General features: G+C 54.9%; 3 protein-coding genes across 4 annotated transcripts; 1 reads left to right on the forward strand and 2 right to left on the reverse strand.

The window, feature by feature from the left end:
* Window positions 1-20,861: 20,861 nt before the first annotated feature.
* Window positions 20,862-28,068, forward strand: SLC39A13 (solute carrier family 39 member 13). Of its 2 annotated transcripts, XM_081100170.1 has the most exons (10): window positions 20,862-20,925; window positions 22,311-22,619; window positions 24,175-24,288; window positions 24,548-24,672; window positions 25,078-25,185; window positions 25,294-25,383; window positions 26,105-26,155; window positions 26,342-26,474; window positions 26,644-26,743; window positions 26,867-28,068. In XM_081100170.1, the coding sequence occupies exons 2-10, from the start codon at window positions 22,319-22,321 to the stop codon at window positions 26,940-26,942; spliced, it is 1,098 nt and encodes a 365-aa protein (XP_080956296.1). In that variant the 5' UTR covers window positions 20,862-20,925; window positions 22,311-22,318; the 3' UTR covers window positions 26,943-28,068. The 2 variants fall into 2 exon arrangements, with proteins under 2 accessions (XP_080956296.1, XP_080956297.1); XM_081100171.1 differs by lacking the exon at window positions 25,078-25,185 and having other exon boundaries at window positions 20,877-20,925.
* Window positions 28,069-29,829: 1,761 nt separating this feature from the next.
* PSMC3 (proteasome 26S subunit, ATPase 3) lies at window positions 29,830-35,556 on the reverse strand. The gene is made up of 12 exons (XM_081098851.1): window positions 35,501-35,556; window positions 35,173-35,256; window positions 34,541-34,666; window positions 33,762-33,866; window positions 33,586-33,648; window positions 33,187-33,324; window positions 32,623-32,766; window positions 32,361-32,509; window positions 31,370-31,466; window positions 31,005-31,150; window positions 30,186-30,267; window positions 29,830-30,015 (listed from the first exon to the last, which is right to left on the reverse strand). Exons 1-12 carry the CDS (start codon window positions 35,525-35,527, stop codon window positions 29,905-29,907), a joined length of 1,272 nt encoding a protein of 423 aa, XP_080954977.1. The 5' UTR covers window positions 35,528-35,556; the 3' UTR covers window positions 29,830-29,904.
* Window positions 35,557-36,823: 1,267 nt separating this feature from the next.
* On the reverse strand, window positions 36,824-48,641 carry RAPSN (receptor associated protein of the synapse; the record flags this gene model as incomplete). Its single annotated transcript, XM_081100393.1, has 8 exons — window positions 36,824-37,109; window positions 37,520-37,719; window positions 38,680-38,733; window positions 39,218-39,340; window positions 39,415-39,513; window positions 40,017-40,175; window positions 47,636-47,974; window positions 48,450-48,641. The coding sequence occupies 8 exons, from the start codon at window positions 48,639-48,641 to the stop codon at window positions 37,037-37,039; spliced, it is 1,239 nt and encodes a 412-aa protein (XP_080956519.1). The 3' UTR covers window positions 36,824-37,036.
* Between the last annotated feature and the right edge of the window lie 17,924 nt (window positions 48,642-66,565).

Raw genomic sequence — 66,565 nt, forward strand, 5'->3', positions numbered from 1 at the left:
TCTGTGCACCCTGCCAATATTAATTGAGTTCCAGGCTCTATGCTGAGTTCTGGGAAAACAGAAAAGTAATGAACAAGATCCCTGCCTTCAGAGAGCTCCTGATCTAGTCTAGAGAGCAGCGAGATGAATAAAGGCATATTTGACCCATTGATGTCCAGTGAGTCCAATTGCCTCCCATGTGTAGTCTAACCCCTTGCTTTATATCCCCTTCCCACTAAGACTAGCCTGCCTCCTTCCAGTCAGTAGAACCCCAGGCCCCCAAGTGTGTCTTCACTGGCAGCAAAGACCAGGGATCATAGGTCTAGGTTCACCATTCAATCACTTCCATCTTCACCGATTTTTTGCATCCACACTTGGGATTCTCCAGGGGTTCCAGGTCGCAAGTCCCCAAGACACCCTAGGAACCTGACCCAGGCCCCTCCCCAAGAGGAGGGGAGAGGCAGGCTGACTTGACATCCGCTCCATCCTGCTCTCAGCTTCCCTGTGGAGAAGGCAGAGCCCCAGCTAACTGGAGGTGCGTGAGGGTGGGTCTGCTCCATGAGAACCAGGTCCTGCTTGATGTCTCCATTCATTCACTCATTCATTCATTCGTTACTCTCTTGGTTTGGTTTGTTGAACGTTTATTTGTCCACTAACTCATTCATTTAATCACTAACTTCCCATGTGCTGAACACAGACATGAATGAGGCATTCCCTGGGCTTCCAGGAGCTCACAGGCTACAGATAACAGACATGCAAACACATAGTATTCTGGGGAGGTGGGGGCACAAGAGGGAGGTGCTAGGTACACTGAGGAACAATTAATTTGGCCAGGACTCAGGGAGGAAAGCGTGCAAGGGAAAGGGCATTGTCTGGCTGAGGAGCCAGCCTGAGCAAAGGCCAGGAGGTGGAGAAGAACAGGGAACAGTGAGCCGCCTTCCCTGTGGCTGGAAGCCAGACAGGACAGGGGGGCGAAGGGCCTTGAGAGCCAAGCCGAGGAGCCAGGCTGCATCCAGGGGCGACTGTGCAGCCTCTGCTGACCGTCGGCAGGGAGTGTGCGCTCTTCTCTGTGCTGCAGGCGGCACACCAGGTCGGCCATGTGTTTCTGGGGCCTCAGTCTCAGGGGACCCCAGGAGAAAGAGATTCCATTGTCCCAAGACTGGCCAAGCCCGAGAGCCCCGAGTAAGGAAGCCCCCAAAAAGGTCCAGGGCCCGAATCTCTGGAAATGGGCAGAAGGACTCACTGTCTGCACGACTCGAGCCTCCCTTTCTATTCACACACCAAGTCCTCCCCATCCTTCCTCCCATCCTCCCTCCCCCAAAGCCTACCAGAGGCCTCTTCCCAAGACCTCCCATACCCAGGGGCCTGCTGTCGTTCAAAGCCTTCAGAACAGGAGGGCCCGGATTCTGAGCAATTCCAAGCAGAGCAGGAAGGGTCAGACCATCCACAACCCCAGGGCTACCAGCTCCTTTAAAAGGAGGGAAATTCTTTTCTGAGTGCCCAGCACTGTGCTGGCTGCTTCCACCTTGTGGCCTCACATAACGCAAGGGGTCAGTGACTCGTCCAGGTCTCCCAGGTTGTGTGGAGAGCTGGGGCACGAACCCCGCCCTATGGGGACTCTAGGAAAGGCTGGGTCCTACAGGGGAGGGGAGGGGAGGGGAGGGGAGGGGAGGGGAGGAGGAAAGGCTGAGAAGGCACGCACAAAGAGGGCAGGAAGGGCAGAGAGGGGGAGAGGCAGCAAGGATCAGAAGGGAGGAAAAGAGAAACAAGCCCTAGCTGGTTTGGCTCAGTGGATAGAGCGTCGGCCTGCAGACCGAAGGGTCCCGGGCTCGATTCCAGTCAAGGGCATGTACCTCGGTTGCAGGCTCCTCCCCCCTTGGGCCCTGGTCAGGGCTTGTGCAGGAGGCAACCAATTGATGTGTTTCTCTCACATCGATATTTCTCTCTAAACAAACAAACAAACAAAAATCAATGGGAAAATATCCTCGGGTGAGGATTTTGAAAAAAAGAAAGAGAAACAAAATAGAAGCAAGTGCCCACGGAGGGAAGTGAAGCAGCAAGAGCCTGAAGCAAGGAGAGAAGAGGGTGCGGACGGCAGAAGAGGAGGACAGAGGCCTGGGGGGAGGGGAGCTGGGAAGCGGGGTGACAGGGCTCCTTCTTCTGCGTGGAGGAAATGGGGGCCGGGGGGTCCCCGACCTGCTGAAGGTCGCCAGGTGCCTCCGGCCTGGGCTGTGACTCTCATTCTTCTTGGCAAGGAATTAGTTTGAACCCAAACATCTTGGGGGTTCCAGAGAATGAGAGACAAAATTTTTTAAATTACTTTATTTTTTGAATAGATAATATATGCATACGATACAACACTCAAAATGTGCAAAAAGGGAAACCGCTGCCCAGTTCCTCTTCCACCGGCTCCCTGCAAGTTACCTGGTCCTTGCGTATTTTTCTCGAGGTAATGTAAGCATACATAAGCACACAGGCAGAGGTGTTCTCTTGCTAAATTTACCTAAAAGGTAGCATAAGAACACATTGTACTTCACTCCCCCCCCCCCAAAAAAAAAAATCCATTCCACGCCCATGCATATACGGTAGAGTTGTCTTGTTCTTTTGAATGACTGTATAGTATTCCACTGTTTGGATGGGCTGCAGCATTTTTGCATCATGAGAGACCTCATTCATATTAAAGAGTGCACAAAGCATTTACAGTTTAAAGAATGATTATAAAGCTAACACTTAGGTAACCACCACCCAGGTCAAGAAATAAAACATTTCCAGTCCTCCAGAAACATCCACAAAAGTCCCTTTCAAGACCCCTCCCTCTCTCTAGAAGCAACACCACCCTAATGTGTTCAGTAATGATTTCCTTCCTTTTCCTTACAGTTTTACCACTCATGTAAATATCCCCAACACATAGTTTCGTTTTCATCTTAACAGATTTTAATCTTTATATAAAGAGAATCATAATGTAAATAGTAGGGGAATTCTGCATCTTTTCCCACCATGTCGTTGCATGTAGCTCTCGTCCGTTTTTATGGCTGTATAGTATTCCAATTGCTAAAACTTTCCGTAACCAGTCTTTTATGGATAGACATTCAGGTCTTTTCCAGTCTTGTTATTACAAATAATACAACAATCGATAAAACTTGTTAATTTACACATATGCAAGTGTATGTCTAGGATAAATTTCCAAAAGTTGAAATGCTGGGTGGGTCAAAGGGCAAGGGGTGTGTGTGTGTGTGTCTGTGTGTGTGTTTAAGCAGGGAAGTTAGAGGGGAGTGTGCACTGGAATAGTTGTCGGGGAAGAAGACTGGAGTTAAATGCTGTTTCCTGGGTTGGATGGACCGGAGCAGCGGTCACCAACCTTTCGGACCTCACGGACCACCAGTGGTCTGCAGACCACCGGTTGGCGACCGCTGGACTGGAGCACTGGCTTCGGGTGGTGATCCTTATGCATTTACATTTGCTTGTCTATAAAAGGGCCTCCTCCGGCCTGGCCAGTGGGCTCAGTTGGTTGGGTGTCATCCCACACACCAAAAGGTTGCATGTTTGATCCCTGGAGGGGGGCGTGCAGGAGGCGGCTGACTCTCATGTCCATGTTTCTCTCTCCCTTCCTCTCTCCCTGCAAAAAAGCGCTCCTTTCAGTAGCAAAGAACAAAGCGTAGTTTTCTGTCTTCGATGACGATGCAGGAGAAGGACCTACTGCTTCTGTGGAAGTATCTGTCGGAAGGGAAGCTACAATTCTCATAAATTCTCCTTTTTCTGTATTTAATTTTCCAAGGTTAACCTTGATAGTTAAGAGATTGGCACCAAAAAGAAAATCACAACCAAATACAGGCCGAGGCAACAGCCCTGTGCACCTCTTGTAGACACTGATACCAGTATCAGAAATTACTTAAATAGAAATAGAAAGCCCTTAAGCCATAATATTGAAAATGACATGATCTTTCTTAACTCATTGGAACGGAGATCACTTATTTAGATTTTGCAAAGTAAGTGTACGGGGATTTTTTTACTCACCTCTTTTGATGTCAAAGGAGATGTATTTTTAAAATATACTTTTATTGAGTTCAGAGAGGAAGGGAGAGGAAGAGAGAGATAGAAACATCAGTGATGAGAGAGAATCATTGATTGGCTGCCTCTTGCACACCTCCCACTGGGGATCGAGCCTACAAATGTGGGAATGTGCCCTGACCAGGAACCGAACCATAACCTCCTGGTTCATAGGTCGACGCTCAACCACTGAGCCATACTGGCTGGGCTATTTGATTTGAGAGAGAGAGAGAGAGAGAGAGAGAGAGAGAGAGAGAGAAACATTGATGTTAGAGAGAAACACTGATTGGTTGCCTCCCATGTGTGCCCTGATGGGAGTCGAACCCATCACCTTCTGGTGTACGGGATGACGCTCCAACCAACTGAGCCACACCGGCCAGGGCAAGATGTATTTTTTTAATTGATATACAATTGACATGTAATATTGTATTAGTTTGAGATAGATATGGGAGAGAGAGAGAGAAAGAGAGAGGTTGTCACACTGCCCTTGGTAAAGGTTGCACCCACTTACCCTCCTACCAGCAGCACATGACTGCTTTTCCGCCTCCGCACTGGGCAAGTGGGCGGCCCCGTCAGGCTGAGCCCTGCAAAGGGCAGGGTAGCCAGGCCAGCCTGGGCGAGGGAGGGCTGGCTGGGCTGCCCTTTGCCCCCACTGGGCTGGGTGGCTGAGGGGGTAGGTGGGTGCTGTTGCAATCACAAAGTAAGCAGACAACAGGAAACTCGGGTGCTGTCCTCGAAGCTGAGTCCACAAAGGGGACACAACCCCTGAGCTTGCAGACGCCCCAGCCTCAACCCCAAAGAGCTCTAGCATGAGGGAGCGAAGCCCCCTCACCCTTTCCCAGCACTGGTCCCCACGGGGGCGGGGGTTAGTGCGGGGCCGGGAGGCGGAGAGGAGCTAGGGCATGTGAAAACTCAGGCCTCGACCGCGAGCTGGGAAAGTTGACAAACAGAGTGAGCCCATGTACAGAAATGGCCGTCTTGCAACTTCCTCTTACGGTTGAGACACTGGGAGAGGCTCCTTGAGCCCCAGCTTCGGTCGCCTGGGCCCCTCAGAGCTCTGGGGCGCTGGGCAGAGCCCCGCTGGCTCTCTAGTGCATTAGGACATCGATCAAATGTTCACTCGGGGCCCTGTGGGCCTGCCCCACGCAGGCGAAGACCCCTGCCTGGGGCTGACCTGGAGCAGGCCACAGGGATAAGCAGAGTCGCTGAGGCGTTCCCCTGCACGTTAGAAAGTGGGGGGGTTGGGGGGGTGGGGGGCATTGAAGAGGGCGGAGGGTGTGCCTCCTGAGACAGACCTGAGAGCAGCCAGGGCCCACGCCAGGCAGGGGCAGGAACCAGGCCGCGAGGGGCCGCGTGGGGTGAGGGGAGGTGAGGGGCTGCGTCTGGTGGGCCTTGGGGAGGGCTGTGTGGAGCTGGGTTTTGACTCCAGATAGAAGGGAGGCGTCAGAGCGAGGCACATTCTCTCTTCTTCAAATCTCAGGTTGGTGCCACCATCATCCCCGTGGGGCGGATGAGGACACTGAGGCTCGGAAGTGGCTGGTGACTTGCACCGTGTGGCTCAGGGGAGGGTCGGCCTGAGACCCGGCTCACACCCACAGCCGGGGCGCCGGGGCGTCAAGAGCCTGTGGCCCCGACAAAGAGCCTGTGGCCCCGACAAAGAGCCTGTGGCCCCGACAAAGGCAGGGGGCGGGGGAGCCGGCATCTGCAGAGGCCCGCTGTCCACCTGCAGCAGCTCTCCCGCCCGCACACAGCCCCGCGGGGCAGCCACGTTATCACCAGCGCCGTTCGCTCGGCGGGGACTGGGCTCAGGTCGGGGGGTGCGGACACACAGCGAGGGGCTGCAGTTCCGCGGGCCCAGGGCCGGCTGCCGCGGTCCCTCTCTCACTTCTCCCAGGGGTGTTTCCGAACCTAACCGTCTTCCTCAGCTCTCACTCGTCCACAGGCCAAGTGCAAACCCCTGAGGCCTGTGCTGGAGCCCCCAACACCCAGAGTCCGCAGGCCTGTCCACCCTCCCCCACCCCCTTTGCTCACAGGCCTCCCCCTTCCACACCGTAAGGCTCAGTCTCCCAAGGGCTCGCCTCCTCCAGGCTGCCCTCCAGACACCCTCTCCCCTGCTCGCCTCCTTCTCTCCCAGCCCCCCTGAGTCTCTCCTCCCATCTGTGCCAACTCCTGTCCTCTGTTGCCAGTCTCAGCCACAGGAGGCACAGATCTCCAGAGCAGGCCGACCGCCCTGGGCCCTGAATCACGGCCACCCCACCACACCCTGTCTCCTGCTGACCAGGCCTACAGACGGGGAGCTCACCTCCTGGCCACATCACTCAGCCTCCGGTACCTCAAACCCACCGCCACCCACAGCGACTTCCTTCTGCTCACCACGGGCAGCACCCCCACGCTGCTGGCTCGCTAGGACGGGAGCTGCTTCCCCTCAGGCCCCTTGTCTGTGGAGCCCCTCTCCCCCTCCTCTCCTCTCTGGGAACCCCTGAATCCCAGATTGGAAGTGTGGCCTCTGGGCAAGTTCCTTGCCCTCGCCAAAGCTCAGAGGATTCCTTTCTAAGAGAGTTCGACAGGCCCGCGCCCCAGCATTGCTCAAAGGGCTGAGAAAGACGGTTGCCTGAACCTGGATGCAGTGGGGGTCTGGTCAGTGCAGGTCCCCTCATCAGCCTCACAGATGTTTACTGAGCCTCTGGAGACAGACCTTGACTGGAATCCTGTCCCCTCCTCCGTGTGCTGTGTAGCTGAGGGCCAGTCACTTCTCAGGGCCTCGGCGTCCTCGTCTGTGAAATGGGGTGATACTAGGATGTTCCCACTGGCTGTGAGCATGAGATCAGACAGCACGTGTGATGTTTGTGAGTGAGGCGCATGCCCAGTGCCCCCCGGGGAGGAGGGCGGCGTTATTCTGTCTCCGAGGCTCCGGCTCTCTGCAGCCTCAGCCCCTCAGAGCTCCCACCCAGGCCTCTCCACAGTCTCCTGGGGAAAATGAGAAATGCAGGGGCCAGAGAACCCTGAGACAGCAGCCCCCCTCTCCCCCGCAAAACACACACCTCTCTCTCACCGTGTCTGAGCAACTAGATCTTGGCAGGGGCAAGCCAGGCTGAAAAAAGGCCTCGGGTCTGGAGTCGGGACCTTGTGAGGGGGTAGGAGGGGCCCTTTGGAAAGAAGGAGGAAAAGAAATCATCACTGCGCTCCCTTCATGCACCCAGGGCATTGCACCAGGCCACGGGCCAGAGATTCGCTCCATTTCACAGATGAGCAATGTGGCCCAGAGCTGAGCCTGTACTTACAGGGCTCCAGGCCACAGAGCAGAAAGGGCCGGAATCAGGATAGGCCCAGGCTTATGTCACTGCCAAACCTGTGCTCAGCTCGCTGCCCTGTGTGGGGGCATGAGCCCTTGGGGCAGGGGTCTCTGCGTGTAGGATGGGAGTGAGAGGGCCCCGAGGGGGCCAGCGACTGGGAGGCTGACTTCCACTTCCAAGCTGTGGGGCCCAAGGCCAGTTTGAGGCTGCCCAGGAGTCCCAGGCAGGGTGGGGGTAGCCCAGGGCGCGGGCGCAGAGGCGCAGGCCCGGAAGGAGTTAACTGTGAGAGGGACCTGAGTGAATCAGAGGCTCCACAGGCTGCGATGGAAATTCCCTGTGCATGGCGTGTGGTCACCCAGAAAAGGGAAACGGTGCTTTTCGGAGCAGAGGACGGCGGGGGCTGGAGCTCCGGAGCAGATGCCGGCCTGGGTGGGGCTGGCGAGGGCGCTGTGACCAAAGGGGCCTGGCCTCTGGGTCTGCTCAGACCCTGGGTGGGAAAGGGGCTGTAAGGAGCTGCCAGGCCAGGCCAGGCAGCTAGAGTGTGTCCATGGGCCCTGACGGATGAATAGGAGTTCACCAAGCTCAGAGGAAGGAAGGGCACTCGGACCGTGGGAAATGCTGAAGCCAAGACACAGGGATGTGACTCAGAATGGAGAGCCTGCTCCCACCTGCTTTTGTTGGGGAACCCTCTCCTGTCCTTTAGGGCCCATCCCAAGTGGGAACCCTCCCACCCCAAGTATTCACCACTCCTTCTTGGTGTCTCCCAGGATTTTGTAACTCACCTGCCTCCCCCACAGACCTGTGGGCAGGGCCATGTCCTAGCTTTAGAGACAGCTTGTCCTCAGCTCGGTGTTTGTGAAATAACAATTTCACAGAAAAGGATTCAGAGGCTCAGAGAGGTTAGGTGGCCATCAGCCAGCCGGCTGTGGCTGCGCGGGGCTCGGGCCAGGCCTTTTGCCTCACCTGGACTTGGCGGGAGGAAAGGGACGGGGCAGTTACAGTCTTCCCTCCAGGCCGGGCAGAGGGTCCTGAGCACGGGTGGCCTGGCCAGGGACGGCCATCTGAGAACGCTGCTGTCCAAGGCCTGCTTCCCCTCAAGCTTCAGGTCAGCCACTGCTGCCGGTCCCAGTGCTGGGCGACTCTGTCCTCCCAGTAGGGAGCCTGAGGTCCGAGCCGAAGCAAGGGGGCCATCGGCTGGAGAGAGAAGGGGCCTGGGTGTCTGGAAATCTGGAAGCTCAGTCCAGGCACTTGCCAGCTGCGTCATCTCAGGCACCCAGTTCCCTCTCTCAGCCTCAGTGTCCACTTTTTAAGGGATAGGCTTGTTCCAGGGCGAACTGGCTGGCGGTAACTGCACCCTCCGCACCACAGGGAGGGCACTGGTCTAGTATCAGCGATGTGTGTGCGGACTGTCCCCTGCTCTCTCTCCGTGGAGCAGTCCCTGCTGCGGCACCACCCTGCCTGCCATTTCCTAAGCGGGGTGTGCTGTGGTCTCGGGCCGTGTCCATCTGTCCCGCTCAGATCTGCACCGTGAGAGGGGCCTGTGACCCACACCAGCCCGAAGAGAGCAGTGGCTGGGGCCTCCTACCCAGAAACGGGCCCCCTACAGTCCCCACGTGCCTCAGGTTGAGGGCACCCCGAGAAGCCACCCTCAGGCAAGGCCGGCCGCATGGTGGCGGCCATTGGGGTTGGAGCTTTTCCAAGCACGAAGGGGAACTGAGATTGTGGGAATGAGCCTCGGGCAGGCAGGGTGGGCTGGGACCCGTGGGAAGGGGCTGCTGCTCTCAGGAGCCCCGACGACTGGGGTCCTGGGGTCGAGGGGAGAAGGGGACCTGCAGGCTGGCCGCTGTGGGGTTGAGGGTCACTGTCGGGCACCTCCAGGTCTTCCAGAGAGAGCTGGCCGGGCAGTGGGAGGTTGGGGGGCTGTGTGGGGAAGGAAAGAGGAAGCCATGGGGAGGGGGGAGGGGGCTGCTGGGGATGGAGTGGGAGTGGGGGCTGGGGCCTGGAGCCACTTTGGCCGCAGCCACTCACTCCTCCCCTTTCGGTTTGTAAATAGCTGCTGGCTCCGTGCAGGCGGGATGGCCCTGCCCCTCCTGTGGCCTGTGTCCAGGGAGGCCCAGGTCTGAGTCACTGCAGATGCACAAACCCTGGATTTGGGGACCCCAGGAGGCGTCAAGGCCTGTCCGGCCTTTGGCCCGGGTGGGCAGGTTCTGATGGGCCCAGTTCTGGGCAGCCCCGTGCTGTGGTCACTGAGGTAACGCAGCTGAGACAGAACTTGATGACTCGGCCACACGAGGCTTATTTATAACTGGGCCTCCGCGGGCAGGAGCAGCTGCTGAGCCGCCAACTCAGCACTTGGGCTGGCCCAGGGCACCAAGGAGGGACAGCATGGCGGGGCCCAGGCTGGCCTGGTGGCCCCTCAGCCTGGGCCTCGAGGTCTTAGGTCCCCACGGCCTCTCTGGCTGGGACAGGTCCTTGTGCTCTGTGATGAGCAGGCCTGGAGCTGCAGGGGGAGCTGCGTGTGGGCCGGCATCTTAGGACCTCCTGGACCAAGGGGGTGGCTGAACTCAGTCAGTGGACTGGTCAGTGCCCAGGGGGCTCAGGCCTCACCCTTCCTGCAAAAAAAACTTCCTCCAGAGGTCAGATGCTGTCAGCAAACTCAACAAGAAGCAAGTCATCTCCCCTCCCCTTCTTGCAATAGCCGCTTCAAAACAGAACACAACACGTTCGGGAAGAGGGCAGTGCCGAACCCGGAGGCCTGGCCTAAGGGTGGAACTCGAGGCCCCCGGCAGATGGGGAAAGGCTGGGTCCCTCCCAGGGCGCCCCCATCACAGCACATGGCTCTCCTCACCTCCTTGGGGCACGGACGGGGCGACTCTGTCCCCACCCCCCACACAACCGCTTGCCTTTCTTCTGAGGAAGAATTCGAGGAAGGTGTCAAACCCTTTCCTCAGGTTTGCAGGAGCACAGAGGTTCTTAAAACCTTCCTCCCACTTCTGAACCTTCTGGGTCAGCCTGGTCACCTTCCACCCTCTCTGACTGTCCCACCAACACCCTGCCTCCCGAACTTGGTCCTGGCCTCCCCACCTCCAAGCCTTGTTTCAGTCTGGCCCCGCCTGGCATGCCCTTTCCATCCCCCAGTCTACCCACGCCCCCTCTCTGTCCAGGCCTGTGCTGAGGCCCCCAGCCCCTTCCCCAAAGCTGAGGCTCTTGGGATGTAAAACTCAAGACAAGCCCTGGCCAGCGTGACTCAGTGGTTAGAGCAACAGCCCGAAAACTGAAGGATCTCGGGTTCCATTCCGGGCAAGGGCACCTACCCGAGTTGCAGGTTCCCTGCCCTGGTAGGGGCAAATACCGTAGGCAACCAACTGATGTGGCTCTCACATCGATGTTTCTCTCTCCTCTCCTCTCCTCTCCTCTCCTCTCCTCTCCTCTCCTCTCCTCTCCCTTCCCTTTTATTCTTTTTTAAATCAATGTGGGAAAAACATCCTCCTGTGAGGATTAACCAAAAATAATAATAATAATAATAATCAAGGAAAAATTGGGGCGGAAGTGGATGAAGAGTTTTAGAGCACAGGTGCCCCCATCACTGCACCAAGGAGAACGCCTCGGCCTGGGGTGGGTCAGGGTGGCCAAGCCATTCAGGGAACGAAGGAGAGCTGAGACCAGAGCCACGTGCCCTGACCCCCTGCAGCTCTCACCCCCCCAACCCCCTGCCTCTGACCCCTTGGGCCATCCGCTCGGCCTTGACCTTGAATAACAGCACTGCTGACCCCTTCCTCTTGGCGGGAGCCGTTGGGGATGGGAAAGACAGAGGCCTGGGGTCTGGGGTAACTCAGGCCATCGAGCCTGGCCTGGGGCGGGGGTGGCAGGCCCACTTGGGCGCCCCTGGGCACAGTTGGGGGCGACGCTCAGGGTACGCATCTTGGCCCTGGGCTGGAGCCGCCCAGGCTGCAGCTGCCCTGTTTCCACATCGGCGGCAGCAGCAAGTCCGGGCGCCTGAGAAAACAGGAAGCGCCCAGTCACCACAGGAAGCGTGTGTGCGCAGCCTCCCCACCCCCGGCCCATTGCAAAACGCCAACAGCCCCATTACCACAGGCACCGCACAGGCAGAAACGCTCCGGCCGACCCTCGGGCCTGCCCAGCAGCCCGACAGGCAGGCTCCAGCCCTCCCTCCCCAGCGGCGGCCGCAGGGTGGTGTCCAGCTGTGGCCTGGAGCAGCAGGTCGTTCCCAGGCTCGGGCCTCATGCCCTCCTCTGGGTTCTCAGCCCAGTCCGCAAACCGGCCTGAGCCAGGTCTGCTTTGCCCACTGTTAAATCAGAATTTGGGGTCAAGGGTCACAGAAAAGCCATTTCTCTGCCCTGGTGGTTGGCATTTGAGAACTCTGGGCCCGGCCTTCAGACCCTGACAGGACCCAATCCCCCAGCCTCACTGAGGCCGTTGGCCCAGAGCCTGCCACCCCCACGACCCCAGGGAGCCATCTGCTTTCAAGCCGACACCTGCCTGCCACACCCTCTCTGCCCAGCCCCATGCCTTCCTAGCTGAGACTGTGCCAGCCCCTGGGTCCTACCCAGGCTAGCCTTTGGGAGGCCGGGCCCCTCCTCATCCCGCCCTGGCTGCACCAACTCACCGCTTGTTTCTGACTCCTGGCTCAACCCTCGGAGGGAGACAGGAGTCCAGCGAGGCCAAGACCCAGTTCCTGGGGAGGTCTGTGCTCCTCCAGGCCCGGGGACAGCAAGGAAAAGAGAAGAGAGCAGAGCATTTCATGGCTATAATAAATCAAAGGGGGAAGTCAAGCAGGAGAAATAAGAAACTTCCCTACCCTGGGCACAGGGACCTGCCAGGCAGCAGCCCCCGGTGCCCCAAGGCCTTCCCTCCTCCCTCCTGCCTCCCCAGCCAGGGCCCAGATCTGGTGCCCTAGCCCCAGGCATAGGCACCTGGGCACCCAACAACCCTTCTTGCTGTGCATCCTGGGGCTGGGCACCTCTTGTCTCTGAGTCTCTGTTTCCTCTTCATGGGCACAGAAATCTGAGAGTCGGGTGCTGGCCGCCTCCAGAGAGAGCTGCAGATGGGTATCGGCCCTTTGGACAAGGACCCTCGGGGACGAAGGGAGGATGAGGCATCCTGAGAATTCCTAGTGGGAGAGCTGGGCTGGGCTGGACAAACGTCTATGAGAGGAGAAGCGGGCCCAAAGCAAGAGGCAGGAGCACCCTGCAGGGAGAGGCAGGGAGAGCCCTGGACTGCGAGAGAGGACAGGCAGGGCTTGACCTCAGCGCTGTCCCTGCTAAATTCCCGAAGCCGGACCACAGGGGCTGGGGGCCAGGCACCACTGTGCGGGCACTGCGGGCACCATGGCATGCCTTCCACTCAGGTAGAGACTTTTTTTTTTTTAAAGGGGAGGAAAGCTGACATATTAAAAAGAAGGATGCCCATCTGCATACATTTTCAAGATATAAAATGAGGAACTTCAGGAACATTTCGGCTACTTTCGGGGCCACTATGAGCCATGCCCTCAGATGCCCGGCAGACCCTCCTCCAGCCGCTCCTCGGCCATCGAAGCACATGGGTGGAGACTCAGGAGGCCTCGACTTGAAGCCTTCCTGAGACGGTGCGCTCACTCCCTTACTCCAGGGGCCTGTGCTCTCACTAGGAGCAGATCCCCCTGAGTGCCAGCCCTGGGGCTCCGGCGACGTCTGCTGGATGGCTGTCAGCTGGGGCAGGGACGCAGGAGAGCGTGGCACGGCCTGGGACCCTCCCAGCCTCAGCGATCACGCTGCTTCCCTCCCAACCTGTCAGGCAGAGAAGATAAGAAAGTGGCAGTGACTGTGGGAGTCCAGACTGCCGAGCCAGACAGATCCAACAGCATGCAGGGCGTGAACCTGGGCAAGTGACCTCACTTCTGGGGCCTCAGTTTCCCCATTTGGAAAATGCCTACCTTGAAAATTTGCAAAGAGACAAAGGAGGTCATGGGATGGGGTGTTCGTGTGGCCAGCGTCAGGCCAGCATCACACAACAGAGGCCTCTCCCATGAGCACTCAGAAGCCCCACTTCCTCCCTCCTCTCCCCTTCACCTGCCTGAGGGGGGTGAGAACCTCAGCTCCCAGTTCTTCTCTGCACCCCCAGGGCCCCTGGCCTCGCTCTGACCTGTCAGGTCTGGGAGCATGCTGTAGCTGCGGTTCCCAGCCCTACCCCAAGGCGCTCCCTCCCTGGGACGGGGACCTGGAGGCCCCAAACACCTGCCCTGGCAGGACTCCCCACCTCTGCTCACTCTCCTCCTACCCTCACAGATGCCCCTTTCCTCCTCAGGCAGCCACGACTGTTTCAGGCACTGGTGCCATTCATCGGGCACTTTCCATACACAACGTCTGGCGATCCTTGAAGCTGCAGGTATTCTGATGCCCATTTCACAGATGAGGACACAGAGGCTCAGAGGGGAGGAGTGACTGGTACAAGATCAGCTGTCCAGAAAGGTGCCGTTCCAAGATGAGGGCTCGGTTCTGACGGCCGACCCAGTGGAAATCCTATGCAAACCAGGATGCAAAGCAGCACCTCTTCCTTTGAGCCTGTCGGGGTGTCACTGCTGCCCAGGCCCACGGCTTATCCAGTTCCCCAGCTCTCTCCCCATCACCAGAGCTCTTGCTTCTCCTGGTCCAGGTTGCAGGATATCAGTTGGCAATTTTCCAGCCTCCGGTGCCCAAGAGAGCAGAGAGATGGTAAAACGCAGAAAGGTGAGCAGACCCCTGAATCAAGCGCTCCCCTTGGCTCCCTGGCCGGGCGTGCACACCCAGCAGTGACACGTAGCTCCCTGGTGGTTAGAACCAGGGCATTGGTGCCAGGCAGTCACAGGCTTAAATCTCAGCTCTGGACCTGAGACCCCACCCCCGGTAAGTGACTTCACCCTAAAATGAACAGGGAAGGGCTGGCTCTCCTGGCCTGCAGAGTTCACAGGAGGGAAATGCGTTTCTGAGGGCTCAGGCCTCCTACGTGCCTGGTCTCCTCGAAGCCCTCATAACAGCTCTGACAAGAAGGTACGATCACTACTCCCATTTTACAGAAGACACAGGTAAGGGAGTCTTTCCAAGGTCACACAGCCTTGCAGGGCCTTGAACCCCAGTTCCCTGTGCCTCCAAGTCAGATGCACTTACACTCCCCCGAGAGGTCCCCCTTTCTTTTCTCCTAGAAATGGTTCCCCACCGCCGCCACCCGCAGGGTCAGAGGCCCGAAGTGGCAAGTTGAACCAGAACCGGTTGGAACTGGGGGGACTTGGCCCTGCCTAGCCCTGGTGCAGCCCCCAAATGCCTGACTGCTCTTGCTCTTGGGTTGGGCTTGCTGACAGCTGCCTGGGCAGGCCAGGTGCAAGGCGTGGGGACCAGCGGCAGCAGGGCCTCCCCCAGCAGCTCCCCGCTGTGTCAGGCGGCCCTACCCTGCACCCCTGCACCCCTGCACCCCTGCACCCCTGCAACCCTGCAACCCTGCACCCCTGCAACCGTGGTGGTGTCTGCCTGCTCCCCTCAGGGCTGTGAGCCCTTCCAGGAGACCTGGGGGCTGGGGCCAGGAAAGCAAGAAGCTGAACTTGAGCGTCTCACTTGCTTGGGTCCCTGCCAAGGTCCTGGGAGAGAGGCCTCGGGAAATCTGTATTTGTGATTTTGTCACTTTTTCTTAAAGAGGCCCCCAAATTAAATTAAGTGTCCGGCTCCACAGAACCTAGCTCAGTGCGCAGACTGGGGGCAGTGGAAAGGGTCCCATCCTCCGCTCTGCTCCGCGCTGGCTCTGTGACTTCGGGGGAGACCCCCGCCTTCCCACCTGCACAAAGGGGGTGACGCCCCGGAGAGCCAGGGGGTGCAGCGGGGGCAAGGAGAGCTCAGGGTCCCCAAATCCAGAGGCCCTCACCAGCCCGGACTGTTTCATCTGCAACAGCCCTGCGGGGTAAGTGGGGGCCCCTACCCCCATTTTCCAGCTGAAATAACTACCCTGGAACTGAAGGACCAGGCGCCCGGCCCTGGGCTGGGAGGAGGGGCCCCGGGCAGGCCTGGCTCCGGAGCGGGGCAGGGGCTGCGGGGGCGGGCTCGGCGGGGGAGGGCGGAGGCAGCGTCCCGCACTGTCTCGCCGCAGAACAGACCTCGGCCCTTATCTGCTCGGGCAGCTTCCGCCGCCCCCCCCCCGGCCCCCGCCCCCGCCTCCGGGGCCGGCCCGGGGCGCCCCTCCCCCGCCGCCAGCCCCCAGGGAGCGCGCTGCCGGGCTGTGCCCTGTGCCCAGCGGGGCGGAGCGGCCCGGCCCCCAGGAGAGGGGTCGGAAGTGATAAATAACTCGGGGGAAGCGGGGCACCTCCAGGAGGCCTCCCCTGCCCCAGCTTGTCCACCCCGTCAGAGAGGGGCTCCCCCAGCCAGGCCGCTCCAGCCAGAGCGGGGAGGGGGTTCGGGTTCCCTAAAACCCGAGGGGGCAGGGGAAGCAGCGGGGTCGGTGTCCACGGGGGGGGGGGGGCACGAGACCCCCATCCCTCCTACACACACACACACACACACACACACACACACGCACACACACACTCTCACACTCACACGCACACACGCTCACACTCACACACTCTCACACTCACACGCACACACGCTCACACTCACACACTCTCACACGCACACGCACACAAACGCACAACGCGTGGGCGTCCCTGGCACAGGTGTGGGAGGGAAGGGAGAAGTGGAGACACCTTAGAGAAAGTGAAAAGCCAGCCACAAACTGGGGCAGACTCCGCCTCAGAAGATCCAAAGGATAAGCATCAAAAACACATCAAGAGCTCTTGCAAATCCACAGGAAAAGAACAAGTGATCCCACAGAAAAAGATAAAGACACCAACGGGCATTTTCGCAGGGAAGGAAACACATTTGTCCCAGCCGCCTCTGAGGGATGCGCAAGCTCATTGGCGCTGAGGGAGATGCAAATGAAGACACATGCGAGGCTATTTTCCACCATCCGAGGAGCAGAAATGACAGCCTCCAGCCCAGGTCTTGGCGGAGAGGTGGGCCCGCAGAACCTCCAGTGATTGCTCTCAGTGCAGCTGATAGCACCCTGGCCAGGGCCCCGCTCACACAATCGAGCCTTATCTTATATCGCCTTCAGGCATGAAATCAAGAGGAACTTTGGCAAGTGCTCCAAGAGGCATGGACAAGAACGTTCAAAGCTGCCCTGTTCTTAACAGCAAGAACCCTGACATAACTCGAGTGCCCACAAACCAGAGAGCGGCTCCGTTAATTACAGGGGGTCCATTCACACAGTGGCCCCTCACTCAGCAGTGCAAGCAAATAACCAGTTCCACACGGCACCATGAATGAATCTTAGCACAATGATGCTGAATCAGAACGCCAGCCCCCGAAGACAGATACTTCCTGTGAACTCTCGACAAGTATCAAAGTTGGGTCCTTCCTTCCAATACCTTTGTGTTTGGGGAGTGACACCCAAAAGACTCCACGGTAATGCTGAGAAATTATTGTAACCAGTAAGAAAATGTTGTTGGCCCCTGTGCTCTATCAACAAGTACTTCAAAATGTAACAGGAAATATCCTATTCAAAATAGCCGCAAAAATGTAAAATACCTAGAAGTGAACTTATTACGCAGAAGTAAACAGTTGTGCAGGACCTATACAAACACAATTATAAAAATCACTGAATAATATAAAAGAAAACCTTAGAACAGCTTTTTTCCCTTATTAAAGGGGAAAAAAAAGCCAAATCAATTAGAATATAGTCTAGGCCAGTGGTCGGCAAACTCATTAGTCAACAGAGCCAAATATCAACAGTACAACGATTGAAATTTCTTTTGAGAGCCAAATTTTTTAAACTTAAACTACATAGGTAGGTACATTGTTATTAACTTAATTAGGGTACTCCTAAGGCTTAGGAAGAGCCACACTCAAGGGGCCAAAGAGCCGCATGTGGCTCGCGAGCCGCAGTTTGCCAACCACAGGTCTAGGCATATATGTATGTATGCAGGTAGGTAGATAAATGAAAACTCTATTGAAACTCTATTTTGTGATCAACACAAAAATTCAGGTTCCCCCAAGGAGGAGGCAGGGAGATGGATGGGGGAGGCGTAACAAGTAAACAGATATATCAGTAAACACCAGCCAGTAAACGTGGGCCCTGCAAAGCTCAGATGCACAGGATTTCGCCCCAATTTGCCCTTCTGAGGTTGGAGGGAGGAAAAGGAAGACATTAGATTCATTTGGACAGACTTTACTCAGGGTATGAGCAAGCTTGCCTATCTTTTCAGAAGCCCGAGGGTTAGGGTCCGGGGTTCCAGAGGGGCAGGTCCCGCTTGGAGAGATGGGAGTCTGAGGCCTCTGTAGGAGCAGCGGGTCCTGGGTGAGCACCCGACTCTGCCCCTTCCCACCTGAGACCCTGGGCAAGGTGTTCACCGCCCTGAGCCTCAGATGCTTTCCACAGGAGGTCTGCCTGCCTGCAGCCCCCGGGAAAGCCCTGAGAAGCTAAAGGCCACACTCTGGAAGCAGAAGAAGTGTGCATCATCATCACCCCAGCCCGGAGCCTCGAGCCCTGCACTGCCAGTCTCACAGCCACTGCCTGGTCAGCCGGCCCGGCAGTCTTACCTCCTGGAAATAGAAAGCTGAGGCCGAGTTGCTGAGAAAGACCCCTGCAAAGGTGCCAGAGCCAGTAGCAACGTGTTAAAGTCAGACGCTGGGCAATCCAGCGAAGTTAGAGAAAGAGGCCTGCAGTCCCTCAACCCCTCCTGGCCACTCAGACCCAAGCAGTGTGCAGGCCCATCCCGCCCTGCTGAAGTCTGTCTGTCCCTGAGACCTCCAGGCCGATCAAAAACTCACCTGTGCTCACAAGGAGAGAGGTTCCCCCTTCCCCCATGTCTTTATCTGTTCTTTTCATTGCTGTAATATTTCTTTTACGCCCATGTATCTATCTACAGACATAAACAATAGCTAACCCATAAACAGAACTCCCATATGCCAGATAGAGTGCTAAGTGCTTTAGACACATTCATTTAATCCTCACAACAATCAGATATAGTAATCTATTTTACAGATGAGGAAACTAAGGCATAAGGAGTTAAGTAATTTGCCTCAGAAAACCTAGTACCAGAATCTGGTTGTCTTAACCTTAACCATCAAATTAGGAGACTATTACAGATATACTAATATATGTGCACACACACACACAATACACATATATACACATAAATATGTATGTACATGCAGTCATGTGCTGAATAACATTTCAGTCAACAAGGGTCCACAAATATGAAAGTGGTATACCACATGAGTGTATGACTATATTTTATATATCATTTTTAACATAATTGAATGTGATTGTACACATGTTTTAACACGTTTTTAAATTTTCCTTTTTTATATATTTTTAACAAATTTTAATCCTCATCCAAGGATATGTTTTTTTATTTTAGAAAGAGAGGAAGGGAGAGAGAGAGAAACATCAGTCAGTTGCCTCCTGTACATGCCCTGACCGGGGAATAAACCCGAAACCTAGGTATGTGCCCTGACCAGGAATCAAACCCACAACCCTTTGGCACAGGACAACATTCCAACTAACTGAGCCACACCGGCCAGGGCCCTTTTATATTTTTTCTTTCCCCAACCATAGAATTCATGTTATCACCCTATTGTGTGATTATATATATATTTTTTTATTTATAATTATACATAGACTTTTAAATACTGATTCCCATGATCACATGTACATATACAAGTTTAAGGTTCCTTTTACCATTATTTTAAAATAGTGGATTATGTCAAATAAATATTTATTTAATGTCTCCTTTCTCACTTGGTTATACCTGGAAGCCCCCTGGAAGATCTAACTCACTGTTTTTAACAGTCTCACATTAGTTCACCCACCATGTCATCCCACCTGGCCCTCCTGCTTCTTGTCATCTTCTAGAGTCCCATCCCCAATGCCCATTTTCTTTAATCCATTAGGAAGTCTGATGGTGGAAATTCCAGGCCAGGTGAGAGGAAAAGCCAGTGAGAAGGCAGCAAATGGCGGCTCTTGCCCATCCTCTGGCTGGTGGCCAGCGGCCCTCAGCCCCCAGAGGCAGGAATGCTGACTGCATTATTGTGAAATCATTTGTATATTGTGAAGTGCTTTGCATATGATGGAGTGATTTGCATACGGGGGGGGGGGGCATCTGAGAGATCCCAGAGCAGCATCCCTGAGTATCTTCCTCCCCCTGCAAAGAAACCAACCCAGGGTTTCCACTTCAGAACTCAGGGAGGGGCCCAAGAGGGCATCCTGCGCTACCCATGGGCCTGGTGGGGTGAGGCAGCCAGGGTCTTTCAGAGGAAAGCTGACCCTACCTGGAAGGAGCTGGGAGTCTAGACACTGGATGTGAGGTGGTACAGGGCACCAAGTGTGATACAGCCCCCAGAAGGAGAGATCGGCTCAGGACAGATGAAGGGAGCGATCACGGGATGCAGATGAGGGTCAGAGGCTTGGAGAACCCCACCCCATCACAATCTCTGCCAAGTAAGTACCCACATGCCTCCTCTTGAACAGTCTACAGTCCTGGCTGATGCCCAGAGAAGGATGCAAAGTGGAAACACAAGCCAGACCCCCACCCTCTGGAAATGAGAGGTGCGCTCATGCTCTGGGCCCAGGGACACTCAGAGGTTTGAATCCTGGCTCTGCCATCTGGTCCATTGTTTCACCCTGGGCTAATGGCACCCACCTCAATGGGGTAGAATGAAGATTCAGTGAGAATGCGAGTGAATGGCACAGGGTAGGTGCTGGGTAAACTGCACTTACAATAATAATGCTATAGTGTGCTGCCCTAGTCTAGGAAGCCAGGCCAGCTTCCTCTGGGTGCGGGAGCCCTTGCTTCCTCGGGTTTGGAGTTCAGAGCAGCAGTCAAGCCACCATGCACTGGACCCCAAAGGGTTACAAGCGCTGGAGACAAGACCTGAGGTTCCCAGTGAAAAACCAAAGCATAAAAATAATTCGATGAGTAAGAATAAAATTCCCTCTTCTGAGGTTCCCGGGGCTAGGCCCTCCCTCCCTGCGGCAGGCACTTCCCCTTTCCCGTGTTCATGGAGGAGCCAGGCCAGGCTGACTCAGAACTGGAGCGCGGCAGCCATCCTCCCACCCGGAGCCCGGCCGCCGGCCGAAGGCTGCGAGTCCGGCAGTCGAGGGCGCCCCCGTGCGGCTGCGGGGGAGACTGCAGCCCGAGAGAAGAAGCGGCGCCGGACCCGCAAGCCCAGCCGCACCGCCGCTCCCGGTCCCCGCGGAGCCAGCCCTGGCCCTGCCCAGCCTGCTGCTGAGCGCGGTACCCAAGGTTCTCCCACTTCCGCCCGGCCCTCCTCGCCGCCCCTAGTCCGGCCCGAGCGGAAGTGCGCTGGCCGTCCGGATCCCCCACGGCCGCGAAGCGGAAGCGCTCCCGGACAGCCACCCCCACTACACCGTGGCGCGCGGCGCCTCGGGTTCCGGACAGGTCCCGAGTGACGTGGCCGCGCGCTGGGGGCGGCTCCGGGCCGGGGGCCGGGCTGCGGGGCCGGGCGGGGCAGGTCCGGGGCGGGGCGCCGCGCCGCAGCTGGATGGCCGGGGCCGCCCGGAGCGCTGCTGCCGCCGCCGCTGCACGGTGAGTGACCGCCCGGCCTCAGGGCCCGCGCCTGGGCGGGATGGACCTGGCGGTCCCCCGACCCCGGCCCGGGACCTGGAGTGAAACTTCCCTGGGCTCCTCTGTCGCCCACACGTCACTCCGCATCTCTCCCCGGCTCTCCCCTGCTCGTCCATCTCACCCACGATCTCTGATCTCTCCCTCTCGGCCCTCTAGCTTGCTGCTTTCCTTCTCCTCTCAGACTGCGCACCCCCTTCCCCTTTCCCAAGCCTCACCTCTGCGTGATCCCCTCACCCCACGTGACCCGCCTCGGCCTCCAAGCCCGACCTGGCCCTGGCCGGCCTCTGGTCCCCAGTGGAGCCCCGTGGGTTTCATCAGGGTCTCCCGTTCCGGCTGGAGATCCCGAACGTGGGCATCTTTTCCGGAGCAGCTGCTTCCCCTCCCTCCCACCTCTAACAGCAGATGGGGAAACTGAGGCAGTGACTGTGCAGTCAAGGTCCCAGGCAGCACGCGGCGGGGCGGACCGCGCGCGTTTACACCGCATGCCTGAGTTTCCAGACTGAACCTCTCTTGGTTGACTCACATTCGAGTCCTGTGACCCCGGCTGGGTACATTCCTGCTGCCCAGGGCTGAGGCCTCCACAGCGTACGGAGGGCGCTGTGCTTCCGCCCTGACAGGCGCTTCACCTGCATGACCCAGCTCATCTATGTGCAGGACCATGTGAGGGAGGCAATGCTTATCTTCATCCGATAGACAAGGAGACTGAGGCTGGGAGAGGGGCTCCAGGGACTTGCCCACAAGCAGCTGTAAGCTGCCGAGCACCAAGCGAGCAGCAGTGCTCTGAGCATCTGTGAGGCAGCTGCTGACGGACGGATCCTTTCTCTTCAGCCCCACCTCCTGTCTGTCTCTGTGCCCCGGGGACACGGGGCTCATTTCCTAGGAAGAAGCTCTAATGGTCCTGTCCTAGCTCAGTGGTGTGGTTTCGCAGCCTGCACCTCCTAATGTCGCCCCATCGAGCTAGATAGTGCCAGCCTCTGTCCCTGGGGTGTCCTCGCCAGGGCACATCCTGGTGGCAAAACCTCCCCTGGCAGCCAGAGGCACCCGGCTGGGCCGGGCCTGCCCTGCCGGTGGCTGAGGGGAACCAGCCAGCGCCTCACCCTGTCATTAGGAAAAGTTTAGCCTCGGGCAGACATGCTGACACACTGCTGGAAGCCGGAAGCCGGCTCAGAAGGAAAAACTGTGATCCTTGGCGTGTGGAGGAGCAGAGCCCCTTTGCTCTGTGCACCCACCGTTTGGAGCCACGCAAGCCCTGGGCCAGACACGCAGGCGGGTTAAGACGCCATGTTCCATACGCAGGTGTTCAGCCAACGGCGGCGGCTCACGCAAGTGGCCTTTGTGTTTTCCAGCACCTGGCATGCCTGGATGCCCCTGCTCTGGCTGCGGCATGGCGGGCCAAAGGCTCCTCTTCTTCGCTGCTGTTGCCCTGCAGCTCCTGGGAGCGGCTGGGGGTTCCCAGCAGGCCCTCCGGAACCGGGGGGCTGCAGCAGCCTGTCGCCTCGATACCAAGGAAAGTGAGTCCTGGGGAGCCCTGCTGAGCGGGGAGAGGCTGGACACCTGGATCTGCTCCCTCCTGGGCTCCCTCCTGGTGGGACTCAGCGGGGTCTTCCCACTGCTGGTCATTCCCCTGGAGATGGGGGCCTCACTGCGCTCAGAAGGTGGGTGACCCTCCCCTGGCGCCCCGGGGCAGCCAGCAGCGTGGGAAACATGCTGCTCGTCCCCGGAGAGCTGGGTCTCACGTCCTGGGTTCCAGTGTGTCCGAGGTGGAGGGTGAGGACAGAACACAATCTCTCACCTTGGTCCTGTGAGACCAGGGCGCACCATGCTCATCTGTTCATTCATTTATGCGTTCTTTTATTCTGAAAGAATAACCATTAGCAAACAGTCACCAAGAAGCGATGTAGATAGTGGTGAGAAATATGGATGTCAGCCCGCCTGGTTTCCAATCTCGGCTCTGCCACTTACCAGCTGGGTACCACCGGGCAAGTCACTTCACTTCCCTCTGCCTCAGGCTCCCAGCCTTAAAAATGGGATAACCATGGTGTCTACCTCATAGGTACGATTGTGACAATTGAATGAGCTCATACCAGTAAGGCACCACCTGGTTCAGGGAGAAGGCTGCGTGTGTGCGGGCCCCGTGCTGGGTGTGCCGTGGCCAGCAAAGCACTGCCTCTCCCTGCAGTCTCTGCTCATCATGCAAAAGAGCCCTCAAACTGGAAGCCCCTGGGTCAGGCTTACCCAGGAACATGAGAGAGGTTGGTCGCAGGCCTGCCTCTGGGGAGGGGTCTGGCAGGTGGGGCACACGCACGGGGTGGAGGCTTTCCTTGGCTACCCTTTCGTATGGTGTGCATGTACTGTCTGTCCACCTGGCATGTTGTAATGAAAAGTCCACGAGATCAGGTGGGGAGGTGCCAAAAATCCGGATGCCTTGTGCCCCCACCCCAGAGTATGACACAGTAAGTCTGGACGAGGGCCCCAGGCGCTGTGCTCCCCTGTTCATTCTGTCCCTGGGCTGAAGGCTGCTGCCACGGCTGTGAGCGGAGCCCTGCTGTCACGCCTGTACCCCAGCTCAGTCCCTCATGGCATCCCTGCGACCTGCGAGGTCAGGGTCGGGAGGACTTGGATTATTCGCTCCATTTTACAAATGGGGAAGCACGGGCACAGAGAGGTCCTTTGACCCGCCTGAGGTCACACAGCCTAGAAGCAGCAGCTTCCCCTGGGATAGTTGCTACCCCACCCCCAAGGTGCCTCTGCCCTCTGGCCCCCTTCAGGCACTTCCAGCTCTGGATGCTGCAAATCGGCAAAAGTCCCCACATCTCTGTCACTTTTCTGAGAGTAACAGTGGCTGAGAAAAGAAAATTCCCGTTTAATGAGTGCTCGCTGTGTGCATTGTTACTGAATTCCCACGGGATACACTTATCCCCAGTTTGCAGAAGGGGAAACTGAGTCCCGAAGGCAGTCTGCCAAGGGCACCAGCTGGTGGGTTGGAGAGCTGAGCCCTTAACCAAGAGGCAGTGGCTCTACAGTCCATCGTCAGGTTGGGGCGTGTTCCCACCGAGCACCCAGCCCAGGAAGGGCGGTGCGCCACGCCCAGCCTTCTGGAGGCTGACATTCTGGTTGGGGCAACACAGAGAGCCTAGTCATCTGGGTGGGCAGAGGCCGGGCCAGGGCCCAGGTGGGTCAGCCCCCAGGCCCCGCATCTCTGCCTTGCAGCTGGGGCCCGGCGCCTGAAGCAGCTGCTCAGCTTTGCCCTGGGGGGCCTCTTGGGCAATGTGTTTCTCCACCTGCTGCCTGAGGCCTGGGCCTACACATGCAGCTCCAGCCTTGGTGAGTGAGGCACAGCCTGGGGGCAGGCAGGTGGGGGTGGAGGGGAGCTGGTACCCATGCCCAGAATGGCTGGCAGAGGGATTCTGGGTATCAGGCCGGGAACTTGCCCTGGCCTCTGTGGGAGTCCCTGGGGCCCCGCTACCCCACCAGCCAATCCTGGCCCCCTGCCTCTGTCCCTACCCTGGACTAGGTCCCATTCCAAATGGCCCTCCTTCTCTGGCCTTGGCTTGGCCTGGCATGTCAGTGCTGCCCCCTGCAGGTGGTGAGAGGCAGAGTCTGCAGCAGCAGCAGCAGCTGGGGCTGTGGGTCATTGCTGGCTTCCTGACCTTCCTGGCTTTGGAAAAGATGTTCCTGGACAGAAAGGAGCAGGAGGAGACCAACCAGGTGAGCCCCAAACCCCAGGACCGGGGCACCTCAGTCTGTTCTGTGGTGGTTCCAGGGCCTGGAGGCCCAGGTTCTGAGTTGAACCCTGAAAAGAAGGTCTCTTGGCCTTTTCTTGGGACCTCGGGGGGCTGGGCCGCTTGTTTGGGGATCTGGGGAATGACAGCATCAGCCCCTGCCATGGCTTGTTCTCCGACTGATAACGACGGCAGTGCAGGAGGCCGGCAGTCTATTGAGTTTGAGGGCACCTGGCGGATCAAGCAGCAGAGCAGTCTAGACAGAGAAAAGGGGTGCTCCCTGTCTCTGTTTCTCCATCTCTCGCTCCCCTTCTGTGTCCACCCTGGCCAAGGGGGGGGGGACGGGGGAGGGCATCTAATGTCACCTTCTCCCTCCTTCTCCTGGACCTAGGCCCCCCGCAAAGACCCCGCTGCTGCTGCCGCCGTGCTCAGTGGAGGCCGCGATGTGGCCCCGCCGGCTGCAGAGCCCGGGCTGAGCGCTGTGGTCCAGAGCGTCAAAGTGAGTGGCCCACGCAGGGCCCCTCCTCCTGCAGCCGCCCCACCCGAGTGGCCAGCCCAGCTCAGCCCTGCCTGCCCTGTTCAGCTGGCTTTCTCTCCCCTCGCCCAGGTCAGTGGCTATCTCAACCTGCTGGCCAACACCATTGACAACTTCACTCACGGGCTGGCTGTGGCTGCCAGCTTCCTGGTGAGCAAGAAGGTGAGTGGGGATTGGGGCAGGTGGTGCCCAGGCAATTCCAGTGGGAATGATGGTGCTTGTGGTGACCAGTTGGCTCTGCCTCTAAAATAGGTCTCCAGTCCATCACTTCTTGCTCCCTGCATCAGCAACACCCTCATCTGAGCCCCAGTCCTCCCTGTCGCTCTCCTGGACACAGCCTTCTTTGGTCCCGAGACACTGGTCTGTTCTCCTGGCTGCAGACACTCCTTTTGGGGATCCATGCCTCTGCCTGCCTGCTTCCAGATGCTCCCCCACCTTCCCCTGCCCGCAGTCTGCGACTTGTGAACACCACGCTTTCCCTTCCTTCATGGCCTCCACCTCACACTGTTCCATCTGCCTGAATGCTCTCCCCCCGCACCCTCAGTGTTGGCTCCTCAGCCGTTAGGCCTTGGCTAAATGTACTTCCTCAGACAGGCCGTTGCTGACCCCCCGTCTGATGAGGCCCCATTACTCCTGCCCCCTGGCACCCAGTCCTCCTCCCCCCAGCAGTGCCAGTGAGAGACACACGGCTCATGTGGCCTCCCTCCTCCAGACTGTGAGCTTCATGAGGGCAGCTTCCTTGTGTGTTTGATGGGCTGCTGTGTTTCTGGTCACCGAAGGGTGGCCAGCCAGAGTGCCCAGAGCAGAGTAGACACTGGTAGACTGAGTGGACAGGGGGTGCCCTGGCCCTCGGCACAGACCCCACAGACTCCCCTTCCTGCAGATCGGACTCCTGACCACCATGGCCATCCTCCTGCATGAGATCCCCCATGAGGTGAGTTCCAGAGGCGGGGTGCAGGCTGGGGGCCCAGCAAGGGGGTGCGGGCTGGGGGCCCAGCTAGGGGGTGCGGGCTGGAGCCCAGCAGCAGGGCGGGTGCAGGGGCTCATGTGCGTGTCCATCCCTGAGGTGCTCGGGGTCTGGTCCTACCGGGCCCAGAGTGATCCTCTGGACCTTCCTCAGGTGGGCGACTTTGCCATCCTGCTCCGGGCTGGCTTTGACCGATGGAGTGCAGCCAAGCTACAGCTCTCCACGGCACTGGGGGGCCTGCTGGGCGCCTGCTTCGCCATTTGTACACAGTCCCCCAAGGGAGTAGGTACGGGCGGGGCGTGTGGTGGTGGCAGGTGGCCATCAGCAGAGGGGTCCCAGCCAAGGGCACACCGGCCCCACCCCAATATTGAGCCCGGGTCCTGCCCTCGGTCCCCACTGCGGGAGGGGTGAGGGACCCGTGGGCTCCCAGCCAGTCGGGCCTTCTCCCACTGCAGAGGAGACTGTGGCCTGGATCCTGCCTTTCACCTCTGGCGGCTTTCTCTACATCGCCCTGGTGAACGTGCTGCCCGACATCTTGGAGGAAGATGACCCATGGTGAGTGACTCACTGGGACTGCACTCATGGGCCCTTACAGGCTGGCGGAGGAGGGGCTTTTCTGGCCCCTTCCCTGCCCCTCACCCCGTGCCAACCCCTGAGTCCCAGCCTCTCTCCCCACAGGCACTCCCTGCAGCAAGTGCTTCTGCTCTGCACGGGGATCGTGGTGATGGTGCTGTTCTCGCTCTTGGTGGAGTAACCATCCCTGACGCCCGCTCCCCCCACAGCAATAAGAGACTCGGATTTACTCTGTGATCGTGTGTGAAGGCAGAGAGGGCGAGTGTCTGAGAGCCAGCGAGCCTCCTACCAGACAAGAGGATGGCACGCACGTGTGTGTGTGTGTGTGTGTGTGTGCACGTGTGGACAGAGGTGTGTGAGACCGACACTGTGATCCCTCATGCCCAGGGCCCAATGCCCGCGCCTGCCCCAGCCACACTGTGGTCCTCTCTCCTTGCCACCCTGTCATCTTGCACCTCCCAGAGAGAGCAGCGAGAAAGCCAGCGTTGGTCCCAAGCAGAGGCCTCTCCCCACCACGACCCCCAGGGGAGTGAAGGGCAGCCCCAGCAGCCCATGGCTGCAAGGAACCCCAAAGCTGTCTCCCAGTAGGGCCTCATAGGTCCCTGGCTGAGGGAGTAAACCCCTCTGCTCATGCACCCAGCCCTGGGCAGCCTAGGGGCCGAGGCTGGGGTGAACTCTGCTGCATCCACGGCCGTGGCCCTTCCTTCGCCATCTCTAAAGCCAAAGAAAGGAGAGGCAGGTGCTCTCGCAGCCCCCAGCCCCACTCAGCACTGACAGTCCTACCCTCCCAGCATGAAGCCGAGAGATGCTTTCTCAGACCTGGGCCAGCTCCCGTCCCCCAGCGAATGCTCCGTGGCAGCACCAGCAGCTCTTGCCACCTCCAGCTGCCAAACAGCAGCCTGCAGGGCAGCCAGCAGCCGGGGCCAGGGAGACCTCCTGGTCCGCTCAGGGCTGCTTGTGCCAGCACAGGGGCCAGGCAGATATCCTAGAGGCAGGAAGTGAGTGGTCCGTGGTTGCCCCTCCCTGCTCGGGCCCCTTTTAGGTGGGGGTGGTGAGGGCTCCATGTGGTCAGCACTCAGGAATGTGCTCTGGGAGAATGCTGAAGCCATAATCCCCAGCTATTTCCCTTGGCTGACGCCCAGGTACTCAGCTGGCCCACTCCACAGCCAGGCCCAGCCCCGCTGCTCGACCTCGGACATTCTCAGAAGTGGCCAAAGGGTCTGAATGGTTTCACAGCCGTTTTGCTGATTCCATTTGTATCTGTAAATACCTGTTCTATATATAAGATGCAAATAAATATTATACACAAACTGGCTGCCTCTGTCCTGTGCACCAGCCACGGTCGAGCAGGGCTTTACTGGGCTGGCGCTCCAAGGCCCCGCGCCGGCTGGCGCCTGCCGGTCTCGTCCCCACCTCCCACCCTTCTCCTCTGTGCTGCTTCTGAACTGTTACCCTTGCAGTGCTTCTCAGAATGGGATTGCATTTCAGTTTCCTGGCTTGTCTTGTTAGCTTTTTGTCCCAATAAAACAAGCCTGCACTGTGTTGTAGCCCATGCACCCCCAAGGGTGGTGGCCTCATATAGACCTACGAACCGGCGGCTTTCTCCCAGCCTGCCCCAGAGTCAATTTAATCCAGGAAGGGAGCTCCATCCATAAAGGCGTCTCCAGGTTTAGCTTCAATGAAATGGTTCTTTTTCATTAAAAAGAAAAACGTCTGAATGTGCTGAGTGTAAGGACAGGACCAGGCACCGGGGGGCGCTGCTTCCCCACAGGGTTGTCTATCCAAGCCAAGCAGGACAGCCTCCACTAGCCCGTTGGCCGAGAGCAGCATGTCTGCACAGCACCGCCGAGTCTGCTCAGGGCTGTGAAGCCGGAACTGCGGTGCCCTCGGCCTGGCTCGGAGTCATTCTTTTCAGCAAAAAAGGGACCTGGAGGACATGCGCCTGATCTGTCAAGGAAGGAAGCCGGGCTCCAGCCAGCACCCCTCCCCTGGGCAGCGCTGGGGCCCCCATGTGGAGCCTCAGGTGGTGCGTGCAGGTTTACTCGGGTATCTGGCCGGGTGATGCCCCACCTGGTCAGAGAGGGAACAGGGAATGCAGGAATGGCAACAGCTGAGCCGGGCAGGGGACAGACCGTCCTTCGGAGGCCGTGCGGGGGCTCCTCAGGCAGGCGTGGGGAGTCAATGGTTAGGTGCATCTCAGGGCACTGTGGGAGGGAGGCGGGCCTGGAGGTGGTGGGTTCACAGGGGAGGGATCGGAGCTGGTTAGGAGCTTGACCTCCAGAAGGCATGTTCCTCAGGGGACGGGACCAGGGACCAGGAGGGTGTAGGGGTTTTCGTCAGAGGGCAAGTGAGAGCTGCTGAGTTCTGAAGAGCTGCTGCTTTGAAAGGCCATTCAGGGGCGCTTTCAAAGCATATGGAACCAAGATCCTGCTCAAGGTTCATTTTCAGCTGAGGAAATGGACCAAAAGACCTAATGGGGCCCGACCAGGTGTGCCTCAGTGGTCGAGTGTTGACCAATGAAGCAGATCACGGTTCGATTCCCAGTCAAAGCACCTGTCCGGGTTGTGGGTTCGATCCCCAGGGGCGGGGCGTGCAGGAGGGGCCAATCAATGATTCTCCCGAATCATTGCTGTTTCTATCTTCCCTCTCCCTTCCTCTCTGAAATCAATTAAAAATATATTCTTTTAAAAACCAGCAGCTAATGAAGACATGTGGAAAAACAAGAGGCTTGGAAGCTAGGAAACAGGTGTTTCAAGGGGAAAAGGCCCAGAGTCTGGCTCTACAAGAAAGCGAGGCCAAGGGCCAGAGCACCAAATGTGGAAAGAAGAAAAGGCTGGCTCCATGGAGGGCCTTCATCCTAGGGCTTCAGCACCACACCCTGAAAGCTCAGAGGTGGGGCAGGGAGTGGGGAGGGAGGAGTCTGGAGGGACCCATGGGAAGGCCTCTGAGGGCCTCGCCGTGACAACCGGATTGAGGCCACAGCTGTCTTGAGTTCCAGGCAGGAGTGTGGGGAAGGGGTTTCGTGCGAGCACCCCCACCCTTCCACTAAGAAGCGAGATAGGCAGGTGTCAGAGACCTGAAACCATCTTTTATTATGAATGTTAACCAGCAGGAGAGCAGGGGATGGTGTGGTGGGCGGCACCCTAGGCATAGTACTGCAAGTTGGCTTTCTTCTTGGCCTGCACCTCCAGGATGCCCTCCATGTAGTCCTCGTGGGTGAGCTCCGTGGCACCCCTGCGGAGTGCGATCATGCCCTGCACCCAGGACACACAGCTTCAGGGTGCCTCCCCGCACCCGAGGCCTGGCTCCCGGGGGCCAAAGCCTTCTCAGCCTCTTCCCCTCAGCAGTCCACAGGCCAAGTCACGCTGCCCTGTCCAGGGAGGGGGGCAGGAAGCACCCACCACCCACCTCACCCACCACTCACCGCCTCCACACACACAGCCTTGCACTGGGCCCCGTTGAAGTCATCTGTGCAGCGGGCCAGCTCCTCGTAGTTCACATCAGGACTGTGGGGGGACAGATGCCACGGGGTTCAGTCACCTCTGGGGACAGATGTGCTCCCACGCGGCCCCACCCCGTCAGCTCACACTGAGCTTCATTCTCTTCAAGGCACAAGCTGGGGGAAGCAGGCTAGACAAGGCGGTTTCTCTGCCTCGAGCTCCAGCCTTCTAGAAATCTGTACCGGAGACCCCAGGGACCTACTCAGGCTGAGGCGGGGGAGCAGGAGGGTGTGGAGATAAGGATGGCCACCTGCCCTCCCGAGTAGCACAGGCCGTGTCAGCATGCTGCTACCACTGAAAAATCTCACTTGCCGAGCACTGTGCTTGATGCTGCCACAACCCCATAAGGTTGGTGCCATTACCCCCAAGTCCCAGGTAAGAAAGCTGAGGCTTAGAGAGGTTATGTCACCCGCTGAAGGTCACAGAGATCCAAACCTAGGTCCTCCGGGCCCCTGGCTGGGTCCCCCTGGGCCGTGTTGGGCTGTGCCCATGTGCTGAGGTCAGCGAGGCCGGGAAACGGAGGCCCTCTGGCCTGCAGACCTCCTATCGTGGGGGAGGAGGAGTCTAAGGAGCAGAGCTGCACAGTTGGGAGTCCTGGCCCCTGCAAGGCTACCTCAGGCACGGGGAGAAGTGAGGTTAGAAGACGACAGAAAGGTGCTGTGCTGAACGGGCTGGGAAAGGAAGGGGCGGGCGGAGGCCCGGGAGGCCGGCACGAAGCGCCTGCTCCTGCTGTCTGTGCTCACCTGACGTTCATCTTCCGGGAGTGGATCTGCATGATTCTGGCCCGGGCCTCCTCGTTGGGCATCGGGAACTCAATCTTTCGGTCCAGGCGGCCGGAGCGGAGCAGGGCAGGGTCCAGGATGTCCACCCTGTTGGTGGCTGCAATTACCTGAACAAGGAAAGAAGCAGCAACTTGAACTGAGGAGAAAGGGGTTCAGACTGGCAGCAGTCATGGCCACAACAGGCAGAAAGACAGCCCAGGGTCCCGGTGAAAGGGCAGGGGATGTTCAAGACAGACCCCAATTCCTACTGTGGCTGCCATAGCGAGGTAACCGGGAAGGTACCCTGGCCTCTAAGCCCCATGTTTTTCACCTTCGACAATACACACCTTGACCTGGGTGTTGGGCTGAAACCCGTCCAGCTGGTTGAGAAGCTCCAGCATCGTCCTCTGCACCTCCCGGTCCCCGGCCTTCTCGCTGTCAAAGCTGAGGCCCGTAGGAGGCCCAAGACACTGGTGAGGCCACTGCTTGGGCAGAGCCCTCCCCTCCCTCCTCTCCACCCACCAGAAGCTGAACCCAACCCATCCAGGGCGGGAAATGTCTCACTCAACTTGGGGCCCCCGGCCAGGGGCTAGCACAGAAAGGTGTGTAACTGTGGACTGCAGCATTCAGAGACTGGGGAGGCTCAGGGACCAGGTGGGGAGCTGAGGGTAAAACCACCCACTGCCTGGGCCAGCGCCTGATGAACATGCCACTGCAAACTGCGCTAAGCTTAGACAGACGGGACCCAGCCCAGACTGGAGCGTAAGGGGAACCGAGGCAGGATCCCTGAGGAAGTGTCCCTCAGCTGAGACCTACAGGCTGAAAACACATCAGCTGGGCAACCAATCACTGAAGAAGAGGGACAAGGAAGAGCACGTTCCAGAGAGGAAACAGCAGATGCACAATCTCTCGCTGCAGAGCCAGAGTGGGCCTGCAAGCCCGGGGGGCTCTGGGAAGTTCAGAGGGGGAGGCAGGGGCAGAACCAGCATGAGGCCGGAGGGGAGCAGGGACAACCACTGAGGGGGCCTTGCAGGTCATGGAACGCCCAGGCACTTAGCCCAAGCAGCAATGGGGGAGGCCCAGGAAGGGTTTTAAGTAGAATCCGTGTGTGTGAGGGGCCGTGGGTGCATGATTGAAGTGACAAGGTTTTTGTAGGGAACACGCAGCCAGCTGTGAAAATGGATGGTCAGGGGAACAGGCAGGAAGCAGGGAAGCTCGTTAGAAAAGAATTTAGGAAGCAGAACACAAAAGTAAAGCTGCCATCACCCAGGGAAAGGGACATGGTGGGATAGTAGGAATTTAGAACAATCTCCTTGATGGGACCCAGCACCCCCTTACCGCTTGGTGCCGATGGCATCCAGCTCATCAATAAAGATGATGGATGGAGCTTTCTCCTTGGCAAGGGCAAAGGCATCCCGGACCAGCTTGGCACCATCCCCGATGAACATCTGCACCAGCTGAGGGCCAGCCAGCTTCAGGAAGGTGGCCTGGGTGGGGTGGGAATGGGGTTGGCGCCATCAGGCCAAAAGCACCATGACAGGTCCCCTAGGGCCCTCGTGCTCAGCCTGCCCATCTCTCTCCATCCTCCCAAAGCACTCACCTTGGTCTGTGCAGCACAGGCCCGGGCCAGCAGCGTCTTCCCCGTCCCTGGGGGCCCGTACATCAGCACCCCCTTTGGAGGTTGGATCCCCAAGTTCTCAAACTTCTCCTTGTGGTTCATTGGCAGGACAATGGCCTCCACCAGCTGCCAGGAAGAAGTCCTGGGTGAGGAGAGGGAAGCCCTGAGGGCTCCTACAGCCCAACCTTTAATGCTTTCGACCCCAATCTGTAACCCTCCTGTTCCAGTTCAGGGACACTGCCCTCCCCTTCCCCCCTATCAAGAGAGCACAGAACCTCGCTCCCATCAAGGCTGACTATGGTCTCTCCAGCAACAGCAGAACATGGAGGAAACACTGAGCCTGAGTTCCAGGCCTTAACCTCCCATGACCCTAACCAAATCATTCACTCTCTCTGGATCTCAGCCCCCCGAACGGTCACACGGCATCCTTCTTGCCTCCCTGGATGCTATGAGGATAAGAGGCACATTAGGGGAAGTGCCCTGGTCAATGAGGCAGAGACACACAAAAGGCTGGCGAGCTGCTAGTAGCTGACACTCCTCCCTCACCTCCTGAATCTGCTTGTCCAAGCCCCCGATGTCACTGTATTGTTCTGTGGGCCTCTCGTCCACCTCCATGGCCTTCACCCGTGAGTCGTACTCTGTGGGTAGAGTCTCCAGGATCAAATAGGAGTCTTTGTTCACACCCTGGAGACACAGCACAGCCTTCAGATTTGTCCCAGCTCAAGGCCTAATTAATTGGCTGGGTGACAGGTATCTGAAGAGTGAAAAGAATGACACAGAACTGGCCAACACAAGATTCGCAGAGCGGACGGACAGGGTCTGACTCTTCGGGCTGCTCTGCTGGGAGACCCCGGGCCAGCAGTGGCCTGGGCCTGGGGCAGGGCTCAGCTGCTCAGTGGGAGATTCACTAGAAAAGCTCTGCCTGGGCTCAGGGACACCACTCACCACCAGGTCTCCCGGCTTCAGTTTCTCAGCATCCACCAACCCAATCACAGGCAGGAAGTATGTCTGTGAGAAAAACCCAGAAGCGGCCTCCGTGACTGCCCTCAGGAAGGCTCCCTGGTCCTCTCCCACACCCGCCCCTCACCCTCCTCCGTTCTCTCCCGGTGAGCCAGCCTCACCTGTCGTGTGGAGGTTTTGATCACGGCACACTTGCCCTTCCTCTGGGAGTCCAGGTCAATGTTGGCACCGTCCTCCTCTTGGTCATTGGGATCAACGTCCAAAAGCTGGGAGGGGGAAGAGCTTAGATGACGAGGCCGGGCTCAGCCCACTGAACTCCCCAGAGCCGGTGCTTCCTGGGCTGAGGCAGGCCCAACGCCAGCAGGGCTGACCATCCCTACCTCGCTCCTCACTGGCCCTGAGCTCAGCAAGTGCAGTGGATAAACCATGGGATTGATAAGACCTCTTGTTTAGAGCAGCGGTTCTCAGCCTGTGGGTCATGACCCCTTTGGGGGTCGAACGACCCTTTCACAGGGGTCGCCTGAGACCATCGGAAAACACGTATGTAATTACATATTGTTTTTGTGGTTAATCACTGTGCTTTAATTATGTTCAATGTGTAACAATGAAATTGGGGGTCACCACAACATGAGGAACTGTATTAAAGGGCCGCGGCATTAGGACGGTGGAGAACCACTGGTTTAGATGATGCTTCTCTGCACAAAGCTCACCTACCCCCAAGGAAAAGTGACCAGTAGAACGTTAGACATGGGAGGCATCTGAGGCCTTTTCCAGCCCTAGACATGCACCGAGACATGCACACTAGGAAGGGGACCCTCAGAAGGGGACCCCAACATGCAATCTGGGCCTCAAAACTTCACCCCCCCTTTCCCCAGTGGCCCATCACAGGCCGTCTCCAGGCCGCTCGAACCCCTCTCTTCCCCTCCACATACACACACACCTCGATGACGTTGGAGACAAGGTAGGGCAGGGTCTTGTTCACTTTGATCTTCTCACTGTTCTCTTTGATCTTGTCCTTCATGGCCTGGAGTTCGTGGGTCACGCGTAACACTTCGCTCTTCATAATCTGGGGTGAAGACAAGTGGAAGCAAATGCTGGGCCTTGGCTGTTTATCGCAAGGCCTTGCAAGGAGTGAAGTCATGGCCGGGGACCCTCCCGCGCCGGCTCCCGCGGCTCTTAGGCTCCCTGAGCGCCCAGCCCGCGGCCGACCTCCTGGTGAAGGCGGGAAAGCATAGGGCCTCGGGTCAAAGAGAAGTTTTAGGTTCCGCCCTTTCATTAAGGGCTGGGTGGCTCACAATAAAAACCTTCCGGGCCTCCGTCTCCTCTCTGTAAAATGACGACTTCCTGAAAGAAGGATTTTCGAGAGGAATACGGAAAGGCCTCGTGGGGAATGGCCGTCCGATTCCTACCTCCAGGCCTGGGCTCCCAACATCCTGTCCCTCTCTGGTCCCTCTTAAGGCTTAGTTTTCTTTTCTCTTTTTGTGGCCCAAGGAGGAAACAGGGTCCCCATGCTCCCCCCACCCCCGCCCCCAGGGAGGCAGCGGGGACCCCGGGCCTGCCCTGGACGCCCACCTTGATTTCACTGTCCAGCAGCCGTGTCCGCTGGATAATCTCTTCTGTGGACATCTTGAGCACCTCTTCCCCGACTCCATCTTGCTGTTAAAAAAAAAAAAATTTGTTTTAATTAAAGCGGCTCGTGCCCGCCTTCTCCAAGCCCACTCGGCCTCAGTTTCCCCGTCCATAGGACTAGAACGAAGGAATCAGGATCCTTGCCCACATCCCCAGCGGCCCCGACCCTGGGACCGGGCCAGACCTCGACCCCCGAGCATCTCCTCCCCTCCCGCCAAGGTGGTCTCCCCGCGGGCCCGGCTCTAGGACCCCCGGCTGCCCCACAGCGGACCTCAGCCTCGTCCCACACGGTCGCCATCTTCTCCTGCCGAGTCACTGAACTCTCGAGTTCCGGCAGCAGATTCGTTTCCTGGAGGAAAAGATCGAAGATCGGACTGGGCAGGAGCCGTGGCAGAAAATTAGTACTATCTTTCTTAACACCAGCCGTGGACTAGTAGCAGACCTCTTTCTTCAGGTCCTGACTCTAGCCGATTTATCTCCAGCCGCGAATCTGCTTCTCGGGTTCAAAAGACCACGCCGGGCCACAGGAGCCACCCCCTGTCTCCTGAGAAGTTCCCGCCCTCGTCCTGTTTGTACCGTGCTATTGGCCGACGCGTGCAGCGGGCGGGGCCTGGATGTATAACCGGAAGGGGCGGGAGAAAGGACGATGGCCGCAAAGCCCCTTGGGAAATGTAGTCTTATTTTGGCCCATAACTGAAGGGGCGCTTTGGAAGGAGTGATTCAACCTCAGAGTATGGCCCAGTTAGGAATTAGGGGATTTGCACAACGGCCCCTCCTCCCAAACTATAAACAACATACGCCAGCCGTGTGCAAAGGGCGAAAAAAAAAAGGGGGGGGGATAACACCTCAGGCAGCATTTTTAAGAGAGATTCCTTAACCAGTTTTAAAGAATGATCACTGCTGCTACTAGCTTCAGAGCAGGAGCCACAGCACTGCCCCTGTGGGAAGAGCTCAGTTGGCAATGAGCCTCTACAATTAAAACAGTAAACATCACGTCTGTAATCGTTTCTTTTCATCTCACTGAGTAAGACAGGTCTCTTTGGATCAAATGAGACTCATTTGTTGCACCTGTGTCCTCTGTTCTGCATTAGGACTTCAACATATGCACTTTGGGGAACACAATTCGATCCATAACATCTTTCTAATAGATCTCTTTATGTATGTGTGTGTGTGTGTGTGCATTGATTGATTTCAGAGAGGGAGGGAGAGGGAGAGAGAGAAACATCAATGATGAGAGAGAATCATTGATCAGCTGTCTCCTGCACACTTACACTGGGGATCCAGCCCGAAACCCAGGCATGTGCCCTGATTGGGAATTGAACTGTGACCTCCTGGTTCATAGGTTGATGCTCAACCACTGCGCCATGCCAGCTGGGCCCTAACAGACTTTCTATGTTGCTTGATTATCATTACTGTCTATTGCATCCTCCCACCCACCCCTGCATGCCAGCAGCTCCCCCCGCAGAGATCTTTGTCTCTGGCTCACCGGCATCCCAAGAACCTGGAGGGGCAGCTGGGGGCACTCACACACATGTGCGGAGGGACGCTTGTGCCTGAGGACGCTCACATGGGCAGGGAAGTCAGAATCGCTGGGACCACGTACAAACGGTTTATTTTTCTATAAAGAACAAAGTACAAAGAGGTGGGCGATGACAGTGGGGCCTTGAGGAGCAGTCGTTGGCAGGCCTCAGACCCTGGTGGAGGCCCAAGGAGGCCTGGTGGTTGCTCTGGGAGTAAACAGGTGTCCAAAACATGGCCAGTCAGGGGTGGAGGAGCCGAGCAGGTGAGGTGACGAGTGCTGACGATGTCACACAAAGCCAGGCTTCATGGAAGAGCGGCGGCAGTTGGGGCAGCTCCGGGTCCCATTGTTCTGCAGGCACCTTGGGAGGCAAAGGGCTCTGTGCACTCACTGAGCCCTTCCTTCCATCCTGGGCCAGGGCCTCTCTCTCCTACCCTCTCCTCTGCAGGGGCTTGGAAGGTGTCAGGGGAAGAGGATGGCCCTCAGTTCCCTGCCTGCAGCCCTGCTTGCCCATTGCCCTGGCCCGGAAGGGGTCACTTCCAGGTGTCTGAATGCCATGACCTTTCAGAGGCCTCTCGGGATTCTCTTTGGGGAGAATGATTGTAAGAATGGGAGGATCCAATGGGTTAATACATGGGAAGCTTTTAGGAACACCTGGGACCCAGAAAGCACTATGTAAATGTCTGCTGTTAGTATTACTATTGTGATTAGAACCTAGAGCACCCCAAAGAGGCCCGCGTGCCCCCTTTCCCGGCCAGCGGGAGCCCTCACCGGAGGTGGAAGATGTGGGAGCAGGGCAGGGCCTGCAGCCGGCTGTTCTTCTCGCCTATGGACTCCCCGCACAGGCCGCAGTAGAGCTCCGTCTCCTCCACGCACTCGTGGAAGCGCACGACGTGGGCGCGCAGCTCCCGCTGCAGCCCCTTGCTGCGGTAGATGCTCTCGCTCAGGCAGTGCAGCTTCAGCTGGCTCAGCTGGGCCCGTGGGGACAGGAGTGCGGGCGGAGGGGACGAGACCAGGTCAGTGTTGGTGAGCAGCTGTCCCGCCTCCCCTTGCCCAGCCCGAGAAGCTGTCCTGAAGTCAGGCCGTACAGGGTCCAGTCCTGGGCACGTTCCTGCCTGGCTGATGGACCTAGAAAAAACGTCCTGCCCTCTCTGGGCCTTGGTTTCCCCTCATGCAGAATTAGGGGGTGGTGAGGTCAGTGGTCTTCACCCCTAGAACCAGCTGGGACCCCACGTTTCTGAAGGGTTTAATTGACCGAACCTGTTGCATCGACTCCATAATTGTTTTCCTGTTCTCATTGGTTAAATACACACAGCAACTTGCTAGCATTTCTGATCAGACCAAGATACTCGGGTACACCCGAGTGGCTACAAACAAGCATTTTGGGACTATGACCCACCTCCGGAGAAATGCACATCTTTTAGAAGACTGTGAGAAACGCTGAGCCTGTTTTCACTGTATAGATGTTTGGATACAAATATTGAATTTAGAGAGGCCATATATCTGGGCAGTGTAGACAGGCCAGTTGCCAGGTAGTAGGATCTTGAGCACCCCTGTGAGCCTCGCCTTTCTATCTGTAAAATGAGGCTCACCTTACCCACCTTTGCAGAGAGACAGCGAGGACTGGAAGCGATACCTACAAGAGCCCTGGGATGCCCATCTCTCAGCGAGTGGAGGCCATATTAGGAGTTTTGATGACCATCAAGAAAGTTCTGAGGAATTCTGCTACCCTCGGAACTGCAGAATTCTCGCCCAGCCCTTTGCAGGGCTCTCTGGGTGAAAGAGAGACAGCCGGGGTCTGGGGATGGCTGGGGCAACTCCTGGAGACCAGGAAGGGCTCGGGGTATGAGCGGGCTCGGGGGCCCTCTCCTCCCACCCACTATCCCACCTGGGCTCTTGGCTCCAGCCCCAGAGACGGAATCAGGTCTGACCTTGTTGCCCACCTCCTCGGCCAGGTCCTGGGCTCTCTCGATGGCATCCAGGGCCTGGAAGGCAAGCACCGCTCTGAGCACAGAGCTGTCTGACTGAGGCCTTGGCTCACAGGCAAGAAAGCGGGTAGGGAGAGGTGGGCATGGGGAGGGTGCCGTGGCTGGGCAGCCGCCCTGTGTGTGAAGGTAGCAGGAGGAGACTGGGGTGACGCTGCAAGAGCTCTGTGGGTGCTGCCTCCTGCTTCAGTTTACTCAGATGCAGAAGGGGGAAACATTTCTGTCTGGTGGGGTGTTGTGCAGGCACGGGAAGCAGTTACAGTATTCTGAGTTCACACCCCAGCTCTGGCCCTTTACTAGCTTAGCTGTGTGACTGGGCAACACGTGGGCCTTCTCTGAGCCTGGAAAACGGCCTGGGTGCCTAGATCGGGGGAAAGCTGACGGTAGACAACGTGTGTGAAAGTCCTGCAGAGGACCAGACCCACAGATTGTTGGCTGGGAGCCCTGGGAGAGCTGGGGGCCATCGGGCCGGGCCTACCCTCACCTTGTCCAGCGCCTTCCGGGCCACCCAGCATTTGGCCACACCCAGCAGCACCTGCACCTGCCCCAGGCGGTTGCCGATCTCGGTCATGATGCTCATGGCGGAGTCGTACCTGGGGAAGGCTGTCTGCACAGCCAGGTGGGGGTGGGGTCAGGCTGGGCCAGGCCTGCCCCCCCTGCCCCACATCCTGGTGACCTCACCTCCAGGTCCCCGCGGCTCCGGTGGATGTCAGCAAAGCAGAGCAGGCAGAGGGCCTGCAGTGGCCGGTCCCCGTGCTGCAGGGCGATCTTCATCGACTCCTGTGAGGGAGGCCGGTCGCTCAGGGCTGTTTGTCTGCCCCCACCACTGGGGCGCCCAGGGATCACCAACATCCTCAGAGCCCTACACACCAATCACGGTTCTGGGGCCCCACACACCGAGGCAGTGGGGCCTCGCAGCACCCCGCAAAGTGGAAACTGAGGCTCAGAGAGCAGAAGTGACTCCATCAGGCCACCTGGCTAGGAAGAGGCAAAGCTGGGATTTGAACCCAGGTCGGTGGAACTTCAGAGATGGCTCTCTTCCAACTTAAAGTGTCCCCCAGAGGATGGGGGGGGCACAGGGAAGCCCCCCACCCTGAGAATGGACTGGAAGGAGTGAGGTGGGGACGGGAGAAGCATGCAGCCTCAGGGCTCAGCTATGGAAAGGCTGGAGCAGGAGCAAGACATGGGGCTTCTGTGGGCTGATCTGGAAGGAGGAGACCCACCTGCTCTGGGCCCCAGACCCTGGCCCACACCACCCCCTGCCCGCTCCCCTGCTGCCCCACCTCACAACACTCCATGGCACTGCCCAGGTGGCCCAGCAGGCGATACGCCACAGCCATGTGGTACTGGCTCATGGCCCGGTACTTGAGGCTCCAGCCTTTGCCATAGTCATTGACGAGCTCTGCGGCCTTGCAGGGGAAGAACAGAGCTTTCTCGTAGTCCTGCAGGGACACAGGGCGGGGTGGGGTGAGGGGGCACGCCGAGTGTCAGGAGCTGCCCCTAAGCTGAAGGCTGTAGGCCCTGGCTTCTCTGGCTGTCAGGGGCCCACAGGCCTCGTGGGGTGTTCATTCATCCTTTCTGGAATCCAGGGAAAGGGCTGACCAGGCAGGGGCAACAGCCAGTGGGAAGGTGTGGGTTCCATGAACACAGGGATTTGCACCTGGTGTGCTGATGTTGGATTATAACCCATTGCTCGGTTCTTGGCATTTAGTAGATGTACAATAAATATTTGTTGAATGGCCCTAACCGGTTTGGCTCAGTGGATAGAGCATCGGACTGTGGACTGAAGGGTCCCGGGTTCAATTCCGATCAAGGACCCATGCCTGGGTTGCAGGCTCAATCCCGAGTGGGGGGCGTGCGGGAAGCAGCCAATCAATGATTCTCTCTCATCATTGGTGTTTCTATGTCTCTCTCCCTGTCCATTCCTCTCTGAAATCAATAAAAATATTTTAAATCTCTATATTTGTTAAATGAATGAATGAGTGAGTGAGAAGGCAAGAAAATACAGCTGGCTTCTCTTCTCACCCAGCCCCTGGGGTCCCTCAGCTTCAGAGACACACAGAAGGGGGGAGGGGCTCTGGTGTCCTCCCCACCCCCACCCAGCAGGCTGCCTCCTGGACCCAGCAGCAGCTGCTCCCTGAAGGTCCGTGACTGACTCACTGAGGAATGAAACATCGGGACTGCGGCAATGAAATCATTCTCTCATCCTTCCTTTCTCCTCAAACCTCCAAGCCCCTTTCTACCCGCCCAGGATGAGCCGACAACCTCGCCTCACTCGGTTTGGAAAACAGAAGAAAATCAGAGAGGAGCTCCGTTCACCGGCTTATCCATCAACCCCACCGACGGGCCCTCTGCTTCCCTCCTGCCGATGTGCCGGAGGGCTCCCCGCTCCAATCAGACGTGAGCCCCTCCTCGGGCTCGGGAACAAGTCCCATCAGCCTTTCTCGCCTCATTTAAAAGAAAAAAATAAAAGTCCAACAATCTTCTTTTGACTCACGTCTCCTTCAGCCACAGCCCCGTTTCCCTGTTCATCCTCATAGAAACCTATTTGCCCTTCCACCGAAGAGCCAACCGGCATCTCTAAGTTAATATGACCAACAGAACTCTCAATAACCCCTGCAGAAACCTGTTCCTAACATGTACTTTTAATTTGAAGTCATGTAAATGTTCTAGTTTCATAAAATTTTAATTAAAAAAAACACAAAACACGACACCCTAAAGACAGCCCTAGCCAGTTTGGCTCTGTGAATCCCGGGTTCGATTCCATTCAAGGGCACGTACCTCGGTTGCAGGGTCCTCCCAAGCCTGAACCCTGGGCGGGGTGTGTGCAGGAGGCAACCAATCGATGTGTTTCTCTCACATTGATATTTCTCTCTGTCTTTCCCTCTCTCTTTCACTTTCTCTAATAATCAATGGAAAAATATACTACTCAGGTGAGGAAAAAAACCAAAAACCCTAAAAACAGAAAATAGAAATAAGTCACCCTAAATGCATATCATATTATTATATTGTAATTAATTATGATAACTATAATTATTATCTATTCTATATATATAAAAGCCTAAGCAACTGTTACAACCAGTTGACTGGTCGCTATGATGCACACTGACCACCAGGGGGCAGATGCTCAATGCAGAAGCTGCCCCCTGGTGGTCAGTGTGCTCCCATAGCCAATCTCCTGCAGTCCCTCCCCCTGGCTGGCTGGCCCCAATTGGCCCTGTTCATGACTGGGCGACATGGCCCTGGTCATGAGCCAGGCAGAGGGACCCCACCTGTGCACAAATTTGTGCACCGGGCCTCTAGTCTATAGATAAAAGCCTAAGCAACCAGTCAACCAGTCAACTGGTAGCTATGATGCATACTGACCACCAGGGGGCAGGCACTCAATGCAGGAGCTACCCCATGGTGGTCAGTGCGCTCCCACAGAGGGAGCCCTGCTCAGCTGACCAACGGGCGCTGGGCTCATGGTTCCCGGTCCTGGCATTGGGACTCACTGGGCGTAAGCCCGCAGCTGCTTCTCACGCCACGCGAGGAGCGAGGCTGCTATGACAAGTGTCAGCTGCGTGGTCATGAGTGCACCGGTCACCCTAGGACAGGTGCGTAGAGACCGCAGCACAGTGGAGCGGCAGTGAGCCTACCGAGCAGCGGCGGCAGGCGCAGCGGGGCTGGGATGAGCGGAGTGGGACAGCACGGCGTCCGGCACGGCGTCCGGCCAGGGCACGGGCTCCTCCCTGGCCACCTGCCGCTTTGGGCACTGCTTTGTGCTGCATGGGATCGAAGCAGACAGCGGGCTGGAGCCGACGAGCTGGCAGGTAAGGCCAGGCTGTGACGGCGCAGAAATCCACTGATCCCCGCAGGCCAGGCCGAGGGACCCCACGAGGGCATGAATATGTGCACCAGGCCCCTAGTCGATATATATAAAAGCTGAAGTGACCATCTGACCGTTTGACCATCCGACCAGTAGCTATGACATGCAATGACCACCAGATGGCAGATGCTCAACGCAGGAGCTGCTGAGCTGCAGTGACTTGGCAGCTGCGATTCTTAGATGACGCACCTAGAACCAGAGAGGAGGGACCCCGATTCCAGGGTGCATCACCCGAGAACTGCCCTCTTGTAATCTGGGACCCCTCACAGGATGTCAAAGATCTGGTTTTGGCCCGATCCCCGGAGGCCAGGCCAAGGGACCCCACCAGTGCACAAATCCGTGCACCAGGTCTCTATCCTGGTGGTCAGTGTGCATCATAGCTCCAGTTGGATGGTTGAACAGTAGTCAGACAGTCACTTAGGCTTTTATATAAAGATTATTATAATAAATACGTTAATGTTACATATATATATATATATAAAATGTTATATATAACATAATGTAATATAATATGGTTGCACTATAATACATTTTATCGCATTATGCTACATTAGTATAACTACACAGAAAAAAAATTTTCAAATGAACTTACAACATATACTTGGACAGTTCATCCATAGTGGGATGTATTATAAAGATAAAAAAAGGAAAGAAATCTTAAATTTCCTTCAGCTTTTTTTTTTTTAAATAATATTGGTATTGTCTGTTGAAACTATTTTATGTATTTTGTAGGATAAAGTAAACACTTAATTGTGTTGTTAGAAACCAAGATTTTTAGTCTAAGAGAAAAGAGAATTGAGTTTAAAATAAGTTAGGGGTGCCCTAACCGGTTTGGCTCAGCGGATAGAGCCTGCAGACTCAAGGGTCCCAGGTTCAATTCCGGTCAAGGGCATGTACCTTGGTTGCGGGCACATCCCCAGTAGGGGGCGTGCAGGGGGCAGCTGATCGATGTTTCTTTCTCATCGATGTTTCTAACTCTCTATCCCTCTCCCCGCCTCTCTGTAAAAAATCAATAAAATATATTTTAAAAAAAATAAAATAAGTTAGGGAAAATCCAGAAACATTAGACTTGAACTGGAAGCATCACTAGAAAACACCCTGGCAACTGAAAAGGTTTAGAAGCAATGACAACCCAGCAGCCAGCACCCCGAGAGCCAACAGTTTGCCTTTAAATACCATTTTCTACTAAAAAGAACCCAAAGAAATGGCTGATTCCGGGTCTGAGATGAGGACTATAGAAAAGGAGCCTGGGGCAGTTTCCTGTGCCAGAAAGCAAAACGCTTTCCAAGACTAAATTAATCTCGTCCGAGGACACAGGCGCTTACTGAACGGGATTCCACGGACGAGAGCTGAGGTAATATGAACATCAAAAAGAACAATCATAGCGATCGACCGAAGAGCTCTGGATATGAGGAAAATCCACGCTTTCATAACGATACCCCGAGAAGAGGAAGCAACAAACCTGTCCGTGTGACCACGCAAGGCAGCCATCACCTCCACTCCTTACTCTGAAAAGTGGTAACTAAAGAAGGAAAAAGTGCTTATTCGGCCTTTCCTTCAGGAACGGTATTTCAAAGTAACCGCCTAGTCCCAAAAGATGAGGGAAAGGTCTTCCCTTTAGAAAGTTCTCAGCTCATAATTGTAGCAGGAATACGAGTACTTGGAAATGGCCATTTTATTAGAGTAAAAATGAATGGTTGATCCAGGCAACAAACAGCAACGGATGCTAAAACCATTACAGTAAATGTCACTGCAGAGCTGAATGCTCCCAGGCACCATGAAAGGAAAGACACAAGCCCTAAAACGGAGGGATCAGGCGGCCACCCCCTCAACCACCCGATAGGCTGTGATATGAAGAACACGGCGTGGACGAAAGGGGCCACGTCCTGAACCTGACACGCTCGGGGAGGCCTTACACGCTGAGACCTAAACTAGCCACAGAGGACGGCCTGAAATGAAAGCTTTTAAACGACACATCGTTTACAGTGGGTCGTCACGCCCAGGGCCAGCATCTTTCCTGACAAAGGTTAATCTTCACCTCAGCTGAGCCTGTCTATTGTCTTTTTGCATCTATGATAACAGACCTTGGGAATGTCAAAGTAATTTTCCTTTTTCCGGACCCCTCTCAGCACAGGCACCGCTCTAGGGAGACCGCAAACCCCCGCATGGTTACTGAGTCCATGGTTGACTGTTAACCATTCTATACCCATCTAGTAAAAGAAGTCTGCAATTTTACTTTTTACCCACTCCCAGAGGTTTCCCCTCTGCTTTCTCCCGCCTCCCTAACCTATCACCAATGGATTTCTTGTAACCTACATATGTCTCCTCTTTTGACCGGGATATATAAAATAAGGTGCAAAACTGCCATTCTCCAGAGCATTCTCTCAATCCCTTGACATTTTGCTTCCGGGCAATTGTCAACAGTTTGGCTCAAATAAACTCACAAAAACTCTCTATGGGTTTGAACGTTTCTGACGTTGACAACGGCATTGCTCATGTAACGTTCTTACCGAAGTGGGCCACCTACCTCTCTCCGCGTCCTTATTCACATTGCAGTTCACGGGGAGAAAAAGAGATAAGGGAACAATTACACGACTCCTTGAGGAAGCAATGAGACAATGAGATGGAACGTTCTACCAGGGAGTTAATCTGGCTTCTTCAATAAATGATGGGAAATAATGGAAGGGAGGGAATTTTCTACCCAAAGAGACTTAAGAGGCACACTAACCACTGCCACGTGTGGCTCCTGTTTCTGTTCCAGTCCAAAGGCACCGAGGGCACAGGCGTCTTTCCAGGATAAGCACAGAAATTTAAGATAAATAAAGTAGCTCATTATGGTGTGTGTGGTAATAGCTTCGTGATTATGTATGAAAGGGTCCTTATATAAGAAAATGTCCTCCCCCCTCTATCCCAAAGATGCATACTAAACTACTTTGGGGTAAAAATATCGTGATGTCTATCATTTTATATCATGACACTTCAGGGATTAAAAGTACAAATTAGCAGTTACAAAATAGTCACAGGAATGTAAATCACAGCACAGGGAATATAGTCAATAATACTGTAATAACTATAGATGGTGCCAGGTGGGTACTAGACTTTTCAGGGGGATCCCTTCGTAAGGTATGTAAATGCTGCACACCTGAAACTGATATAATATTAAATGTCAACTCTAACTGAAATTTTTAGCCCAGCGGGCATGGCTCAGTGGTTGAGCATCGACCTATGAAGCAGGAGGTCATGGTTCGATTCCCGGTCAAGGTACATGCCTGGGTTGCGTGCTCGATCCCCAGTAGGAAGCAACCAATCAGTGATTCTCATCATTGATGTTTCTATCTCTCTCTCCTTCTCCCTTCCTCTCTGAAGTCAATTGAAAAAATATTTTTTCAAATAAAAATTTTATTTTATTTTATTTTATTTTTTAAATATATTTTATTGATTTTATACAGAGAAGAAGGGAGAAGGATAGAGAGTTAGAAACAGCGATGAGAGAGAAACATCGATCAGCTGCCTCCTGCACACCCCCCACTGGGGATGTGCCCGCAATCAGGGTACATGCCCTTGACCGGAATCGAACCCGGGACCCTTGAGTCCGCAGGTCGACGCTCTATCCACTGAGCCAAACCGGTTCGGCTCAAATAAAAATTTTAGATGAAAATAGAAAAAATATGTAAATCAAGTAAGGCCAAATATTAAGAACTGTTAAATCTAAGTTGGTATATGGAAATTCATTACATTATTCTCTTGACTTTCCTGTATGGTTAATTTTCTTCATAATAAAGAAAGGCTTGAGAACACCCCTATTCCTCTCCAATCCTATTGCATCTCACTGGGTGGCTTCCCTGTCCATCTAGCTGCTGAAAACAAAATCCTCAGTGTCATTCTGGACGACTCGTTTCCTCATGACCCAGCTCTGAACGCTCTGCACACTCCCTGACCCTGAGATTTACTGAGCATCTACTATGCGCCAGGCACTGACATCTGCCAAGTGCAGCCTGGCTGCCAGAGAAAGAACAACTGCTCAGGACCAGAAGCCTGCGGTCACTGGTCCCATCAGTTCATTCACAGTCTGCCTTCTCCCTCCCCTGACCCTCTGACCCCACCTCCTTTCTCCTTCTCCCCTGCCCGGCCTCCATCCTGCCTGGAACATGCCAGGTCTGCTCCCCCCTTCCGGGGCAGAGCTTTGCCTTAGCTGTGCCATCTTTTCCACTCGTTCCCAGGTTTCTGCATGGCTCGCACTCTCATCTCCTTCAAGTCATGGGCACCACGTCTGTGAGTCTTGCAACGTCCAATTGTTTGACGTTGCAGCATCTCTGACCCCTTTCTCTGCTTTCCTTCTTCCTCGGAAGCACTTTCTAGCATGCTGTGTAGTTTACTTACTCACTGTGTTCATCCTCTTTCTCCCCCCAACTAGAGGGCAAGCTTCAGGAGGCCAGGGACTTGGCTATTGCTGGCACTGCTGCACCCCGGGCCAACAGTGCCTGGGATACAGTAAATGCTCAATAAATATATGATGAATGAATCCTTACTCTCCCTCATTATATAGATACTAGAGGCCCGATGCATGAAAATCGTGCAAGAGTAGGCCTCCGTCCCCGCTCTCGCACCTGGGATCCCCTGCGGCCGCTGGCAGGCACCTGGGACCCAGGCTTCTCTCACAGCCCTGGCTTTGCCCGGAAGGATGGAAGGATGTCTGGAAGGACGTCTGGTCTAATTAGCATATTATGCTTTTATTAGTATAGATACCTACCAAGGTTCAGAAAGGAGAAGGCCGTGTCCAGGCTCACACAGGAAGTGCGTGGCAGGGCTGTTTCACAGCCCCTCCTCACCCAGGAGCCTCCCGTTCCCCCAGAGAATCAGACAGATCAAGGGTTGATTTCCGGCTCTGCCCTTCCTGACCCAGTCTTTACCTTCCTGGGTAAGGGTCACCCCTCTCGGACTCTCGTCCACCTCGTCCCTACCTAAACGAAAGGACTGAACGAGGTAACGCAGGGGAGCCTGAGCCCGCCGCGGCCCTCCCCCGGCCCAGCCCACCTTGACCTGGGCGTAGAAGCTGCCCAGGCTGCAGCAGACGCGGCACTCGAGCATGGTGTCGTCGTTGTTGTGGGCGTAGCGCAGGGCCTTCTCGAAGCTCTCCAGGGCCTTCTGGAAGAGGCTGAGGCCCAGGAAGGCGTTGCCCATGCTCAGGCTGACCTGGCCTCCGAGCTGGGCGCCCGCCCTGGTGCCAGGCAGGCCGAGGCAGGTCTTGCAGTAGGAGATGGTCTTGTGAAACTCGCACAGCTTCTCGTTGCTGCGCGCCAGGTTCAGGTAGCTCTCCAGGAGGAAGTTGGCATCCTCCAGCGACCGCGCGGTGTCGATCTGCACCACAGCGAACTGCCACAGGGCGGGTGGGCACTGGCCGTCAGCCTCTGCCCACCAAGCCTCACAGCCCGAAGCTTTGGAGCCAGAGCGGACCGGAGCCTCAGCCCTGAGCCTCCACCTCCCAAGCGCAGCCCCAGAGCCCCGCCTTTCCTGCCCCAGCCTAGATCTCCAGCCCCACCACCCACCCAGCCCCAGCCTCAAACCTGGAGCCAGCACCCCCAGACTCAGGCTCAAACCCCACCAGGAAGGCTGGAACCTGGACTCCTGGCTCGAGAGTCCTAGCCCCTGCAGTTCAAAGCCACAGGCCCGAACCCCAAGCCAAGACGCAGCATCTAAGACCCAGGCCTCCGATGTGGGTTCAGAGCCCCAGTCCTCTGGCGGCTAGCTTGTGGGGCACAGGGAGGCCTGAGGAGCGGGAGCGGGGCCAGGAAGCCTGGGGCCATCAGCTCTGGACCCACCCTCCCTCGCCAGGGCCGGGCGCGCCCACCTTCAGCATCTCCTTGTAGCGGCCCATCTCCGAGTGGGCCGTGACCAGGCAGCCCAGGACGCGGAAGCGCCCCACGAGGTCCGAGCTCTTTTCCAGCAACTTCGTCCACACCTGCAGCGCCTTCTCTGTCTGGTTGGACTGGTACAGCTGGAGCCCCTTCTCGATCTGCTGCTTCGTCTGGTCCTGCCCCATCCCCGGAGCCCCGTGCCCCACCCGGGCGGACCTCGGTGGCTCCCTGCCTCTAGGCACTCATGGCGGGGGACCCCCAGTACCAGCCGCCCTCTGAGCCCCAGGAAGGGAAGCAGCTCCAGGCAGGAGTGGAGCAGGGCCTGATGGAGAACGGGTGCCGCTCTGGGAACAAAGCTGGTCCGGCCCCTTGTCTGCAGCTGTCCCTGCCAGTTGGAGACACGTGGCCATTAGGAATGTCAGCCGCAAGGTCACGCGGCCTCTGGGGCACCCGCCCCCGAACTGGGAGGTGGCCTCCCAGGGATACAGGCACCCTGCCCCCGGGGCAGCCCCTGGGTGTCTCTCCGGCACCTCTGACACTGGCCCTGACCCTCCTGGCAGGCCAGGCCCTCCTGCAGGCTTGCCACGGAGCCGCCTCCAGGCCTGGGGAGAGGACTGGGAGGCAGCAGGACTGAGACTGGGCACACAGGTGTGGGCGGCAGGGGCAGGGCACAGCCTCCCCCAGGGTTCGTTCCTGTGGTCTCCCGGGCACCAAGCTCACATACCCACATGAACCTGCCCACACCAGTCCCAACATCGTAACCCCAGCGAAGTCACTGTCCTCTCTGGGCCGCAGTACCTCACCTGTAAAATGAGGGCAACCAGAGGCTGATCAACCCTAACGCACAGGCAGCAGGGCCGTGGGTGACAGCATGGGCTCTGGAGCCAGGCTGCCAGGGTCGAAGTCTGACGCCACTGTGAGCTGTGTGGGCAGTGTGATCTGGGCAAGAGAGGTGGTACCCACGCCACTGGACTGTGAGAACTACATGGCGGACTAGCTGACCGGGACTTAGCACAGCGCCTGGCACACAGGAAACGCTCCAGGTGTCGACAAGCAAGAGGCCACCCCGAGCCCTGTCTGCTCCACGGCAAACTGCCCTCCAGGGACAGAGCTGACCCTGGAGGTTTATTTTTTTATTATACTTTTTTTTATTGATTCAGAGAGGAAGGGAGAGGGGGAGAGAGAGAAACGTCAATGATGAGAGAGAATCATTGATTGGCTGCCTCCTGCATGCAACCCAGGCTTGGACCCTTCAGTCCACAGTCCGACACTCTAGCCACTGAGCCAAACCAGCTGGGGCGACTCTGGGAGGTTCAGAAAGTTTCCCAGTTCCGATCCCAGTCCCCATGTGAAAGGGTCCCTGGTCAGGAGCTTTCATGCCAGACGTTGGGGAGGACAGAGTCTATGCAGGGAGCAGACACTTGGCGCGCAGGGGCACCTGGGGTTGAGAGAGGCCCTTGGTAACGGGGCCCCCGCCAACCGCCAGCACCCCATTTTCTCCTCCCTCTCTGCAAACCAGGCTTCTTCTCCCACCAAGGCCAAGTTCCCCCCTTCAGAGTTAAGATCGTGGTTTTCAGGATATTCACAATTCTGTGCGTTGATCGTCGCTAATTCCAGAACATTTTCATCACCCCAAAGAGAAGCCCCATATTCATTCACAGTCACTCCCCACTCCTCCGTGTTATGGGCTGAACTGTGCCCCTGAACCCACATTCTTTTTCTCTTTTTTTAAAATATATTTTTATTGATTTCAGAGAGGAAGGAAGAGGGAGAGAGAGAGAAACATCCATGATGAGAGAGAATCATGGATCGGCTGCCTCCTGCAGGTCCCCCACTGGGGATGGAGCCCACAGCCCAAGCATGTGCCCTTGACCAGAATCGAACCTGGGACCTTTCAGTTCGCAGACCGACGCTCTCTCCACTGAGCCAAACCGGCTAGGGCTGAACCCACATTCTTATGTTGAAGCCTTAACCCCCCAGTACATCAGAATGTGACTGATTTGGAAACACCGTCTTTGAAGAGGCAGAGTGAGGTCACTGGAGTGGGCCATCATCCGTGGGGCTAGTGTCCTGAGGAGAGACGAGGACAGTCACGTGAGGGGAAAGGGGAAAGACGGCCGTCTGCACCCAAGGAGAGCAGCCTTGGAGTGACGCCACCCCTTCCAGCACCTTCGTCGCTGACTCTGGCCTCCGGACTGAGAAATCAGCTCTTGTTGTCTAAGCGCCCCCATCTGCGGTGCTTTGTTATGGCAGCCTGAGTAGACTAACAACCTCGCAACCACAGTCTGCTGTCCATGCACTTGTCTGCTCTGGACAGTTCATATAAATGGGGCCCTGCCGTATGCGGCTTTTTCTGACTGGCTTCTCTCACTTGGCATAATGTTGTCAAGGTGCATCCATGCTGTCGCATGTATCAGTGCTTCATTCCTTTTTATGGCTCATCGTATTTTGTTCATTAGTCAACGGGCATTTGGGTTGTTTCACTTTTTGGCTGCTATGAATCATGATGCTGTAAACATTCATGCATGAGTTTTCACATGGATATGTTTCCATTTTTCTTGAATATATATATATATATATATATATATATATACACACACACACATACCTAGGAGCAGAATTGCTGGGGCATGTGGTAACTCTGTGTTCAACTTTTGAGGAACCACCAACCTGCTTGCCCCAGGGCCTTTGCACCTCTTTTTTTGGGGGGTGGGGCCTTTGCACCTCTTGATCCCTTTCCTCCTCTCGCTCCTGGCAGCCCAGTTAGGGTAAATCAAGTTATTATCCTCTCAGAGAACTATATTCCATTCTGATACAAGATTTATCTCTGTAGTTTTATATTCATTAACTAGAGGCCTGGTGCACAGAATTTGTGCACTGGGGTGGGGTGGGGGTAGGGGACCTCAGCCCAACCTGTGCCCTCTCACAGTTCAGGACCCTTTGCTCCTTATCTCCCCCCTGCTTGCTGCTCCCTACCGCTCAGCTCGTTGTTCCTTAGTGCTGCCGCAAAGGCTCCCGCCACTGCTGCCACTGCACTCACCAGCCGTGAGCCTGGCTTCTGGCTGAGCAGCGCTCCCACTGTGGGAGCGCACTGACCACCAGGGGGCAGCTCCTATGTGGAGCGTCTGTCCCCTAGTGGTCAGTTCATAGGGACCAGTCATTCCACCATTTAGTTGACTTGCATATTAGGGTTTTATTATATAGGATAGGATATTGAATGTGAACTGTAAATGAAAAATAAAATTTTAAAAAGAACTAAATAAAATTTTAGATCTGAAAATTTTTAATATTTTTTTAATTCTCACCTGAGGACGTTTTTACAATTGATTTTTAGAGAGAGAAACATCCATGTGACAGAGAAATACCAGTAGGCTGCCTCTGCACCTACTGACCCACTGGGATCTAACCTAAACCTAAGTATGTGCCCTAACCTAGAATCCAACAGGAACTCCTTTGGTGTACAGGTTGAGACTCCAACCAACTGAGCCACCTGACCAGGGCAGATCTGAAAAAAATTTTTTTAAATGTACCTCCAGGCCCTGGTTGGTGTGGGTCAGGAGTTAGAGTGTCCTCCCGCACACCAAAGGGTTATGGGTTCGATTCCAGGTGAGGGCACATACACAGGTTGTGGGTTCCAGCCCTGTCGGATTGCTTGAGCAAGTGATCAATGTTTCTCTTTCTCTTTCCCTCTCCCCCCCTGTCTCAATGAAAAAAACATATCCTTAGAGGAGGACTTAAAAAGAAAAAAAAATGCTGGTTTGGTTCAGTGGACAGTGCTTCAGCAGGCGGACTGAAGGGTGCTTTCTGACTGTTTTAGCAACTCTGCAAGCCAGAGGGTTTATTTCTTATTTTAATTTTTATTGATTATTTTAGAGAGAGGAAGGGAGCGAGAGAAACACCAGTGTGTTGTTCCGCTTATTATGCTCTCTTTGGTTCCTTCTTGTCTGTGCCCTGACCAGGATCCAACCCGCAGCCTGGCTGTACCGGGAGGAGGTTCTAACCCACTGCCCTGCGCGCTGCCTGTCAGGGGCCTCAGCAAACCCCTCTGGTGCCCTGCGCCTGCCGTGGGCCGGAGCTCCTCTGCCACAGCAAAGGTTTGGGTTCCGTTCTGCCAGGGCCCCTACTTAGGTTTCGGGTTTGATCCTGGTCGGGGCTGACTGCTGCTCAGGAAGTGACTGAGGACCGTGTGCTGTCCGTCATTCTGCGGGGAGCTGGGGTTCCATTGCTGACATGGCTGACTCCGATCCCCACTCCCCACCCCCATCCTCCATCGAGGACGACTTCAACTATGGCAGCTGCGCGGCCTCCGCCAGCGTGCACGTCCGCATGGGTAGGTCGCCCAGGAGCGGATTTCTGGGCTCCCAGGGAGAGCGGGGTCCCAGAGGGAAAGCACTTCGCTCTGCCTCCCCTCCGGGCTCGGAGGGGAGAGCCCCCCAGGGAGGCCTCCTAGCTGGGCACTGAGAAAACCCAACTGGAGCCCTTCCTCCTTGAACCCTGCCGTCTTCAGTGTAGAAAGGGACGGATGAAAGCCTCAGCAGCTGTGCTGGGGCATCTACAAGTGAAGATGTTATTTTTCGGTGAAAATAAGTTTATTGTGTAATCGATACTGTGTAATCATTGTGATTACACAATAACCTGCATTGAGTTATCTGCTGGGATGTCTGTGCTTCAGGGCATGTGAAGCATTTTATTTGACGCAGCCTCAGGTCCCGGCCTCCTGCCGCATGCAACCACACCCACCCGATCCAGCAGGCCTTACCGTGAGGGCTTCTGGGAAAATTTGCATATTCCTCCATTTTATATATATAGATGAGGTTATTTGCTTAATGTCTGCTTCCCCCACTCAAATGTGTGAGTAGGGACGTGGTCTCATTGGACGTGGTCTCATTCATCACTGACCGTATCCTCTGAGCAAGGCCTGACAAACAGTAGTCACTCAGTAAATACAGTGAGCGAATGAATGATAAAAAGGGAGAGGAATGAAATTTAAAGCAACTGCTGCAGGCTCAGTAGCTGACCTGCCAGGTTTTGCTCCATCACAGGCAGAGATGACCCCCACCCCCACCCCCACCCCCTTTACTGCGAGCACAGTGAGTCCGGAGAGGGGCAACCTGGGAGTGGGGCGCACAGTCAGCTCAGGGCTTCATGCTGCAGGGCTGTGGCTCAGCAGAAGTAGAGAGGCCAGAGGAGCAGGCCCATGGACTGGACAAGGCCACAGGGACTCTCCAAGGGAAACTGCCCTTGAACCGGGCCCACAGGAAGTTGGGGCAGAGGGGAGCCTCTGGTGGGGAGTTGGCTGGGATCTTCCTCTCACCTGGAGGAGGACCCCTGGGTTGAAGAGAACCCCCAGAGGAGGAGGAAGCTGGGCCCAGAGGGAAGGAGCTGAAGAGGGAGCAGATTCCCCCCACTCCAGACACAAGTGCACCTTGGATCTTTGGCAGGAAGGAAAGGAGGTGGCAGCCCGCAGCTGCTCGCCAAAGCAGTCAGGGACCCCAGCCTTCCGGGCGCCTGAGAACTCAAATGATTTCAAAACTTGAAAACTTGACCCAAGAAAGACTTCCTCTGCCGGAGTCAGCCTTTTGCTGACTGTTGTGCATGGTTAGGTCACAGTCATGCTCCCTGAGGGCCAGGGCTGTGGTTTGTCTTTGCAGCACTAGCCCTGCACAGCCCCTGGCAGAGGGAGAGGAGGCCAGCAGAGGAATAACTACTACACTTCCTGACCTAAGCATTTCCTCCAGTTTACAGATAAGGACACTGAGGCGCAGTGCTAAGGTGACCTGCCCAAGACCACACTGCTACCCAGGGACAGAGACCAGACCCCAAGAGGTGTGTCTCTTAACCATGATGCTGAGCCTGAAAGGAGGTGAGGGAGAGGGAGACTGTGAAGGAGTGCTGGACACCGTTTCTGGGAATCAGTGATCGTCACCTGACACGCAAGTTCGCGCTCTGGCCGAGGTGGGCAGAAGACATGCACACAAAGGCAGCTAAGGCAAGTCAGCCTTGCTCCCCAGTGCTCAGCAATGAAGTGGCCAATAGGCTCCTGGAAGTCGAGAGAATGAGCCACAGAATAATCTGGTCTTTTCTGGGCCAGGGGTGGCACAGCCGGGCATGGAGGTGACAGCTGTGTCAGGTACCAGCTACCATGCCTTAGATGTATAATCAAAAGTAGAAAATGAAGAGGAGGAACCAAGATGGCGGCATAGGTAAACACCTGAAATTGCTGCCTCGCACAACCACTTCAAAAATACAACTAAAAGACAAAACAGACATCATCCAGAGCCACAGGAAGGCTGGCTGAGTGGAAATTCTACAACTAGAAGGAAAGAGAAAAGCACACTGAGACTCAGGGGAGGTGCGGAAGTAAAGTGCAGAGGTACGGAGGCTCGAGCACGCACGGAAAGGGGCTGGCAACAGAGGATGCTGGTGTCTTTTGCAATCGGGACGGAGGCACAAGCTCCCCACGGCCCTGACTCCAGTTCTGGGTGAGTCTCTGGGGACCCAGACTCATATGGGGAGAAACTGGACTGTCTGGTATTGGGCAGAACTCGAGGGCGGCTTTCTCTCAGAGGTGTTTGCAGCGATTGCCAGGACACTGAGTCCCGAGGCCTTTTGGGGCAGGACTGAGGATCAGCCATAGCTGTTTGCTCCGCCCTGTTGATTCCCTGAGACCCCGCCCCACCCAAGCTGCGGCAGAGGCTTTTGCATATGAATGGGCTGGCCCTTTGAGATCTAAAATTACCTAACAAACTGCAGCTGAGTCAGAAAGACCCAGAACTTCCAAGAGAAGGCCCAAGGTCCCACAGCAGCTTGCATTGTTTCACAGCTGGGCCTCATCTGGGCACCTCCAAACCCAACACAAGGAAGAGGAACCTGCAGATCTCTCTGTAGCTCCTGCTGGGTAGCCTCAGGCAAAGGCTAAATTAGCACGTCCTCAGAGATCCAAGAGCCTGTGTACCCAGTGGTCAGATTGGGACCATCCAGATTACAACTCCTCAAATCCATAAGGGACACACTCAGGGGGCAGACTCAGTGAGCACCAAAGCCCCACTGAAGCAAGTCTTGCCCCAGAAGGGTGTCTTCAGCACAGAAGTTCTCCCACTGTAGACACAGCTGATTCTCACAGACAGTTGGCCTGGAGGTCAATTCCTCCCAGTGATACCTACAACAATCAAGGCTTAACTACAACAAGACTGTGCACACAGCCCACAAAGGGGTGCACCAAGAGTGTCCACCCCAGGTAATTGGGGAGGCTGAGACACTGGGCCCTATAGGACACCTAGCACAGAAAGCCACTCTATCAACACAGGGAAGCATAAAAAATGCGGAGACAAAGAAACAAGACACAAATGACAGAAATGGAGGAAAGCAAACTACTGGATATAGAGATCAAAACCACGGTTATAAGGTTTTTCAAGAATTTTCTAGAAACCGCCAATAAATTTAGTGAGACCCTCAAGGATATGAAAAAGGACCAACTAGAAATTAAGCATACACTGACTGAAATAAAGAATAATATACAGAGATCCAACAGCAGACAAGAGGATCCCAAGAATCAAGTCAAAGATTTGAAATACGAAGAAGTAAAAAACACCCAATCAGAAAAGCAAAAAGAAAAAAGAATCCAAAAATATCAAGATAGTGTAAGGAGCCTCTGGGACAACTTCAAGCATCCCAACATCTGAATTATAGGGGTGCCAGAAGAAGAGAGAGAGCAAGATATTGAAAACCTATTTGAAGAAATAATGACAGAAAACTTCCCCTACCTGGTGAAAGAAATAGACTTACAAGTCCAGGAAGCACAGAGAACCCCCAACAAAAGGAATCCAAAGAGGACCACACCAAGACACATCATAATTAAAATGCCAAGAGCAAAAGACAAAGAGAAAATCTTAAAAGCAGCAAGAGAAAGAAAGTTAGTTACCTACAAGGGAATACCCATACGACTGTCAGCTGATTTCTCAACAGAAACTCTGCAGGCCAGAAGGGAGTGGCAAGAAATATTCAAAGTGATGAATGCCAAGAACCTACAACCAAGATTACTTTATCCAGCAAAGCTATCATTCAGAATTGAAGGTCAGATAAAGAGCTTCACTGATCAGAAAAAGCTAAAGGAGTTCATCACCACCAAACCAGTATTATATGAAATGCTGAAGGGTATCCTTTAAGAAGAGGAAGAAGAAGAAAAAGGTAAAGATACAAATTATGAACAACAAATACATATCTATCAACAAGTGAATCTAAAAATCAAGTGAATAAAAAATCTGATGAACAGAGTAAACTGGTGAATATAATAGAATCAGGGGCATAGAAAGGGAGTGGACTGACAATTCTCGGGGGGGGGGGAGGGGTGGGGGGTGGTAAGAGACTGGACAAAAATCGTACACCTATGGATGAGGACAGTGGGGGGCGGGTAAGGGCAGAGGGTGGGGTGGGAACTGGGTGGAGGGGAGCTATGGGGGGAAAAAGAGGAACAACTGTAATAATCTGAACAATAAAGATTTAATTTTTAAAAAAAAGTAGAAAATGAAGTTTGGGCCTCTGCAGGGGTTACAATCTGCCATGACAGGGCAGGTTTCTGAGTTGACTCCATTTGTATCTGGGAGATTTCAGAGAAAAATCTGCATTCCCTGCTTCTCTTGGAGACTGAAGCTCAAGCAACTGGACATGTGACTGTGTCACAGTCATGTGGTCGGTGACCAAGTATGTCTCTCACCCATAACCCCGCCGCTACCTATTCTCACCTTGACACTGAGGCCAGGTGTCCCCTAGTCTCACCTTGACACTGAGGCCAGGTGTCCCCTAGTCTCACCTTGACACTGAGGCCAGGTGTCCCCTGTTCTCACCTTGACACTGAGGTCAGGTGTCCCCTGTTCTCACCTTGACACTGAGGCCAGGTGTCCCCTAGTCTCACCTTGACACTGAGGGCAGGTGTCCCCTAGTCTCACCTTGACACTGAGGGCAGGTGTCCCCTAGTCTCACCTTGACACTTAGGCCAGGTGTCCCCTAGTCTCACCTTGACACTGAGGGCAGGTGTCCCCTAGTCTCACCTTAACACTGATGCCAGGCGTCACCTGTCATCTTAGATTGTCCTTTCCCATGCTTGCGTCACCTGCCTAGCCTCTGCACACACCTGCATTCGCAGCTCTGCTCCAGAAGCACAACGTCACTGGAGGGGACAGTCCCATGCCCCCTCTACCACGATTATCAGGATCCTTGGGAAGCCTGTCTCTCTCAACCAATTTGTTTTCCAGGTCGTAAATGGGGTATCACCTCTCTGGTAAGGTTTCCAGGAAAACCAGCAGAAGAGATCAAGTAAGAACTTGCTTTGAAACCAGACTCTGAACACATGCCCCCCGATGAACCTCCTGAACCTTCCTGGAACTGCCCTGACTATGTGTAACAGTGAACAAACGGAAATAACCTGCGTCCAACAGGAGAGCGGCTGAGAAGCCAGGAGAGGCTACGGAAGTTGTCGACGCTGGTGTAGGATCCCAGATGGAAGGGTGCCCGGGACGTAGTAACTGAGAAAATTCAAGCTGCAGAACATTCTGTACATGATGGCGTGATCTCCTTTTTATTAACAAAATTACATATGTACATATTTTCATACACAGAGAGAAAAATTCTGGAAGCATACCTATTCCATCTGTTTATCAATGGGCTGTGGGATGGGGAAACACTCATTGTTTTTTTTAATCCTCACCCAAGTATATTTTTCCATTGTTTTTCAGAGATTGTAAGGGAGGGAGGGAAGGGGGAGAAAGAGGAGAGAGAGAGCGCCATTGATGTGAGACACATGTACTGGTTGCCTCCCGCACATGCCCTGACCGGGGACAGGGAGCGAGCCTGCAACTCAGGTACATGCCCTTGACTAGGAATGGAACCCGAGACTCCTGGGTAGGCAGGGGGACACTCTAACCACTGAGCACACCAGCCAGGGTGCGGAAACACTTTTAACTTGCATGTATGCAGGGTTGTTAGTAACGTGGATAAGCACTTCCCAGGTGGCATTTGCCAAGCGTTTGGGACATTCTCTCCTCTTCCCAACCCATGGAGCAGGTATTTTCACTTCCACTGAGTGAACTGGGAACCTGAGGCCGAGAATCAAGTCACCTGCCCGAGGTCACACAGCCGGTGTTGTAACCGATTGAGACTCCTAGACACAAGCTTTCCCCACCACACTCTAAGGTCACCTCCGTAACTACAGGAATGCTTTGCAATAAAAAATCCTAAAATGACTTTTGAAAAAGGCCGTTGGGTTGCATAAGCCTCAGGCTCTGGGCAGGCTCCACAGCAGGGATGAGCAGGGCGGTGGCACTATCAGTGCAGGAAGTAGGTTCTCCTCCCTCCTCTGCCGGCCAGGGGGGCCCTCCAGCAGCACAGGCCCCTGTGAGCAGGTGCTGGCCTCACCCTCGTCCTCCAGGCCAGACCCCGGAGGAACTGCTTCAGAGGCTGTATTCGCAGGATCCCCGTCAACTGGCTCTAAGGGACTCGCTGTCATCTGTCTCCCAGGCACTGAGGGCCTGCCAAGACTGGGTACCAGCTGGTAGCTCACCTATAAACCTGGATCGGAAGTAGTTATGCCTTCTTCTGGAGTGGATGGTAATCTCAAAATAAAACTCCAGTGTAGTGGTGGAGGGAGGGAGCACCCTTTTGGGGAAACTCTTGGACAAAAGTAACTGTCATCTTTTGATATTTGTTCATTTACTCACTAAATATTCTCTCAACACTTACGTGCCAGCCCTGGGGCTCCAGGGAGGAGAGAACGATGTGGTCCCTGCCTTCATGAAGCTCATGCTGGCAGCGGAATTTCAACCAGGGCACCCCGGGTCCGTCAAGGCGACTTCCATCAGGTTGACCTGGTTAAAATCCAACTTAGAACTTGGAGCCATGTGACCGGGGAGCCGCGGCTTCTCTGTGCTTGTTCCCACCTTCCCACGCTGCCCATTGCTGGTGGACTAGTACAGTGACTACAATTTGTAAGTGGTAGTTATTGTGTATTCTTTTAAATGTATTTTTATTGATTTCAGAGAGGAAGTGCTGGGAGCTGGTCCATGCTTGCTGTTTCAAGGGACCTGGCATATATGGCATACTGTTCTTAATATGTTTGCTCACCTTCTTGGCACTATGTGTTTTAACCAAGGTCGCCTCTCTGAGAAAGGTTGTTTCCCCAAGTAGGGATTTTCCCCTGAAGTTAGGGAGGGAATAAAATCCCTTAACTAAGTGCCAGGCGGGTAATTAATCACTTTAACTACGAATAATCATGCTTAAGCTACATAATCTTTACTCCCTGGAATGGAGATAAGAAACGCCCTAACCTTTGTAATAGAGATTGACAGGATTAAAATCAACTGGTATAAATACAGATGTAATAAGACAGCAAGACACAGAACTTAGGAGACAGAAAGAAGACAGCACCTACACAGAACCTACAGACAGAAGAACTTCGCTGGAGAGAACATGGCAAAAGATCCTGGACTGAACCTGACTACAGAAATTGGTAAGAGAACCTGACTAGAACCTGGTGACTGAACTTGGCTGGAGAACCTGGACAGAACCTGGCTGGAGAACCTAGCGAGGGAACATGGCTACAGAACCTGGCTGGAGAATCTGGAGAACCTGGCTGGAGAACCTAGCAAGAGAACATGGACACAGAACCTGGCTGGAGATCCTAGCCAGAACTTCGCTGGAGATCCAGACCAGAACTTGGCAGGAGACCCTGACAAGAGAACCCGGCTATGATGATCAACTGAACGCTGCCTCCGTGTCATTCCTTCTTCGCCGACTCCGTCCACATCTTTGGGGACCCCTGGACCCGCTGGGGTTGGACCCCGGCATATGGCGCCCAAACAGGGACCCCTAGGTAAGCACCCCACACTCGGGACGGATAGGACTCCACCGTAGGAAGAGGGTGGATAGTCTTCGCCGACTCCGTCCACACCTTTGGGAACTCCTGGAACAGGATTCCCCTAGGTAAGCCCTCCACCCCCATTGAAAACCCCACACTCGGGACGGATAGGACTCCACCAGGGTACTGCAGACCTCCCTACAGAGGATAAGTAGGGTAAGAAGGTGGATAGTACAGAACTCAGATTGAGAAGATGTGCCATACTGAGTCCAAAGAAAGAAGACTCTGTATTGATCTTTAGATTAAGAAGATGTGCCATACTGAGTCTAAAGAAATAAGACTCTGTATTGATCTTTTAACACATATGCTTGCTAGCAGAGGAATTAAGGTTACTCCCAGTCAGATTGAACATTTTATACAAGAAACACGTCCATGCTTTTCTGAGGAAGGAAAGGTGCCCGAAAGGTAAATGTAGAGGCATGGGAGAAGGTAGGCCCAAGGAGCCTTATCCTTAACCCCACTGCAGCCTTTCCACCCCGGGAAAGTGCAGGATTGGCAAGCTCTCCCTGGGGTGATAGATCAGGCCTCAGGTAATAGCGGAAAGCGCCAATCCTACTCTTAAAATGGATACAAGAGAGCATTTCAGGTTTTTCTTTTTAATGCCCGCTTTTAAAGAATAAAAAAGGGGGAATTTGCTGGGAGCTGGTCCATGCTTGCTGTTTCAAGGGACCTGGCATATATGGCATACTGTTCTTAATATGTTTGCTCACCTTCTTGGCACTATGTGTTTTAACCAAGGTCGCCTCTCTGAGAAAGGTTGTTTCCCCAAGTAGGGATTTTCCCCTGAAGTTAGGGAGGGAATAAAATCCCTTAACTAAGTGCCAGGCGGGTAATCACTTTAACTACGAATAATCATGCTTAAGCTACATAATCTTTACTCCCTGGAATGGAGATAAGAAACGCCCTAACCTTTGTAATAGAGATTGATAGGATTGGAATCAACTGGTATAAATACAGTTGAAACAAGACAACAGCAGACAGAACTTAGGAGACACAGAGAGAGACAGAAATTGGCACAGAATCTACACAGAACATTCTCTAGAGACAGAAGAACTTCGCTGGAGAGAGCATGGCAAAAGATCCTGGACTGAACCTGACTACAGAAATTGGCAAGAGAACCTGGCTTGAGAACCTGGACTGAACCTGGCTGGAGAACCTAGCGTGGGAACATGGCTACAGAACCTGGCTGGAGAATCTGGAGAACCTAGCAAGAGAACATGGACACAGAACCTGGCTGGAGATCCTAAGCAGAACTTCGCTGGAGATCCAGACCAGAACTTGGCTGGAGATCCTGGCTAGAGATCCTGGCTAGGCTGCTGATCAACTGAACGCTGTCTCCTTGTCATTCCTTCTTCGCCGACTCCGTCCACACCTTTGGGGACCCCTGGACCTGCTGGGGTTGGACCCCGGCAAGGAAGGGAGGGGGAGATAGAAACATCAATGATGAGAGGGAATCATCGAGCAGCCGCCTCCTGCAATCGGGCATGTGCCCTGACTGGGAGTCGAACCCATGACCTCCTGGTTTATAGATGCTCAACCACTGAGCCATGCCAGCCCGACTGTTTTGTATTTTTTTAAAATATATATTTTATTGATTTTTTTACAGAGAGGAAGGGAGAAGGAGAGGGATAGTGAGTTTGAAACATCTATGAGAGAGAAACATCGATTCAGCTGCCTCTTGCACGCCCCCTACTGGGGATGTGCTCCCAACCCAGGTACATGCCCTTGACCGGAATCGAACCTGGGACCCTTGAGTCCACAGGCCGACGCTCTATCCACTGAGCCAAACCAGCTAGGGCCTGTTTGGTATTCTTAAAAGCAGAGTGACTGTCTAGAACAGTCCTGACAGCAACTGCCAGGGATCATGGAAATGTTCTTTGTCCAATACGGTAGCTCATGTGGCTTCACAGTGAAATCGAGGAATGAAATCTACCAAACAGCTCGAGTGGCTGGGCGGTCATCGTAGTGGACAATGCAGGCGGGTCTAGAAGAGCGCTGGACCCAGGGCGTGCCAGGTGGCGTAGCTGGCACACAGGCGCTGGGGGATGTGGAGGGGACAGGGGGCTGCAGACACATGGCTGGATGGCGAGGAGACAGGCTCAGAAGAGCCAGGAATGGCAGGAGCAGGTGTAGGGGAGGAAAGGACATGCCTCAGGAGGTAGGCGAAGTGAAAGCCAGACCCAGGAAGGCACATGCTGCATGACTGCGTTGACACGATCCCTCCAGAACAGGCACATCTAAAGAGCAGAAAGATTAGTGATTGCGGGGGCTGGGAATGGGGCTGGGGGGGGGGGGTGATGGGGGGGGGGTGACTGATAAAGAGAACGGGGCTTCTTTGGGAGGTGATGACATTGAGCTGTGGTGAGGGCTGCACAAGGCTAACACTAACGACTATGCTTCAAGTGGACAATGTACAGTGTGCGAATCTCCATCAAGCAGCTCCACAGCACTGAAACTTCAGGCCTCAGGTCAACTTCCCACCGCGAGGCTCCGCCTCTGATGTAAAAAACAAGAGCCCTCCCTATGGCTGGAGCCTTTACCAGGGCCGAGAAAGTCGATGCCCGCAGGAGAAACTGAACACTGGCTGATGGGGGCTTGAAAGGACTCCTGAGACAGAAGGAAAATGCTTGAAAAACGCAAAGGGTGCAAGAAAAATGCCACCTGTGATCTCCTGGAAGGGCTGCTGTCAGACGGTAGTCTGACATTCCCACAGGTGAGGGGACAAGCCTGGTCTTTCACTTCCTTCCCGATGGCATCTCTTCATTAGGGACCGGGATGCTCAGGTGGGCACAGCACGTGCAGAACCTGTGCGCTGAGGAAGCTGGGGCACGGGCTTTCTCTGCGAGAAGCCAGGAACCAGGAGGGGGCAAAATGGTACTGAGGCATCCATTCAAAAGTGAAAGGTGATTGAATGTCCGTTTTTGTTTTTTTTTGTTTTTTTTAAATACATTTTATTGATTTTTTACAGAGAGGAAGGGAGAGGGATAGAGAGGTAGAAACATCGATGAGAGAGAAGCATCGATCAGCTGCCTCCTGCACACCCCCTACTGGGGATGTGCCCGCAACCAAGGTACATGCCCCTGACTGGAATTGAACCCGGGACCCTTCAGTCCCCAGGCCGACGCTCTATCCAGTGAACCAAACCGGCCAGGGCTGAATGTCTGTTTTTAAAAGGAATACAGTCTAAAACCCAGTTATAAAGATGCACAAGTCTAAATTTTGAAGGCTTAAAAACAGTATTTTTAGCGCAGTCCTTTTTGTGAATTTTAAAGAGAAACATTTAAGTATGCTGTTATACTGGAAGACATTCAAGCTGTACTTAACATTCTGTTTTTCTATCAAGCTCCGTATCAGGAGTTCTAAGGCAAAGACTTAGATCTAGATCACCTTGATCTTGAGTCAGAGAAAAATCGGTGCTAGTTGGGGATGTAATGAGCAGCCTTGAGAACAGTCAATATACTGTAATAGCTTCTGCATGGTGACAGGAGGTAACAGACTTACTGTGATCACTTCGTAATTTATTTACTACCGAGTCACTAGGTAGTACCCCTGAAACTAAGATAATATTGGGAGTCAATTGTTCTTCAATTTTAAAAGGAAAGAATCTTCAAATTCAATCTCCCTCTAATTACAGAGGACACAGCTCGGGAAGGAAGTCCATGAGAAAGCCCCTGACATTCCATCCCGGCCCAACTTCCCAGTGTGAAACACAGACCTGCAAGGGCATGCAGCGAACACGTTACATACAGGTGGCTGCGCAGATTAGTGTGTATTTTAAAGCACAGAATTAGGAGATTTTACAAATACTGATGGTCAGAATGAGTTCAAGTTGAAAAAGGTGCACTTCAACTGGCTTTAAAACATTAGTGGTGACACCCTGGCTGGTATGGCTCAGCTGGCTGGACATCGTCCCGGGCATCAAAAAGCTGCCGGTTCAACTCCCAGCCAAGGCACGTGCCCGGGTTGTGGGCTCAACCTGTAGTATGGAACATGCAGGAGGCAGCTAAACAATGTTTCTCTCTCCCTTCTCTAAAAATCAATCAAATATCTAAAAATAAAAAAACCCAAACAAAAAAACACATTAGGTGGGTTGTATGACATAGTGAATGCACTGAACTGTCCACTTAAAAATAAAGAACAGTTTGTTTTTTACCGTAATAAAAAAAATTAAGACAAACAGGTACATAGTTTGGGTGGTACTAGATCTAGGAAAGAAACATGTGGTAGGACTGACGTTCCAGTCCTCAGGAAACGGCCTCACAGGAGCACAGACCAACTGTTTGGGAACAGAGCTACCTAGGAACACCCCTCAACACCAGGACAGCTGCTCTAAGGAGGGCGAAGCTGTAATGATTTGCCACCTGAGGGAGCCACAGGAGCTTAGGGCCCCAAGTTCCTTTCACTAGAGCCTGGAGGACTGTGTGAGCCCGTGCGGTGAGATGGCACAGGTTAACTAGAGCATATTCATTGGCTTTCGACTTCTCTTCAGTAGTGGTTACAAGGGCTTGGGAGCCAGGCAGACCTGGTTTTTAAATACACACACACAGACACACACACACATTTTTTATTGATGTCAGAGAGGGAGAAGAGAAACATTAATGATGAGAATCATTGATTGGTTGCCTCCTGCACACCCTCTACTGGGGATTGAGCCCACGACCCCCTGCTTCATAGTTTGATGCTCAACCACTGAGCAGCATGGACCGGGCAAATCTGGTTTGGTTCTCAGTGCCACCAAATACCAAGCAGGCAGCCCGACTTCTTCTAACCTCAGTTTGCTCATCTGCAAAATGGGGATGAGAATAGCAGCTCCCTCCCAGTGATGTTAGAAAGACTGCAACACGTGAGGCATATTTTTACCACTGTGAGGCCTTTACCTAGCTCGGCCATCACCAGTCAACTAAGTTGAAGTTTATTTGAATCAAGGATGGTAATGTTTTAAATAGAACTCAGTCAAGGATCTTCTTTGGAGGGAAAAAGCCAAAAAAATCCAATGTGTATCCAGTGTTTCCCACAATACTTGGACTGTGGTCAGTGAACGTTGGCTAGAATAATTACTGCCTATTAATACAAGGTTCAGATTTTCAGTTAAACACATTTTTGAGAAATACAATTGAAAAGGCTATTTCCCCAAGTTCATTAGTATTCAGAATCCTCACTTCCACAGAACATTTCATAGGCTAGTCTTCAGTGCCACCCCCACTGGGAAAGCTACCCCTGTCAGACAAGCCTCTGACAGGCCAGGTGTGGGTTGAACACCTGAGGCAAGCACAGACTGGCCTCCCGGGGGAGGGAGGGTGGCAGTGAAGGAGCAGGTAAGATACACTTCAGTCAGAGGACCTGAGCCTCCCGGCCCTGTGGCTGAACTTGTCATTCAAGGACTTAGGAGGCGCAGGTGTGGGGCCTCCCTTGGAGAGAGATCTAAAATTAATGAATAGTAGCCATTGCCAGTTTGGCTCAGTGGATAGAGCGTCGGCATGCGGACTGAAGGGTCCTGGATGTGTTGCAGGCTCCATCCCCAGTAGGGAGCGTGCAGGAGGCAGCCAATCAATAATTCCCTCTCATCATTGATGTTGCTCTCTCCTCTCTCCCTTCCTCTCTGAGATCAAAAAAAATCTATTTTAAAAATAAAAACATAGAATAAACGAATAGAAATGCCCCCCTGTGACCTTGCTCTGAGGTCAGAATGAGGGGAAAGGAGCTGACCCCACTTTGGGCTGCAGCAGTTAAGGCCTAGAGTAGTGGTTCTCAACCTTCCTAATGCCCAGACCCTTTAATACAGTTCCTCATGTTGTGGTGGCCCCCAACCATAAAATTATTTTCGTTGCTACTTCATAACTGTAATTTTGGTACTGTTATGAATCGTAAATTAAATATCTGATATGCAGGATGTATCTTCATTGTTACAAACTGAACATAATTAAAGCACAGTGATTAATCACAAAAACAATATGTAATTATATATGTGTTTTCCGATGGTCTTAGGTGACCCCTGTGAAAGGGTCGTTTGACCCCCAAAGGGGTCGCGACCCACAGGTTGAGAACCACTGGCCTAGAGGAAGAACCGCATGCTCTGAACTCCACACTGTCCAGTCGCTTTCCAGGGCACAGGACTCCACAGCCCAGGGAAGGGACTTGCACTCACAGGGGTAGGCAAGTTGTTCAGTGTGGCAGCGCTAGTGGGAATAGAAAAAGCATAAA

This window comes from Myotis nattereri (assembly GCF_964212035.1).
Source record: "Myotis nattereri genome assembly, chromosome: 9".
Classification (NCBI taxonomy): Eukaryota; Metazoa; Chordata; class Mammalia; order Chiroptera; family Vespertilionidae; genus Myotis; species Myotis nattereri.

What these genes read in the sequence shown, in the direction of transcription:
- SLC39A13 (XM_081100170.1), top strand. Translation starts at nt 22,319, where the DNA reads ATGCCTGGATGCCCCTGCTCTGGCTGCGGCATGGCGGGCCAAAGGCTC. An exon ending in GGCCTCACTGCGCTCAGAAG is followed by an intron (nt 22,620 to 24,174) that starts GTGGGTGACCCT and finishes TCTGCCTTGCAG; the next exon opens with CTGGGGCCCGGCGCCTGAAG. An exon ending in AGCAGGAGGAGACCAACCAG is followed by an intron (nt 24,673 to 25,077) that starts GTGAGCCCCAAA and finishes TCCTGGACCTAG; the next exon opens with GCCCCCCGCAAAGACCCCGC.
- PSMC3 (XM_081098851.1), bottom strand. Translation starts at nt 35,527, where the DNA reads ATGGCGACCGTGTGGGACGAGGCTGAG. An exon ending in CCGTGTGGGACGAGGCTGAG is followed by an intron (nt 35,257 to 35,500) that starts GTCCGCTGTGGG and finishes TTTTTTTAACAG; the next exon opens with CAAGATGGAGTCGGGGAAGA. An exon ending in AGGCTGTGTGTGTGGAGGCG is followed by an intron (nt 30,016 to 30,185) that starts GTGAGTGGTGGG and finishes TCCTGGGTGCAG; the next exon opens with GGCATGATCGCACTCCGCAG.